The 72,089-nt window shown below is 36.4% G+C and overlaps 2 protein-coding genes across 2 annotated transcripts; one reads left to right on the forward strand and one right to left on the reverse strand.

Moving 5' to 3' along the window:
* Positions 1 to 7,329: 7,329 nt before the first annotated feature.
* On the reverse strand, positions 7,330 to 8,380 carry LOC138338688 (uncharacterized). The gene is made up of 3 exons (XM_069289767.1): positions 7,956 to 8,380; positions 7,649 to 7,873; positions 7,330 to 7,492 (listed from the first exon to the last, which is right to left on the reverse strand). Exons 1-3 carry the CDS (start codon positions 8,378 to 8,380, stop codon positions 7,330 to 7,332), a joined length of 813 nt encoding a protein of 270 aa, XP_069145868.1.
* Positions 8,381 to 25,050: 16,670 nt separating this feature from the next.
* On the forward strand, positions 25,051 to 34,926 carry LOC101246480 (probable protein S-acyltransferase 14). The gene is made up of 7 exons (XM_004248516.4): positions 25,051 to 25,798; positions 26,154 to 26,373; positions 26,458 to 26,549; positions 29,289 to 29,412; positions 29,510 to 29,595; positions 29,803 to 29,868; positions 34,411 to 34,926. The coding sequence occupies exons 1-7, from the start codon at positions 25,583 to 25,585 to the stop codon at positions 34,531 to 34,533; spliced, it is 927 nt and encodes a 308-aa protein (XP_004248564.1). The 5' UTR covers positions 25,051 to 25,582; the 3' UTR covers positions 34,534 to 34,926.
* Positions 34,927 to 72,089: the final 37,163 nt, after the last annotated feature.

Raw genomic sequence — 72,089 nt, forward strand, 5'->3', positions numbered from 1 at the left:
AATTAAGCAACTTGAGTTACAATTGGCCCAATTATCTGCAACTGTGAACACACGCCAACCGGGCACTCTTCCTAGCAATATTGTCCAAAATCTGAAAAATGATGGACATTGTATGGCAATTACTACTTGCGATGGCAAGCAAATCATTGACCCACCTAGGCCATCTAATGAGAATAAGGTGACAAAAAATACTGATAAAGTGGTAAATGTTGATGTTGAATTAGAGGATAACACTGCAAAAGATGTTGAGGTGCCTAAAAAGGTAACTCCTATGCCTAGGCCACCACCACCATTTCCTCAAAGATTATTGAAAAAGACCGAGGATGGAAAATATCGGCGTTTTATAAAAATGTTGAAGCAACTTTCTATCAATGTCCCTTTGATAGAAGCTTTAGAACAAATGCCCGGTTACGCCAAGTTTATGAAAGATCTGGTCACAAAGAAAAGATCGGTTACTTTGGAGGATGAGGATAGAATACAACATTGTAGTGTTATTGCTACAAGATCTCTGGTCCAAAAGAAAGAAGATCCGGGTGCATTCACTATTCCTTGTAGAATCGGGTTATTACATTTTGCGAAAGCATTATGTGATCTGGGGGCAATCATAAATCTCATGCCCCTCTCGATTTACAAGAAGTTGGGTTTGGGTGACCCAAAGCCCACTGGGATGCGGCTTCTGATGGCTGATCGAACAGTAAAACGGCCTATAGGTATACTCCATGATGTGCTAGTAAAAGTGGAGTCATTCATATTTCCAGCAGATTTTGTTATTCTCGATTGCGAAGTCGATTTTGAAGTGCCCATTATTCTTGGGAGGCCATTCCTTGCTACGGGAAGAGCCTTAGTAGACATGGAAAAGGGGCAGATGAAATTTCAGTTGAACAATGAGGAAGTGACCTTTAATATTTGTAGGTCAATGAGGCAGAGTGGTGAGCTCCAATCGGTATATGCTATATCCTACAACATGGGTGAGACATCTGAGACACAAATAGAAGAACGTCTAGGTGTAGAAGCATTAGCGGCAGTGATAATGAACTTTGATAGCGATTGCATTGAAGAGTATGAGTCATTAGTCGCGGCTCTTGACCGAGGTGATGTTCGATTTAAACCAAAGAAATTTGAGCTTGATATAAAGAATCGTGAGTCCCCAGCCGCGAAACCATCTATAGAGGAGGCTCCAAAATTAGAACTAAAAGCTCTCCCACCTCATCTCAGGTATGAATTCTTAGGAAACGGTGACACTTTGCCGGTAATCATTGCATCAGACCTGGATGAACAACAAGTTGAGAGTTTTGTAAAGGTACTAAAAAGGTTCAAAAGAGCTATTGGGTGGACTATTGCGGACATTATTGGGATCCATCATGGTATTTGCTCTCATAAAATCCAACTCATGTCTGGTCATAAGCCGAGTATTGAGCACCAGAGACGCTTGAATCCTCCTATGCAAGAGGTTATGAAGAAGGAAATCATTAAGTGGTTGGATGCCGGAGTAATCTATCCAATCGCTGATAGTAGTTGGGTATGCCCGGTTCAGTATGTACCTAAGAAAGGGGGAATGATTGTGGTCCCCAATGAAAGAAATGAACTTGTTCCAATGAGACCGGTTACTGGATGGAGGGTGTGTATGGATTACCATAAACTGAACTCATGGACTGAAAAAGACCATTTTCCTATGCCCTTCTTGGATCAGATGTTGGATAGACTTGCAGGAAAAGGGTGGTCTTGTTTTCTTGATGGGTATTCGGGGTATGATCAGATTTCTATTGCACCAGAAGATCAAGAGAAAACCACTTTCACTTGTCCATATGGGACCTTTGCGTTCAGAAGAATGTTGTTTGGGTTGTGCAATGCACCCGCAACATTTCAGAGATGTATGACATCAATATTTTCTGACCTGGTGGAGGATACTATAGAAGTTTTTATGGATGATTTTCCTGTGGTTGGTGATTCATTCGAGCGGTGTTTGACCAATTTATCTGAGGTCCTTAAGAGATGTGAATACTGCAATTTAGTACTAAACTGGGAAAAGTGTCATTTCATGGTGAAAGAGGGTATTATGTTGGGTCATCGCATTTCAGAAAAGGGCATAGAGGTTGATCGAGCTAAAGTCGAGGTAATAGAGACACTTCCCCCACCGATCTCTGTGAAAGGTGTGAGAAGCTTTCTTGGGCATGCAGGTTTTTACCGGAGATTCATCAAAGACTTTTCAAAGGTTGCACTCCCATTGTGCAAACTGCTGGAGAAAGATTGTAAATTTTGTTTTGATAAATCTTGTCTTAAAGCATTCGGTGAGCTAAAAGAAAAGTTAGTTTCTGCGCCTATCATTATTTCTCCGTATTGGAATAGTCCATTTGAGGTAATGTACGATGCTAGTGGGGTGGCTCTTGGTGTAGTATTGGGACAGAGAAAAAACAAAATCCTTCACCCCATTTACTATGCTAGTAAAGCCCTAAATGAAGCTCAGAAGAACTACACAGTGACTAAGCAAGAACTCCTTGCAATAGTCTTTGATTATGAGAAATTTTGCTCCTATTTGCTAGGTACTAGAGTTATAGTGCATACTGACCACTCAGCATTGAGATATTTGATGGCGAAGAAAGATGCGAAACCTAGGCTAATTCATTGGGTATTACTGATACAAGAATTTGACTTTGAAGTGATGGATAGAAAATGAACTGAAAATCAAGTTGTTGATCACTTGTCTCGTCTAGAGGATGAAGCTATGAGAGAGTTAGGGGATAAGACTGACATTGATGATACTTTCCCGATGAACACGTATTGACTGCTTTACAAGACTTGATTGCATGGTTCGCAGATTTTGCGAACTATCTGGCTAGTGATATTATTCCATCAGACTTGTCCTTTCATCAAAGGAAAAAGTTCATGTACGATGTGAAGAAGTTTTTTTGGGATGAACCATACTTGTACAGGAGTTGTGCCGACGGGCTTATTCGGTGTTGTGTGCCAGAATGTGAAATGTTGAGTGTGTTGGAGGCATGTCATTCCTCACCCGTTGGTGGACATCACAGTGGTATCCGAACCACGCATAAGATATTACAATGTGGTTACTATTGGCCAACTCTTCATCAAGATGCTCATGGGTTTGCTAAAGCATGTGACAGATGTCAACGAGATGGTGGTATTTCAAGAAAGCAAGAGCTCCCTCTAAACCCCATTCTTGTGATTGAGTTATTTGATGTTTGGGGTATTGACTTTATGGGCCCTTTTCTGAGTTCTCATGGCATGAAGTACATTCTAGTAGCAGTCGATTATGTATCTAAATGGGTCGAAGCCATAGCCCTCGCAAACAATGAAGGGAAGAGTGTCACTGCATTCTTGAAAAAGAATATATTCTCTCGTTTTGAAACCCCAAGGGCCATTATTAGTGATGGGGGCTCTCACTTCTGCAACAGATTGTTCAAGGGGTTATTGGAGAAATACGGGGTTCGCCATAATGTGGTCACTCCTTACCACCCTAAAACTAGTGGGCAAGTTGAAGTGTCTAATTGGGAAATAAAATAGATATTGTCAAAAACAGTGAATGCTAGTAGAACGGATTGGTCAAGGAGGCTTGATGATGCTCTTTGGGCCTACCGGACAACATATAAGACTCCCATAGGTATGTCTCCATACCAACTTGTATATGGGAAGGCTTGTCATCTTCCGATTGAGTTAGAGCATAAAGCCATGTGGGCTATGAAGAAGTTAAAAATGGATTGAAGCGAAGCTGCAGAGCAATGGTTAAATGGGTTGAATGAACTCGATGAATTTCGCCTAAAAGCCTATGAAAGCTCAGCACTATACAAAGAAAGGATGAAGAAGTACCATGACAAAAAAATTGAAAAGCGAGAGTTTATGGTCGGGGATTTGGTGTTGTTATTCAATTCCAGGTTGCGCTTGTTTCCGGGCAAGCTCAAGTCCAAATGGACTGGTCCTTACTTGGTTACCCAACTATTCCCTCATGGAGCAGTTGAGTTGGAAACTAAGGAGGGTCTGCGGTTCAAGGTGAATGGACAGCGCATAAAAATCTATTTCGGGCGTGCGGTTCAAGTTCGTTATTTATTTTCACTCATTTAGAAATAGAGACTCCCCTTTATTGTTCTTACTTTCCAAGGAAGTCATTAACCAAACAATAGTAATAATAGGTTAAAGTTAAGTCTAGACTATTTTCCTCGTGGGAACGATCCCAACCTCACTAGTAAAGTTATTTACTTGACACGACCCCTTTACTTCTTATTTGAGAAGTAAGTTTGAGCGTATCACCTACGGACCGTGCTGGTTATCTGTGGCTCTTGTTAGAGAGTGGGTGAATGAGGTCTCAATCGATGTTCATAGAGTACGGACCGTAACTTGACCCCATCGACGGATGTGCAGGACGGACCGTGGTTCAGGATACGGTCTGTCGATGCCACCGTTGGTTGCACCAGTAGATTTTTCTGTAAAGCTGGTTTTTGGTATGTTTTGTATACGGGATGTTACATTATCTCCCCTTGGTAACATTTGTCCTCGAATGAAGACTAAACTAGCTCGAATAGAGGAAGAGAGTTGCAACCCTACTACTAAACACTGAGAACTGACTTTCTGACTGAATTGAGTTTTGAGAACATGCAAGTATGCTGAAAATGCAAGTACAAACTGAGGGAACATGATTCTAAGACTGAATTAACACATGAATGACTAGAAAAACTGAAGAGGAACTGTTACCTCAAGCTGGAGTGGAATCGAAAGGAAAGAGGTGAGGATACTTGGCTTTCATGGTTGATTCTGCTTCCCAAGTAGCTCCCTCTAGGACTGACTCCTCCACAAAACCTTGACTAAAGCGAATTCTTTGTTTCTCAACCTCCTAACTTGACGATCAAGAGTTTCAGCTGGTACACCTCATAAGAAAGACTATCTTTCATTGTCACACTCTCTAATGGCACTATGGAGGCTAGGTCACCCACACACTTCTTCAAGAGCGAGATGCGGAAGACCGGATGCACTGCTGCTAAGTCTGCTGGTAACTCTAACTCATTGCCACCTTGTCAATCCTTTTCAAGATCTTGTAAGGGACTACATATCTAGGGCTGAGCTTTCTTTTTATGCCAAATCTCATCACTCCTTTCATAGTGGACACTTTCAGGAAAATCCAATCATCAATTTGGACTGTAATTCCCTTCTCCTTACATCTGCATAAGATTTCTGACGAATGTGAGATGTCTTAAGTCTATCTGTAATGAGTTGAACTTCTCCATAGCATAAAGGACAGAATCTGGCCCTATCAAAGCGGCTTCACCTACTTCAAACCAATCATTAGGAGATCTAAATCTACGCCCATATAAAGCCTCATAAGGGGCCATCTGAATATTGGAATGGTAGTTATTGTTGTAGGCGAACTCAATAAGAGAAAGGTGATCATCCCAACTACCTTTAAAATTGATCACACAAGCTCTCAACATATCCTCTAAGGTCTGAATGGTATGCTCTGCCTGCCCATCCGTCTGTGGATGAAATGTTGTACTAAGGTTAACCTGAGTACCAAGACCCTTCTAAAATGACTTCCATAAATGAGAGGTAAACTGAGGACCTCTATCTGAGATGATAGACAAAGAAACCTCATACAACCTCACAATTTCATTAATGTAAAGCTTGGCATAGTCCTTTGTCGAATCTATAGTCTTGTCCGCCATAAAGTGAGAAGACTTAGACATCATATCAACTATCACCCAAATGGAGTCATATCGTCTGCGAGTACGCGGTAACCCTGTGATGAAATCCATATTGATCACTTCCCACTTCAAAGTAGGAATGTCAATCTCTTGAGTCATACCTCCTGATTTCTGATGTTCCACCTTGACTTGTTGGCAATTGGGGACCTTACTCACAAAGTCTTATATATCCCTCTTCATGTCATACCACCAATAGACTAATCGCAGATCGCAATCTTAGTGTCACCTAGATAAATAGAATACCTAGAGTTATGGGCTTCTGCAAGAATATGTTGTCTCAACTCGCCCACATCAGGAATACACAATCTACCCTGGTAGCGAAGTACACCATCTTCCCCTTGGGAGAAAACCTCCACTCTCTGATTGTGGACTGCATTCTTAAGTTCAAGCAAAATTGGATCGTTGTCTTGCTTTTCCTTAAACTCCACTACCAAAGAAGATTCTGAACTATTACACCATTGTCTAATATGCTCATAAGGCGAACTCCTAAGAGAGCAAGCCTGTGAACATCCTTCCTTTCTTCATTAACATGGGCTACACTACCCATAGATAATATACTAAGGGCATCTGCTACTACATTCACCTTACCCGGATGATAATGCACACTCATATCATAATCCTTAAGGAACTCAAGCCATCTCCTCTGCGAAGCTTAACTATTTTTGGGTGAACACATATTGAAAGCTCTTATGGTCATTGATCACCATACAAGTAGTGTCTCTGGATCTTGAGTGCAAACACCACTGATGCAAGCTCGAGGTCATGAGTTGGATAGTAGCATAAGCTATCACCTTACCTCGATGCATCAACACACAACCTAGGCCAACTATGGATGCATCACAATAGATCACATAACTATCTGGACCCTCTTGTAGGGTCAAGATAGGAGCTGTAGTCAATCTAGTTTTCAATTCTGCAAAACTTTTCTCACAATCATCTGACCATTGAAACTTTACCATCTTTTGAGTCAACCTAGTCAATCGTGAGGAGGAATAGAAATAGGCTAGGTATCTAGAAGGAGATCAATTCCAAAGTCGATTTCCCTTTCGGGAGGGACTCCGGGAAGATTTTTTGGAAATAATTCTGGAAATTCACAGACTGCTGGAACTGACTCAAGAGTTGGGGTTTCAAGGCTAGAATACTAAACCCGAACTTCATGATAGAGATAACCCTTAGATATCATCTTTCTGGCCTTAAGGTAAGAAATAAATTGACCCATAAGCGCTAAGCTACTACCCTTCCATTCTAAGATTGGTTCGTCTGGAAGCTAAAAACAAACAATCCTAGTTATACAATAGACTGAGGCATAACATGAGTGTAACCAATATATGTCTAGAATGACATCGAAGTCTACCATTTCTAACTCTACTAGATCTGCTGAGGTGACTTTTTGAGAGACTGTGACAGGGAAATTTCTGTATACCCGCCTAGCTATAATTGGGTCACCGACTGGAGTAGAGACTGATAAAGGTTCTGAGAGAGTTTCTGGACTAACACTGAATTGGACTACTATGTAAGGAGTTACAAAGTAAAGAGTATCCTCTGGATCTAATAATGCATAAACATTAAGGTCAAAGACTCGTAACGTACTAGTGACTACATCAGGAGAACCTTCCTGATCCTAAAGAGCCTGAAGAGCATACAACCTGTTCTGGCGTTGACCGCCACTTGTACCAGATGAGTTACCTTTCTGAGTTGGGCGACTTGCTGGTGCTGTTGCAGTTGTAGACAGAGCTCTACCATTACCGCCTCTTTGAACTTGTCTAGAAGGAAAATCCCTCAACCTGTGACCAGACTGATTGCACCCAACACATCTTTCTTTTCCTGTAATAAACTCGCCAGGATGGTTCTTACCACACTTAGGGCAAGTGGGGTAAGTCTTGGTTCCTTAAATACTTCCTTAAGATTTAGAGCCTGGTGCTCGACCCTTCTGGTCATACCTGTTCTTGGAGGATGGAACACTAGCTGACGAAGGGGCGGGAGCTGAAAACTTCTGTTGACTCTGCGAGCGATTTCCACCACCCGATTTTTGTTGAGAATAGTCGTAGTTCCCAGTCCTAGCCTTCTTATTCACCTTAGATTGTTCCCTAATATTATCACCCTCAACCTGCTGAGCATGAGTCATAAGCCTAAAGATGTTCATATCTCCAAGTAACATAGCATTTCTGCACTCAGTTTTCACCAAATCAGACACTCCATACAAGATTCATCTGAGCCCTGGAATAACCAACCATGTGAGGAGCATGCCTGGAGAGTTTGTTAAACTTGAGTTCATACTCTTCGACTGTCATGTTACCCTGCCTTAAGTTCATGAATTGTTGGGCTTTTGCTTCTCTCAACTCTATTGGGAAAAACCTGTCGAAAAAAGTCTCACTAAAGCAATCCCAAGTGATAGGAACCATATTTGCACCCCTATTCTCCTTCCACTGAGTGTACCTAATATGAACAACATCTTTCAACCGGCATGATGCCAACTCAACTAGATCATTCCCAGTGACTTGCATTACCTCAAAGATTTTCTTGATCTCATCCAAGAAATTATGAGGATCCTCATTAGTCTGTGATCTTAAGAACTTAGGTGGATTCATCCTTACAAAGTCACGAACCCTTGATTCTACTGATCCACTATTTTCATTCACATGAGCATGAACCCGATTGTTCTGGTTAGTCATACTCTAAGCCAACATCTGTATAGAATTTCTAAACTCAACATTAGAGACCTTGATCTGGAACTGGAAAGGCTGCATTTGCATTTCTGTCATTTTCATTCCTAGTGTTATCTCTATGAGGAGGCATGATCTGAAACGTAGAACGTCAAGTTAGAATGGAATAAGATCATACCTTACACAAGATAAGAGTAACAAGAAAGTGAAGTTTTTTCCTAAAACACTTTATAGCCTTCCTCTCATTAGATGTGGTGCACTTCACACGCATAAAAAGGAATCTATTTAGTGCGGCTTTTCAGACATCCTAGGACTTTTGAACCTGGCTCTGATACCAAGTTTTGTCACGCCCCGAGCTATCCCCGAGACGCGGACACGAAACGTAAAATCACAAGTGATCCCAAGCTAACTCTGCTAGCATGATCATGAGCATACTAAAGATAATAAACTGTTCTGGAAACTAAATCATAATTTTAGACTGAAAAGATGGGGAATACCCATATGTTAAAACTGAAATAATATGAAGACCGATGAGTTTAATACAATGGAGTTACTAACTCAACACTAAGGTGAAACTAACTATGTATGAAAATAGCCTCTACTAGATTAGAAATACTAGGACAAGCACAAGCTAAATCTAGCAAAAACTGAAACTAAAAGACTAAATACAGAAAAGAAACTCATGTATGTTGTACTCAGAGAATGAGAACTCACCAATGAATCTGCTGGACAGAAGATCGGGAAATCGTCCTATGTGTGATCTGGATGCTGAGAACCTGAAACTACATCACGAGAAGATGTACCGCATGTATGCGTCATTACTTCAAGGGTACCGAGCATTTGGGATAAAATGAAGCTGAAATAAAAAATAACTAAACAAGCACAAAATCAAGTATAATAATCTGAACGTGATATACTATTTTTTTTGCTAACTGGATGCAATGACCAATTTATAATATGCTAAAACTGAATATTGAGTATATTTATAAATGGTCAATGCAAAAGAGATTGACTGCACTATAAGAGCTACTAATAACTGATAATAAAACCACATGAGATAAATGTTGAGTATCATGTATACGCCCCCATCGAAAGGACCCAATATCACCTACCAGAGGTATAAAGGCATGCTGGCGTGATCACTACATTGATTGGCCACAAAGGGGACTTACAACCTACTTGGCTAACGGTTCTGGGACTAATTGGGTACACAGAATCCTAGTCCAACTCGATATTATGCTAATCTCATGTATTTATATAGTTAACTGATTATGTCTGAATTTTCTGTAAGTACTGGATAGCTAAAAATTGAACATACAAACTGAGAATGCAACATTTAATCTGATAATGATGCATTAAAGATTGAGGCATGTATAACTAAATAGCTGAAATATTTGACCTAGTATGTGTAATTCAAAGGTAGGGTTCTGAAATTTATGCGATAAATTGAAAAATAACATGATAATCTGATTTGGAACATATAACTAATAAGTTCATGAAGTTCTAAAAACTCTAGGTCTAGTCATGATATGGAAATCAACAATCTTACTAAAAACTAGGGGCCTATGGGTGAAAGGAACCCACTAGTGAAATCCCACATACCTGGTGTTGAAATTCACGGAGAAACACTTCGATTTCAGGACTGGAACTGCTGGAGCCTTGCTACGTTCTTGAACTAGGGTTGTTGACCTTTTTCTCCTTTCTTGCTTCTAATTTTCTAAGTTTTAATTAATGATTTGACTTATGGTAAGTTTTAGTTGTGTTTCTAGGCTTAAACTGACTAAAATATGATGATTTAGGTCAAAATGAAGTATATTAGGGTTTAAACAAAGTGGGAAAAGACTAGAAGACCCCTGGAAAATTTGTTGTCGGACCAAACGACGACCTGGACAGACGGTCCATCGTTGCATCGACGGTCCATCATTTGGTTCGTAGGTTGGGCCTGTTCGACATGCCTTTACTAAAATGAGCATAACTCTTTACTCGGATGTCAGATTTCAGCAAGGTTGGTGGATATGGAAAGCTAATTCAATTATCTATTTGTAGCAAGACCATGGAACACCTAGTTCATTTTATGCTACGAGTTATGACCATTAAAAGTTGACCCAATTGCGCTTCCCCCTTAACTGCCTGTTAATTCCAACGTATGGTCAGACCTACAGACCGTGGGTCCACTTAAGGACCGTGTTGATCATCCGTGGATCTTGTAAGAGAGTGGGTGGATGGGGTATCAATCGACGGTCATAGACTACGGACCGTAGTCTAACCTACTGACCGTAGGTCCGTCCATCGACCAAGACTTAACCAATTTTCCTGTGCTGAGATTTTTAGGAGTTTCTAACCCCATTAACAATAATGCATAACGAACCGTGGGTCAGGCTATGGTCCGTCGATACCATCCTTGGTTACACTTGTAGATTTTTCTTTAAAAGTGGTTTTTGGTCTGTTTTGTATATGAGGTGTTAAATTTTCCACACAGCCTGTCATGACCCGGATTCTGGAATCCGAATCGCAACCGGCGTTATTGACCTCTCAGAGGTCACAAACAAGCTTCATCTTGTATTCATCACATTTAGCGAAAAATTTAAAACTTTTAAACGTATGAAGTATACATAGACTTCATATAGTTAATTTATGAATTTATCATATACTAAGCTCTACATAAATGTAACAACCATCTATCATAAGAATAAATTCAAAATAGAATAAGAATATATCATAAATACATTTGCCAAATACGACCTTATTAGAAAAGCTTCGAAATGAAAGTACGAAAGAAACGCTAGGAACAACATCCACTAGCTTTGTCTAAAACTAACGCTAGACTAGAACTGTAGCATCCTCAAAATCAAGAAGGCCTACCAAATGGTCTGATGCTGATGTCCAAACCATTGCAAGAGTCGTCAATCTGTCCCTTAACCTGCATCTATAAAATAGTAAATAGTAGGGGTTAGTAAACCACATGTACTAAGTATGTGTTTATGCACACATACACATAAGGCTGTGCATGATCAAAGAAAACTCTTCCTAAACAACATGCTATTTCTGGACACCCTAGTCACTAGACTTTCCTAAATCGTTAGTTGTGAATTGAGGTATGAATATGATGTATTTTAATGTATTCAAAGCACACAACTCATTTTCTATATGATTACAAAACATTAGTATCATCAACATAATTTTAGAACAACTCGGGTGAAGATTTGAGATTTTTTATCCTCTTAGACCGAGAGATCCTCTTTGTACACTTAAATTGTTTTTCAGTCTTTTTCTTCTTGTTGTTGTGTAGTTTAATAATTATTTTGGTCCTATGTTTTACTTACAACTGCAATGATTAATTGTAGTCTCATACCCACAATGAATCAATGTAAGTAATCCAAGGACTAAGGAATTGATTTCCCTACCTTATAGTGAGTCATTCTTTACACTATATATTCATTACCTTTCATAAGCAATTCTCTATTGATCATTCCATTGATTTCATTACTTTTATGTTTTATATAGTATATATTTCATATATACGAGACTTTGGAATCATTGATGTAGCATTAAGACATCTCAAGTGATGGCCGAGGGCCTTCTTTAGCAAATACAGAGTCTGTTTCATTCATTCATTCATACTTCACATTATTTATTTAATTCATTCGTAGCCTGATGTAAACACCAGTTATACATAGGATGAAGTTTAAGACTCTCATCCGGATCATGAAGTGCAATGACCAAGAATGACCTAATGTCATTACTTGAATCTGATTTCACTTCCTGATTATCTTGCACAAACACTTTCGGTATCGTTCATTTCATTATACTTCATACTTTGAGCCTGACCTCATTATTTCTTTGGTAACTTTAACCTTGACCAACATAGATTATGCGAGCATCATGAAATCCAGTGTCTGCCCCACACCAAAAAGAGGTGGAATCACCGGCCAAAGTGACCCGAACATGCTAGCGTATATAGGGAGTCAAACCCTGCTAGATCCCTATATTGGCAGTATAGGTTCAAATACTAGGAGATATAAGGAGACCCATGCCTGGCATGCCGGACAGTCTCATCTAATGAGAGATACATGAACCTCCGCCCTTCCTTAAGGAAGGCATCACCGCTCATAGCTAGCCCATCGGTGCTCAGTATGAAGTTTCATTACATTCAACTCATACATCATGGAAGTTGGCTTCTAGAATGAGTGCATCATTGCTCATTAGATGATTTTTCATCTCATCATTAGTATTAAGTGTGAATTGTCCTTACACCTATATATAGATTATGATTGAGACTTGTTTCTTCATATTCAACACTCTCTTACGTAAGTACTTTAGTGACCTTTACTTAGGCTTGCTAGAGACTTGTATCACCATTCATCTTAGCCTCTTATCATGTTGTCACCATTTTCATTAGCATCATAGATTAACATAATTACTCACCTCATTACGTGAATGTTCGTTTCTTCTTTATCTTCTAGTATTGACTCAAGCATTATGGAAGCTTGCTTCTCAGATTTAGATTTACTTACTCTATTGATGACTGGTCATCCTTACTTTACATTGATGAAATGTGAATTTTCCATACATATCATTCTTTGGTGTTAATGAGACTGGCTCACACATTCTAACACCTTCATACGTGAGTATTCTTTTAACATAGTAGCTTAGGTGTAAGTGAGACTTGTCTCAATTCCTTTAACACCCATTCTGGTCACTCACTTACTTTAGACCCCTTTAATTATGTTACTTTAGTGTATTAGATTCATATCATCGTTTATGGACGATGAGCACTTCATTCAATGAGTTTCATGAGTTCATATGTCATTCTTTTAGAGCTTGTTGGGAGTTTTCCCAATGAGTGGCATGCCCTTGATTATGGGTTCATTGAATTAGTTTAGAAGTTCTTATATCATCATTTGATACTCTAATTAACATGATTGGCATATGATTAGTATTGGCCTCAACCTTTGAATATTAAACTATATAACTATTTTTGTTGGCATGTGTCAATTTTACGTATGTTCATATTTAAATTTAATATGTATGAACCATTAGCCAATTTGTTTAATTATTTAACATAATATTATAGCCATTTATATGCATCACTTTTGTACAATGTATCATTAGCAATTTTATTGGCATACGATTAGTATTGGCATAAACAATTGGGCATAGATTACATAACCATATTTGTTGGCATTTGCCAATTTTCATGTTCAACATGCTTAAGTCATTATACATTATACATTAGCCAATCTTTTAGTTATTTAACATAATATTATAGACAATTCCCTATAACTTGTTTGACAATGTAGTGTTAGCCAACTTATTGGCATAAAATTAGTAATGGCATAAGCAATTGGCTATAGATTTCATAATTGTTTTGTTGGCATAAGCAAAAGTTTCATTCAATCATGCTTCATTCGGGATACATTATTCATTAGCCAATCTTTTACTTATTTAGAGATAACATTATAGTCAGTTCCCATTTAAATTTTGAACAATGTTTTTCTTAGTCATTTTATTGACATAAGCCAAACATTCACTCAAATTATGATATCACAGAGATCTTTTTAGCTAACCTTATAACATAACTTTAGGCATAACATTTTTTTAAACATCTTGGACAATATTATATTAGCATTTGATGAATATATCATCTTTATAACATGATATTAACAGCAAGTATGCACAATAGACTTTAATATCTGCATACATAACATTTTCGGACATATCTTTAACATATTATCATTCTTTTAATTCAGATAGTAACACTTAGCATCAAACGAGTCCAATTAATAGGTTCATTCAATCATTATTTAATAAAAAATCATACACATTAAGATCAGTCAGAACCACATACCAATAACATGATTTTTAACTTATTCAACATCGAAATCATGACAAGGATACTAGGGAAAACAGTTCGACAAGAACAACAGGAAACAACCCTAGTGTTCAAGATCGTTGAATCATTCAAAAGAAAGTTATCTTGGAGAAAGAAATCCAGGAGAAAAACCCATACCTTATGTAGAGCTTAACCACCTTGAACGAAACCTTGAATAAACCTTGAAATCGCGTTAGAGAAATCGATAAATTTTCTGTGTTTTTCTCGCGTTTGTTGCATACTGTCTTTTGTGTCCTTTCTGTCTATGAGTTTAAACGTGATTTTTAGGCTTAAGAACTGATCTTGACTCATTCAACTTAGGGTAATAAGTTAATTAAATAAATTAATGAACTTATTACCAAAAAGCCCCTCCTAGATTGACTAGAACTAGAAAAACATAATACTTGGTCAAATCTAAAATTTTTCCTAAGAATTTCATTTTGACCCTTTAAATTAATTAATTAAGGTACCTGGGGTAACTATTTTAAATTCCCTTTGAATCATTGGAACAAAAATTAACCCTTTTGGAACATCCTAGGTTAAGTACTAGGTTGTTTCTTGAGTAGTACCAGGTTAGTGTGAGAATTTCGATTTGAACCCTTTAATTTAATTAATTTAATGAATAATTTAATTAATTAAATTACCTAGGGTAATTAATAAAGCACCCTTAAGTCACTATAACCATAACTAATCCTCTGAACCATCCTAGGTTAGGTACTAGGTTGTCTTTGTCTTCTTTTAACCAAAATCTGGATATTGCTTTGTGATTTTGGTTTTGCCCCCTTTAAATTAATTAATTAAGTTTCTAAATTAATTAATTAAGTAGTCTAGGGTAATTACTAAAGTAAACTTAAGTCATTAGGATCTTAACTAACTCTTTCAACCATCCTAGGTTAGGTACTAGGTTGTCCCTTTCTTGTCTTAATCGAAATCTGAAAATTTTATTTTTATATTCAATTCTATACCTATTAAATTAATTAATTAATTTGAATTAGGTAAACTAGGGGAATTATTAAAGTACCCCTAATTTGTTAGGACCATAACTAACCTTTTGGACCATCCTAGGTTAGGTACTAGGTTATCTCTTTAACTAGTACTCGGTTGGTGTCAACCCGATTTCGGTCCTAGGTTGTACGGTGCACTAATGGTCCAATTTGGTTTGTCCTAGGTTATTGAGTTATTTAGGGCAGTAGGTTAGAGTCTAGAGTTTGTAGGGAGGTTAGGCCCCACTTGGAGGCAGCTTCTTCACGTGTCTTACACATGTGCTTGCACATGGGATGGTTGTACTTTCCTAACTAACTATTATTTATGATTCATTTGGGAATGCTTACTTATTGTCTCAAGGATCCTCACTATGTCCTTGGGCACTACCTAATCTACATAATCATTTTAAAGTTATGTGCTATGGTGCTAGGCTTGACACTTTGATGCCTAGTACCTAATGAATTGGGTTGTGAATCACAACAATTTATAATTTTAGCGTAGGGTCTTCATTACAGGCACAATTCTAAACAAGCTTGGATCATGTTATGCGTACTTGGGTAAATATAGAAATTGGCTCACACCCCTTAGCCAATTTTATATACAATGCCCAATATTTTTCAATACTACAAGAAATTTGATTATCAGGGATAAATAATTTCGTCATTAATAAATCATAAATCGTCACTAAAAATCTTGTGTGACAAAAAATTATTTGTCACTCAGTCGTCACTAAATCTGGGTCTCTAAAATTATACAAAGACGATTTAGTGTTTCGTCGCTAAAAGTGTTATATTAACTACGAAAAGAGAAATCATCCCGAAATGCTTAAACATTTGTGATAAATTTATTTGTTGTAAAAAGTATATTTTTTTTAGTTAATAGTATGCTTTGTCACTAAAAAGGTTATTACTAGCGATAAAGTTATATTCGCTAACTATTTTACTTCAATCAGTGACGAAATCAATTGTCTCTAAAGTTATATGCATTTCTTAGTTGAACAAAATCTAATTTCGTCACTAATGACTATATATATATATATATATATATATATATATATATATATATATATATATATTTATCCTTGGGGAATTGAACTCACAACGTTAAGGTTGGAAGTGAATAGTGCTAATCATCAAGCCAACTCTCTCTTGTTGTTCATTTTTGTTTTATTTTATGCTTCATTCACTTCTTTCAAATTTAACTTTTGTAGAAATAATATATTATATGATTATTTATACTCATACACAAATGCATGAAATTTACCACTCACAGTTCATTCAAATGTATATATTTTAACTAAATTGTGTATTTTTTAAATATCTTTAAATATATTCAGTATGATTTTTTCATTTTATTTATTTATTTTTGTAATTTTTTAAATTATTCAGTACAATAATAAAATTATTTAAAATTAGACTTTTGATTTTATTTAAAAAATGACTACCTGATTCAAGTTGAACATCGGTACCAATAACTATAGTACTTCATCATAATGTATTTGAAATCCTTGTTAGTTCATTCCTTTTATATGTTCTTTTATTTTCTTGTTTATTTCAATTTTTAAAATGATGGAAAAAGTTAATAGAAATTCATGAAATATATTGCACCTTTGCAAAGTTTAAGTTTGTAAGTCGATGTATCTCTGTATAGTTACTCTACATAAGTATGTGGAATTACTATTAAATATGTACATATTTATAGACAAAAAAAATAGATCGACTTAATCTATGTAGTTTACCAATCACAAATCAATAGACATGCACAAAACAAACCACAAAGACTTGAAAAATATTTTTTTATCGTGCTTATCAACGAAAGTGTATCAAATAAAAAATAAAAGTGCTAAAAAAACAAATACTAGTGATTTAGTAGTAGAACCGTGCCCACTCACAACAGCTATAACCCGGATTGTATTTTCAAATGATACATTTTATAATTGTGTAATTTAAGAAAATGGATATGTTGAACTTTTTCGTTTTTACAAAGTTGACGGAATTTATTGGTTATAATATTTTCACTTGTCAATTATCGAATGGACTCTATCTACTCCTTATGAAGCACTTTATTATTCTTTTTGTAAGTCCTCACTTGTAATTATGAACAATCAAAAAAAATTGTATCTAGCTATGAATTTTTTTCGTAGCAAATAGTTTAATTATCCACTACAAATTGTAAGTCGTCGCTATTTAACGCATTACATATTTTGTGACAATTTATTTGTTGTCACTTAATAAAGATTGATTAGAGACAATAAAATATTTGTCACCATTATTTATATTATTAGTGACAAAATAAATGTCATAATTAAATATAAATTTTCATAGCTAAAATATATAATATTTAACTACGAACTCTTATGTGTCGATATTGTAACAACATATTATTTTAGATGAAATTTTTTTGTATCCAAAAATTTAATAAATTATAAGAAAAAAATATTTTCTCATGAATTAGATACATTATTAGTGACAAAATAATGTATTACTGAAAACTTTAAATTCGTGATTAATAATACTTAACAAATGACACCAATTAAGTTTATGGTGGGAACCTTTACTGGACAAAACTTTGTTACAGATTTTTATGCTTCATCACTAAAAGTATGTATCTCATATATTTAAGCACGAAAAGTAAATTTTGTCAATAAAGCGAATAATTTGTGACAAATTTGATGTCGTAGTTTTTCATGAATTACATACACTGCTAATGACAGAATAATGTGTCAGCGATAACTTTAAATTCGTGACTAACACTACTTGATAAAATGGAGTCAAATAATTTTTTGGTGCGAAACTTTAATGAACAAAACTTTGCTATGAATTCTTATGTTTCGTCACTAAAAATATGTGTCTCATATATTTAATCACGAAAAATAAATTTTGTCATTAAAAGCAAATAATTAGTGAAGAATTCGATATCGTAGCTATATATCATATTTGTTGTAGTAAATTTTGGGCATTGGGACGCCTATGTAGCCCCAATACACATTCCTAAAGACCTATCAGGTGTTCACTAGACATGTAATTTTTTGAAATGTTACACAACTGATTCAGGTTCGAACCATACCAAACCTCACCTTTTTTATCTGCTTGTTCCTTCTTCCTTTTTTTTAATCTGCTTGTTCCTTATTTTATTTTTTAATCTGCTTGTTCCTTATTTTTTTTATTTAATCTGCTTGTTCCTTCTTTTTTTTTATTTAATCTGCTTGTTCCTTCTTCTTTTTTTCATTCATTAGTGTTTAAAGGACTAGATTTTTTCTTTCTTCATTCATTCTTATTTGAGAAAATGATCAAAACCTCCCCTGATCTATACCCGGATTTTCAACTATACACTTTAACTTTTCAAGAGTCCTATCACCCACCTGAATTGTTTAAAACTGTAATAATTACACACTAGAAATCCATAACCAGATCTGTCTTGGGCTGTGAACTTCAAGAGTTTACACGTAAAAAATCATATAATTTAGTTTTTTTTTTCAATTTTTTTATAATTCCTTTCGACTTTTTTTACACTCTCACAATTTCTCAAATCTCTAAAGGAACTTCTTCCCCCAATTCTTTCAAATTCTTGTTGGAGAACATTAAAAAAAATCTAAAAGAATCTATGCATACCGCTGCTTCATCGAAGTTTTTCTTGCTTCGCCGAAGCTCATTGGTCGGAGCAGTGCAACCGCCTGATTTTGTTGTTGTTGTTTTTGTTGTAGTCGACCTTGTTGTGAGAAAAAGAGTAGGTCTTCATGGTGGTTGTTGGTAGTCTCGAAATGAGATAAGAGGAGAGGGAAAGAGGAGAACAAGGTTTTGTTGGTGGTTTGGGTTTCGCCGGAGATAGCTATTAATGATGATTAATGGTCGAGTAGCAAAAGAGGGAGAACAAACGAAAGCATTAGCAATGTCACTAATGGAGATCAATTGAGATTGAATTCTTCTATTGATTAATTGAAATATGAAATTGATAATTAAAGGATCTACAATAAAAAGGAAAAAAATGTTCTCAGTGGGAAGTTCAATGGAGTTTGATGTAAACCCAAATTATTTAATTTTTTCAAATCTGATTCAGATATCATTTTCGGATGATTGAAAAATATGTCATTTTATCTTTAATTGAATTGATTGTTTTTTCTAAATTTTTTATATGAAAGTTTACAAGTTTGTGTGAAATCAACAATGGTGGTGTAAGAATTTGGTCTTTGTTGTTATGGAGAAAGATAATAAAATGGAAAAATAAATAGAAATACATATATTTATAAAAGAGATATTAAAAATTAAAATTTAACATTTGTTTTTCGTGCTCCACTCTCTCAAAGAGAGTGAAACACACTCTCTATGCCAGCTAAACATTCAGAGAGGTAATAATATCAGTTTTTAGACAATTCAGGTGGGTGATAGGACTCTCGCAAAGTTAAAGCGTATAGTTGAAAATCCGGATAAAGATTAGGGGGGCTTTTTCTCTTCTTATTTATTTACTATTCTTTATTGATTCAAATTGACCCTTTTTAATAATCAATCTTTATTTTTTTTACTTTGTCTTGCACTAATTATTAATCTCTTAATAGTGTAACGTGTTATTTTATCAATTAATGAGTTTTGAATTATGAACTTCAAATAAAAATTATTAAGAATATATTTAAATAGTAATATTTTAAAAATTTATAAATTTTAAAAATGATGAATATTATTATTAGAGTTTTTTTTATTTAAAGGTTATTTCGATTTTCATCGACTTTCTTGCTAAATAAGATGACTAGGCTAGAACTACATTTTTTATTCTTTCTCTATTATATATCTCCAACGACACATAAAGTCAATGGAACATGAATATATTATGTTAATACTATTATATGATTTATGTGTAAACTCAAATTTTAATGTGAAAGATCTTTTTTTATTCTCAAAGTTTCGGCGAATAAGACATCTAATTCCAAAAAGGAAATGAAAATTGAATTGTTTAGTTATCTCTAATCACAAATAATCTAACAGAAAATACTACTTACATGCATATTTGATTTATTTGTTTATTAAAAAAAATCAATAATCCTAATTGTAACCCAAAATGAAAACAACTGATCATTTTATCTTATATAAATATTGTGGTACTTCCGATCTGCAAATCCCGAATCCGCCTCTAACTCTAATAATCTCAAATGGAGTGTTAGAAGAACAAAAAATTATATCAATGACATTAGAAACTCTTAAATACTGTTAGAAACTGAAGAAGAAAAATAGCAGGTACGTAAAAGAGAAAACAAAGAATGGAATTAAACTGATCCTTTCTTTCGTAACCCCAAGCCTATATCTAGGCTAACACTTAACGAAATAGTTCCACTAAAATATGGTACATATCAGTCCGCATAAACCAACTTAGTCCTAAAATATAGAACACATAACTCCTAAAAGTGACATACACATGACTTCACTGTTATGCAATATGTTATCAAAACAATACTGGTGATAACAAAACTTTGCATAAATAGTAAATTTTCAAAGTTTAAATCACTCAGTGAAGAATATAAATTAATTAACAAAAAATTAAAATTTGTTAAACGTACCAAAATATGTATAAAACAGAAAGAAAATATGATCAAGCCCACTGAATACACAGTGTCCCCTTAAGGAAATTATTCTCCTCTAGTATTTGGGGTCTGAATTGGAAAATATCCTCTCAGGGTAAGACAATCAATCATTAGTGTATTGATACCAAAAACTCTGGTGTCAGCGAGCCAGTCAACAACAGTAAAGTACATAAATAAATTTGTGCATAAGAAGAAGAAGTCAGAAATTTCGTGAGTATAAGTCTGAGGAATCAAAGGTATTTATAGTCAAGAGGAACTGATTCCCAAAGGTTGCAACCATTCATGAAAGTTAACAGTCTTTAAAACGGTCATGGTTGTTCCTGAATGTTGCAACCTTTCAAAACAGTCATCTCCAATGACGGAAAATTCAAATAAAATGGGAAAAAGTTTTAAATAAAATGGGTCGCGCAAATTCGAGTCGGGTCAAGTCGTTTTGGTTAATTAATTAAATAATTAAAATATTTTGGAAATTTAATTTAATTCAGTTAATTAAATAAACAAATAAAATAAACTTGGTCTAAAAAATAATCTCTCGATCGATCATTTTTCAAAGTTAAAGCCGAAACCGAGCGAGTGACGAAGACAACATGACGGGATCCCTCTTTCCAAACCTTTTAACAAGTAGTAGAAATGTTTCTCGATTTAAACACTTTAATTTTTTTCCACCACCAATGAGGGAGAAATGTCTTTTTTAAAGCATAAGAATCTTTTTCAGTTCCTATTTTCATTTTCCCTCCATTTCGCATTAACTCTTTCTATACCAACAATCCCCCACATTAATGGGGAATAGTCATAACATAAAGAAATACATTGACGAGTGTGTACTTTACAAGCAAGGATCAATTGCATATGGATAAGTAGGTTTCTCGTTGAACTTTTCAAGGGAACATGTGTCGAATATACTTGATTAATCGATAGATGCGATATCTTTGAACCGTTCAAACTTTGGTGTATACCTACACAACCATATGTCACATAATTAATCATTTACCGTTTATGGTTCTTATGATTGTGTTCGTTTCACCCATGGACACCTCCTGATTTCTTGATTGTATAGAGAATAGACTTTTTACAATAATTCTCTTTGAAGCGTCGTACATTTCACACTCACATAGGTGATTTCTAACGTTGTCATTGCATACATATAATATTTGGTCAAGTCTACCAAACTTAGCAAAACGTTAAAAACTTTAAGCTTAATTAACTCATTAACAAACCTTAGTGTTTTACCTCATTCCTATAACATTGTCTTCATCATGAGAATGGATTGAGTTGATTGACAATGTCGAACAGTCAATCACCACTTTATTTTTCTCCTTGAATCTGCTCTTGGGATTTCTTGTCTGATAGATAGAGTTACAGTCATGATGACTTATCCTCTTTCATAAATCCCATTTCATGAAATGATGTTTCAACTGCCTCTCTAACTAGGTCTTTCTTTAGTGGATCTGACACATTATCGCTTGAGTTCATACAGTCAATTGTTATAATTCCACTACAGAGTAGTTATCTTATGGTATTATGTCTCCATCGTATACGACAAGACTTTCCGTTGTAAATGACACTTCCTACCTTATCTATTGCTAATTGACTATCACAATGTATGCATATAAGTCCTACAGGTTTGGGCCAGAATGAAATATTCACTAAGAAATTCCAAAGCAATTCAGTTTCTTCACTGCCTTATCTAAGACGATAAATTCAGATTTCATTGTGGAGCGAGCAATACATGTCTTGATGATTTTCAAGAGATTTCTCATCCACCACGTGTAAAGACATGATCACTTATGAATTTTACTTCATTTGACCCGGTGATCCAATTTGAATCACTATATCATTCAATCACGGTAAGATATTTATTAGGCTGAACCCATTGACAACCCCTTAAATTTGACACCAGTTTTCACTTAGGCACCTCAAGTAGGTATTGTTCATTTTAACACCTCAAGTAGGGGTCTGCTATGTCATTTTGACACCTTTTTGTCAATCAGCTAAAATTACAAAGTGTGTAACACACTTGCGTATGACATGATGACTAATTAAAAGTTGGCATGTGTCATTTGAATGTAAAAATAATTATTTTAAAATAAATTATTAAAAAATAACTATTTTTTCAGCAAAATAAATAAATAAATAAATAAAATTACATATTTTCTACCATCCCACCCCAACCCTACCCTATCCGCCTTACGTCCCTTTTGCTCCCCAACTCTACAACCGTTTTCTTGATTTCTTCTTCCATTTTTTTTTAAAAAAAATAATTAGATTTTAGGTTTTTTCTGAAATGATTTTGGAAATTATATATGACATACTTCTAATTTTTTTGAAAAATAATGTGTATCTTGTTCTAAATCTTTTCAAAATTAGTGTGATGATTTTTAAAAATTTTATTCTTATAAACGGTTTTTAAAGTTAGTGTGATTGTTTTTATTTAATTTTTTCATACTTTGCAAGGTTTTTTTTATCATGAATTTTCACGATGGAAGGTGGAATTAAGTGGTAGGGCTAAAAAGTGAAGAAGAAGAAGAAGAAGAAGAAGGAAAAAATCCAAAAAAAAACCTCACGCGCTCAAAATGGGTGGAACACACAGAACATGTCAAGTCAGCAAAAAGTGTAAAAATGACATTCGGGACTCAACATGAGGTGTCTAAAATGAACAAAGCCTAGTTGAGATGTCTGAGTGAAAATTGATTCCATTTTAAGGGGGTTACTGATGGGTTCAACCTAATTATTATAATGCAAAACATAGTGTTGTGTATGTTTCAGACACCCTAACATATGTTTCATTGCCATCTAGTGAGTTTGATTAGAATTAGTAGCGAACTGAATCAACTTGCTAATAACACATGTTATATCTGGTCGTGTACAATTGATAATATACATCAAACTTCCCAACACTCTGCATATTTCAATTTGTTGAAGAAGAAGAAAACTGACAATGGAACATGTCCAACACAGCTGACTGACGTGTCTACAACAAGTGTTGAAGAAGGAAGATGACGATTGGAACATGTCAATGGAACAGGTCCAACAAAACTAACTTTCGAGTTTACAACACTTTATAGAATTAGAGTCGCACAAAGATTAAACTATTTATATTAATTATGATTATAGTACGACTAGGATTGGAGTACGACTAGTATTCTATTACAACTAGAATTAAATTATTTATATTGTTTTATTATTATGGTAGTATTATGTATTGTGTAGGGCTCTAAGTATAGTAACTTGAGACTCTACAATTCTGTCTATCTAGGGAGCTTGTAACTGAACATTATTTTCATCAATACAATTCTTGATTTCTCTAATTCTAGACATGAAATTTCTACATAATTGAGACTAACTTTCTCCTTCATTCTTTTGAAATGTAAAGCTTAAGTCAATTGAAGTTTTGACATCATTGAAATCCAAGTACTTGAACTTATCCAATACTCTTTCGCTATAATGAGATTGAGATAATGATAGTATCTGAAGACATTTTTGAAGTTTATCAGTTTGTAGAGATGCTACGGTTATAGAACCATTAAGATATTGACCTATCATTTATTGTGATTTATCGATATTTGATCGTTATTGGTTTGGTTATCAGTTTAACTGTTAAGATTTGACACAAAAGACATTGTAAATCACTTAGAAATAAGGTGACAAACCAAATGAACCAAGCACATGAGTTCACAAGTTACATTTTGTTTAAAAGCAAACACTTTTATATTGTAAAATAACCAAGTGTTTATGACTACCAGAAATAAAAGTAGAAAATCAAACTCTAATTCAAGGACTTTATACACAAAATGATATAAATATAATTATTTAATTTACTATTGGGATATCGGTTAACCCGCTAAGAAAAAACCTCAAACCGTTAAGAATCGATAATCTGATAACAAAAGAAATCAAACTCCTTATCATAACCGCTAAATCAATAACTCAATACTGATAAATCACTAACATTTTTTCGGTTCGATTTGAACAACCCTAAACTGAAATGTATTTTATGTGGATTGTAGACTCAAAGGCCACCGAACATATGAATAGTGATCGAGAAGCGTTTGTAGAGTTTCGTCAAATCTCACATGGATCAAAGTGAATACATGTATAAAATAATGAAAAACTTGGAGGTAAATGGATATGCACTTACAAAAATGGACTTGTGTGGTTGTCGATCATTAATATTGCATTACGATCGATATGCTTTAGAGATCCGATGAAACATAATCTCTTTATTTGCTCTTTAGATTTTGATTTTGATTTTGATTTTGATTTTAGTTATAATGATAAATAGATGCGCAAACGTAGTACATAAGAGATGCAAGAGGTTGGTTATAGTCATTATTGGGAGAGGTAGAAACTAAAAATCATTGCATCATTATATGTAGTAGTTTTGACTTATAATTAAATAATCTTTATTGGAGTAGGTTATTTGTACATGCAAGAGCCAATATAGCATGACCTTCTAGATGATTTTTTTTATCATCCATGACCAATGAAAATTGGAAAATTGTTCTTTCTTCTAATATAGTATAATATAATTAATTAAATTGCCTTAATAGACCTCTATCTTAAATTAGTATTGAAATTTCCCTAACTTTGACCACTACAAGTCATCTAACTTGGTTTCAATAATCTCAATTTTCCTCCTCCTTCACTATTTCACTCTATCATCCATCCATGGATTCCACTTTACATACCTAGAATCCATAAACCCTAAATAATTACTCAAGAAAATTCACACCAATTTTGTGATACAAAAAACCCATTTTGGGTGTATTTTTGTTAAAGATATATTATGTATAGATCGGGAGCTGTAATGGCATGGAACGTATTCAGATTCTGTACTGCTTTGCGAGGGCTTGGTTCGATCATGATCCTTTTGGTTTTGGGTGTTGTTGGAGTTACCTATTACGCCGTCGTTTTAACAAACTATGGTCCTTCCCTTGCCAGTAGTGTTGGTTTCCTTGATGTCCTCATTGCTCTTTCAGTACTTGTATTATTCCATTGTCTGGTAATTTCATTTTCTCCCAAATTCTGGTACTTTGTTTATAAAATTTGATGATTTATGGGTGTTTAACGTATTTCCATTTTTTGAAAATTTATATTTGGGTTTTTATGGGCGGTTCAAACATACAATTGTAGGAAATTTGTAAAGTTGGAGCTTGAGAAATCGAAAGTAGTTTTTTTCGAATCCTGTGGATAATGTGGATGATGGCTTCAACATAAAGTAGACAGATTACGGGAGATTTTAGAAAGAAAAGTTTGAGAGACTTCAAATTCATCTTGTTGTCAGAGCTGAGTGGGATTATGGATGGAGTGGAACTTATATTAAGTAGCTAAAAAGTAAATATTTGTGATGATTGCAGTTGGTGATGCTTCTGTGGTGCTACTTTTCTGTTGTTTTTACTGATCCTGGTAGTGTGCCTCCTAATTGGAGGCCAGAGTTGGATGAAGAAAGAGGGGAAACTGATCCGTTAACCACATCAGAATTTGGGGCTTCGCCAGCTGACTCAGGGAATCCCAGAATACGTTTTTGTAGGAAGTGCAACCAGTTAAAACCTCCTCGATGCCATCACTGTTCCGTTTGTGAGTTCTTGTTTTTTTCACCTAAATGATGATTTTGATTAAAGTTCTTAGTTTGAGGTTGAGTTGTCTGGCTCCCTGTTCTAGGTGGAAGGTGTGTGCTGAAGATGGACCATCATTGTGTGTGGGTTGTCAACTGTGTTGGAGCATTAAACTACAAGTATTTCCTTCTCTTCCTGGTAAGTCATCATGATTTTTGAATTTTTAGTAGTATTGGCTGCTAGATTCTGAACATATTTATAGCGTCAACAGATGACGATAGCTTTCCTGGATACAAGCAATGCCAATCTTCCTTTTCTTGGGAATCTTCACTAGCTCTATGGATTTTCCTGTCAGTGACCCTATGATCCAAGACCCTACTATCAGACTATGAGACCCCTTAAGCCACGTACCACTCCTTCCTCTTGCCCCTGACCCCGACTGTGGATAAATATAAGGAAAGTATAACTAAGAAGGAAAAATAATTTTTTCAATGAAATTTGCGCATGGCAAGCAAGGACTGTTCGTGACAAACACTTCCATTCTTTAAATTGGGTAATTGGGTTGCCCGAGAAAGGGGGGCACTAACACCATGTAGAAGTTGTTCGGATGGGGGATGTGTACTAGGAACCCCACAAACATTAAGTGTCTTTTTGGAAATCAAGGGCTAGTTTAGGTTGTTTTTATCTATAGTACTCTCTAGAGTGCTTCTCCACCACTCAAACTTTTGATGACACTTCGTTGGTTTCATCAATTCACACACTATTGTAAGCAATTAACATGCATAATGGTATATTAAAATGTATTGTGTTAGTTCATTTATAACTACTGTAATTAAGTACATGCTTAATGTCGATCTCTATTCTCTATGTTAACTCATGGTTGTAAAAATTGAGAACTTCTTTCTATCTTCTAGTACTACTGCTCTCACACTAGTGATGACTTCTCTATGAATATTTGTTATGGGATTTATATTTAATATAAGTTGCCTTCTTCCCCAACACCCACTAAATAACTTTTGTTATTACTAAATCATATGCTTTCTATAAGGCAATGAACAATATGTCTAAATCTTTCTTCTCGCGAATTTTTGCTAACTAGTATTAACAAAATAAAATACCATCTGTTGTAGATCTATCTGGTATAAATACAACCCAGTTTTCTGTTACACTTGTAGTGTCCCTAGATCTGTGCTCTATCACTCTTTTAAGCAGTTTCATCTTATTGTTGATAAGCTTAATGCCACGATGGTTCACAAAGTTTTAAATTGCATTGGAATTTGGGTACTCTTTCTCTACTCGTCAAGTGTTCTACCACTTTTTAGTATAACATTAAATAGTTTGGTAAGCATACTACTCCACCTCTCCAAGATACCTACCATTGAGACCATAGGCTTTCTTAATCATATTTTTCATGGCAATGTCTACTTTAGACTTGTTAGTTCTAAGAGTGCAGCTGAAGTATTTATCGTGTACAAATGTTTGGAGATCTTTAAGCTTATCTTCGTGATTTAAGTTGAAAAATTGACCATAGTCTCCTCCTCTCCTTGATCTTATTATCTCTCGTCAAAAGAGAATCATTTTTAATACACTACCTAGTTTAACTGTTTAAGTTCTTATTCTCTCATGTGAGCTAATTTGTACGTTTCTTTCTCCTCTTCTCGTGTCTCTAGCTTCTGGTACAAGCCATCTGGGCTTCCCAACAAGTTATGGCCCTATTAGCTTCCCTCTTAGCTCTCTTATATTCTTCAAAGGATACATAAGCAAGCTATGCCTATTTAAATAATATTCCTTCTCATTTTATGAGTCATAGTTTTAATTGGTTATGAAGTTTAAGAATGGAAACAGGACTTTTGAATTCTTGTGGTCTGAGACGAGTAAAGGTGTATAAACATTCCAAAAAAGTACCCTACCCTTCCAGTGCCCTTAAACATCCCATGTCATTCTTATGAGGGATTGTCGTTAAGGATAAAATGAGAATGGTGGAATGAAAAACTACCTAAATGTAGAATAATAACATTCTTTCTTTTGGTCATCAAAAGATAACATTCTGTTTGTAACATACAAAATAGGAAAGTAAACAGATAAATTTAGATGGAGAAAGAACAACATTATATATATATATTTTTCGATGCAATAGTCTCTTCAGTGGGTATGTTGTTGTTGTTGTCTTAAAATCTCCTATGTTATTAATTTCAAAAATATAAAAGTCTCCTATGTTATTGCTTATATGTCAAGTGGAGTGATTATGATGTTCATATATATCAGTATTTGTCTTAGTATATTGTTTTTTTTTGTTAGTTCTTTTGATATTTTTTGGGGTGAGTGTCACACATGGTTCTGTTGCTTTAGAAATCATATCTACCCATGAGACCTTTGCAAGCCATCATTACCTCCTACGTACAATCAGAGACAGAGCCAATGTTTTTAGTTTATGCGTTCTAGACCACATTCTATTTTACTTGCTAGGTTCTGAATAAATTATTTATACATACTAAATGAATTTTTAACTCAAAATACAGGGTTTGAGTCAAGGCTACAGGTTATACGGAACTGTAGCTAGTACTGTGGCTCCGCCACCTGTACAATCATAGTAGGAGTTTAATGACATGCTGCTAGTCATGCAAGAACCAATACTAAGCATCAACTGCGATATTAGCACTATGCCTGCATACAGTATCTGAGCGACCATAGTGATAATTGTTTTTAAGGAACTTATTCTGATATTGTTTCATATATGACCTTATCATTTTCCTAAATTCATCTGGCTATTTCTGTGAGAGTGGAATCAGTTTCCTTGTTGGTGCCTGTCAATTGATGTTGTATGCATCATTATGCATGTATGAATACTTAACAACAACTGTCCTGGTATTTTCGTCGCATTGCAGTAATTTAATGACCGTCTTTTCCTCAACTAATTAGAACCTTCTCTTACTGCAGTTCTATACATTCCTTGAGACCACTGTTGTCACTTTATCATTACTGCCACAATTTATTGCATTCTTCAGTGATGGAGAGATACCTGGGACTCCTGGCACTCTTGCGACTACTTTCCTTGCTTTTGGTATGGTCTGGGGATTGTCTTGGTGAACTTGCTACCTGTGATTTCTTTATGAAGACACTGGTTTTCTTAATTTTTCTACATTTCTTGTGCATCGCAGTCTTAAACCTTGCTTTTGCTTTGAGCGTTTTGGGATTTCTGATTATGCACATATCATTGGTGTCTGGTAACACCACGACCATTGAGGTACTCCATTTTTCTTATTCCTTATGTTGAATGTTAAGTGTTTTCCTTTCTAAGGAACGCCTAGTGATCTGAAACATCATTTGTACTGTGCAAACAGCTCTTTAGTCTTGAGGCAAAACCAGTTTGTAGAATCTTTCTCTCTTGTTCTTTGGTCTGGAAAAGTATCTTTCTTTTCTGCACACATTTAATGGCTTGTCTTACTTTCAGGCTTATGAGAAGAAGACCAGTCCTAAATGGCGTTATGATCTTGGGCGTAAGAGGAACTTTGAACAGGTTAGATGACTGCACAAGATTGCCTTATTTATTATTTATTTCTGATGGTAGGTTGCTCTCAGTATGAAAGAAAAGATAGATGCTTCTCTAAGTAATGCTGCAGTCTCATCTAAATTCTTAGGTATGAATATTATAATAAGTACCAGATTTATGAAGTTGCTTTGGAAGTTATTGTTTGAATGTGACACAACAAAAAACATTAGTTAAATATGAAAGAGAACATTCAATTGCAACTGACACTCAATGTTTATTCTGAGATATAAATACTTGGAAGCTAATTTAAATGCCCGTGGTAAAATATAAAATTTATTGAAGAACCTAAAACATCATGGTAGTAGAGGATGGGGAAACAAGGAAGCTTCATTTACAAAGGGTGGAGAAGTGTAAACCAGTGTGGAAACGATATGCCATGTACATAGGACCTTGATCTCAGGCGCGTTTATGAAACATTACCTACATCTCATAGCAATGATTAATTGACAGATGTAGTTTTATGATTGAAATATAATCGTAGAATAGTGGGTAGAAAATAAATTGCAATTTCTGTTCCTTTATCTTTACTTTCTAGTTCTACCCTTTTCTTGGGTCTTGATATATGCTTTCATCCACTTTATGATATAAGAAGCATACATTAAGCCTTCATATTAGATGCCACTTCGATACAGTGTTTGCAGTTATTTTATGAAATTAATAAAATGAAAATGGTCAGTAGGAGAATATGTTCTAACAGAATGATGTGTTTGCTACCTCACTACCTCCTTACCATTATATCTTTTTCACTTGTTATACAACTTTATCCGGTTTACTCGGGTTAACTAGATTTGGTTTAACATTGATTATTAGTATACTTCTTTTTAAAGTAAATATTTTTCTTTAGAACTACAGGAACAACACAAATAAAACTACTTTTGTATGAAACATCATGAAAATCGTAAAAGAAATGAAATAGGTCGTAAGCGATATCTTTTTTTGCTTGAATAATAAAACTTGAAAAGTAACTGGGCCAGTAGAATAGGGCGAAAGGGGAGTAAATGACCCAAAACATCCCTTAACTATAATCCAAACTTAAAAACATCCTTATATTGTAATAATGAATAAATAACATCCTTGAACTATCCTAGAAGTTACAAGTTACACCTCTCTTAGTTTTCTGTCATAAAACTAACAGCTTCAAACAGAAAATGTGCCTTTTCACGTGACTTATCCCTACAAATCTACCATTATTGTCTCCTCTCCTTAGCTTCTTAAGCAAGGAGCGAAAACATAAGCTAGCTAGTCATTGATGTTTCTTTCATTCTTATCATTTGGAAAAATATAGACACGAAGAAGTGGAAGATAAATATTCTAGTCCTGCATACATAATATATATAGAGGAGATTTATTCTCCTTTTCTTTTAGAATGTCATGTAAAAACATTTTTTCATATTTCACTAGAAAATAGACTGATCTGAGAAAAGAAAAAGACAATATATATTTTACAAGTCATCACCTTAGGTTGTGAACTTAAGGTGTGGGAGTTTGGCTTGACCCCTACCATGTTATATTAATAGGCAAAGAACTTACCACGACTAGAGGGAACATGAAATCTTGCCTCAAGTCTACAAAAGTTTATATTGAAGGAAGGAAATAACCTATATAGAATTTCTTCCTGTACAGACACAAATATATTGACTAATAATTTTTATATTTTTTAAATCTCCTCCGAGAGGTGGGTAGTTTCCGTTTATTAAGTTGAAGCAGATCATTTACTTCTCTGGGAAGATATAAGCCCCTATTGCCACTTGTAACAGCAATCTTGGCGAAAAAAATCAGTAACCTGATTAGCTTCTCTATAGCAGTGACTGAAAAGAACCTCATGTCCTCTTTAAGTGTTTGAGGTAGCTTTCAGACAATGTGCTCGACTTTCAAGTTGCAAGAGTCCTCTTTGATCAGCATATGAGTTATCACTAGAGAGTCAAGTTCAACGTGAATTCTAGAAAAACCATTTTGGATAGATCATCTATTGGTGTTTTTGGAAGTTGGATAGTTATTTGAGGTCTAGTGGGGTAATTAGTAGGATATAATGTGGAGAACCTGTCATAGTAGTTACATGAGTTACTAAGAATAATGACACCACTTTCTCCATTATATACCCGTTGATTATTATGCACGTTAATATTTTTATTTGACGGTTAAAACGAGTAGGGGAATTTTGGTGTTTATGTACATTTTAATACTAAATAAAATTATTAAAGTGCATGTCATGATAATTAGGGGCATAAAGTGTAAAAAGTGGTGTTATAAACTGTCATTATTCTTTGTAACTCATGTAGCCACAATGACATGTTCTCCACATTATCCTACTAATTACTCCACTACACCTCAAATAACTATCCTTTTTCTTGACATTTACTTGTGCAAGAAATCCACACATGTATAAAGGATGTTTCTTCTTTGTATTGTAATATATGAAAAATATGAGAGGTGGATGAGAAGTATTATGTTGTGTTTATATTTTGAATTAGTGTAGTGAAAGAGAGTTGAATGAAAGAAAAATATTCTAGGCATTTGACCATGAAAACAAAAAAATTCACTTTATTTGAAATTTCCAAAGTTGAAGTTGTGTTTGGTCATAGTTTTTGCAGTTAATATTTAGAATTTAAATGTATTTTTTAATATAAATATTATTTGAACATGGAATATAATTTAATTAGCGTTATATAATGAATCTCTGTTAGGATTTTTTTGAAAAAAATAAGTTCAGAAATGAAAAAAGTAAAAGTGAAAACAAGGTTTTTGTTGTTTTCCAAATTTCAAATACAACTTCAAGTTGTATTTGGAATTTTTCATGGCCAAACACTTTTCAAATAAGCTGAAATAATATTTTGGAAAAAAGTAAATAATATTCATGACAAAATTAACTTATGCACTATACAAATGAGAGTAATTTTATGTACAAGGAAGTTGTTCTTTGATGGAGCTTTGGACTCTACAACAGTTCAACTACAAGGAGTTCGCCTTCTGGGTTGAGCTCGTCGCACGGGCTTGGTGCGGGTTACCTCTCCTATGTGGTTTGCGAGCTATTGTATTGGAGTGATAGTTTCTACCCGTGCGCATCCAAAGGGTAGCGGCTGCGAGTTTCCCTTGTAAAAAAAAATGCATATGTTTTTTTTAAAGAAAATTTTATTCAGTTTTTTTTTTTTTTTTGAGAACACGGGAAGACAATTTTTAGTCCATATTTTTATACTTAGTTTTTTGATATTTTAACTATTTGAGTAGGTATTTTCGATGATTATATGAAACATCTTGAGTAGGCCTTGTGCTGAGGTGAAATATGTTTTGGCTTATTTAAAGTAAAAGTTAGCAAATCACATGGTCTTGGTGCTATGGTTTTACTAAAATGTTATTTTTTTTCTTAATGCTCATTCAGTTTGGAGGGGATGTTACAACCAGAACGGATTAGTCAATGTTCTTTTCTATTTAACGTGGCTCTTAATCTGATAACAGGGTTTTCCTAGTAATTAACGAGGTTTTCAAAACCTTGGTATTAACTTCTTATGATAAATACACAAGCAAAGCCCTACAGCATATCCTGAAGATGTTCAGCTACTACCTCACTGATTCTCTACTCTTTAGTTTCACTTCCAACAGATCACAACCAGCCATTTTGCAACTTAATGCAGTCCTTCATTTTTCTGTGTGTTACAATTTACTCTTCTGTCAAAACAATGTGACATTGTAGGGCAACTTTTTGTATGAATCCTTCGTAATTAAACTGAACATACTAAAAAGTTGGATGTACTGGTTAGATCTATACACGTGTGTCATATTTGTAGACCATTTCTATTCTCCGATGCTCTTCTGCTGTCTACTCTCCCTGGTGTTCCCAAATCTCTTACCACACTGTTTAACACCAGTTCCTATGTTACTTCATTTTTAATGCCTTTGTTCCCGCAGTGTTGTAACTTTATTCTCAGAATCCATGGGTCTCATCATGTCTACCAGCAACATCAAAAAATTCTCTCAAAGCCAACATTCTAGTATGCTGTCTTTGGTTCTTTAATGATACAAGCTTTACAAAGAACCTTATCAAGGAATAGAATATCAAATCAAACTTCACACAGAAATACAAGGAAAAGACGGTCCTGAAATTCTTGTGCCTGATCTGTCATTAACTGGAGGTTTTTGTCTTAAAAAGAGTACAGCTTTTGTTTTACCTTTTGCTATTTTGGTTATTTTTTTAAATGAATAAACATGAGAAAGCTATCACATGCCTGTCATTTTTCAGTTATATTTTACTGGTTAGTACGCTGCTGTATAAGACCGAGTGTCGGACTGGACTACCCAGTAAACTTGGACTACTTTCTCAAGTTTTACTCATCTCGAGAAAACTTATCAGGGCACCATTTGGATTGGACTGCAAAAACTAGTTTTGAATATGACAGCTAATTACCTTTGCTTGTCTTTCCTATGTCATTTTACAAGTTGTGATCTGTGTTATTTTCATAAAAAATGTTACATCCCTTTCAGTTTATCATTCTAATGTTGTATTATACGAATCAGGTGTTTGGTTTGGACAAACGGTATTGGTTCATTCCTGCTTACTCTGAAGAAGATTTAAGACGGATACCTGCTCTTCACGGTCTTGAATACCCATCAAAGCCTGACCTTGATGCCCAAGAATAATCATGATGTGCATACCGAACATAAGTTTCGTTCTTTGTAACAAAATATGCAGCGCCTCAGGATTTCAACTGATTAACCGGCTTTAACTACATTGGACTGGACCTTTGCATGTACTCGTAATATGCAGAGCAACAACACAAGAATATGAAGAGTCTGAGCAGGCGAACAACTTGTGGATTGGAGCAAAGGCTGGCATTTCGTACTACGTTGATATGTCCATTTCATGATTTTTCAATTTCTATGTGAAATTAATATTCTGTAACATAAAAATGATGCTGATTTTCACGTCTAACCGCAGTGTTCTTGTAGATTAGATCTCTGAAGATTCTCCACTCGAAAACATTGATTTCCTGATAAAAGAAGTGCAGATCAATTCTGTGATGATTGTTCTTAGCTTTGTTGAAATGGTGACTATGCCATCAGAAATGTTCACAAATCACAGTTATGAGTTCAATTACTTTCTGGTGGGGTTATTTATTTTGTCTCAAATATACTGGAGGAAAGTATACTATCTGAAATTTTGGATTATAGGAACTCCCAAATATTTTTTTCAACAATACAGGGTTTAATCATTTAACTCTTATATTTGGTACTGCCAAAAATATAGTAATATGCATCCCCCGTCATACTTAAATGAAGGTTAGCATCATGAACAAAAATGAACACATGGGTAGGGGTGAATTCAATATTTGAAGATATTTGAAGGAGATTATTAATCTTTAACATAATCATGTTAATTACTAGTTACAAAATTTAGCATACAACTCTCTTAAACTTAAAAAATGTGAAAAATTATGAGCAAAGTATAAACTTAATCTTTAACATAATCATGTTAATTACTAGTTACAAAATTTAGCATACAACTCCTCTTAAACTTAAAAAATGTGAAAAATTATGAGCAAAGTATAAACTTCAAAATAAACAAATGTCAGTAGTTTAGTACTAATACAACAAAAGTAGATCATCTATTCATACTTGACACCGACACACTTTCCTATTTTTAAAACAGGCAATGATAATATCGTTATTTATATTTACAAATATGTCCTTTGATGTACAAGCAGACAAATCACATCGTTCCTTTCAAAACACACAAAAAATACGCAATATGAAGTCATACCCTAAAAGAGAACTTGCCATTTTGCGAACAAAGACATAATCTTGAAACAAAAAAAATGTTTAGCATAATGAAATTTAAAGTAATATGATATTGTCTTGTAATATGCACATTCTGTAAATTCAAAATGATCAAATGTCATTGATTTAGTAATAATATAACAAAAGTAGATCATTTATTCATATCTTTCATATTTATTCATCCATTCATAGTTTTTCATATTCGGAAAAGTAGTCAATCATACAATATTCTATTTACAAATAGTCAATCATACAGTATCATATTTACAAATATGTCATCTCGATATAACAAATTAAACAATCACATCATTCCTTTCATAGCACATCATAAAATCAACGAAATCAGTTACAAGAATTATCAATAAAATACTAAAAACTAGCACCACCATACTTAAACACTAAATCTCATAAATCAAGCTGTCAAAACAACATATATATAATCCTATTTCCATTAAATCAATGCTAACAATCACTTCACCTATGAATTACCAGAAACACACATGTAGTCATTATAAGCTCAAAATAATGAAATTATGACTACATTGATCACACTTGTATAGCCTCTTTATCTCACACAGTCACTCATTTATACACACATGCGAAGGACTTTAATCTACTAGTCGTAACCTGCAATAAATTCTAGATTTTCATGTACCTACCAGCGTAGTACCCGATCTATCACATAATCACTCGTCCGTGATCTCATATCAGATTCGAACCACTCATCAATAATATGTATATTCTCAAATCTCTCAACATATCTCAGTATATTCTTAGTTCTGTTGTCTCTTAGGACAACAATAACAAATAGAAATGAATATTACAAGTGCACACCACGATCAAAAGTCATTTAAATACAAAATTCAACAATTTAACACCTTACTCATACAAACTTTGTCTACCAACAATAATGAACCACAAATTATGTTTGAAGAGCAATCAAACATACAAGTGACTAATCAAAATCTAACTCCAAATAAAGCATAATCAGTTATTACTCCACATACATTATCACATCGAAAAAACGTCCATCGAGTTATGGGTAGAAAACCCAATCATGATTAAAGTCCTTAATTTTTATAAATCCTCACATTCTTACCATGTTGCCGGACAAATTATCAACACTACCTTCTAATCGACAACTAACGGTTGAAAATGAAGTGGGTGTTTGAAGATTATTGTTTAATTTCAAAAATATTGATAGTTACTAACATCCTAGGTATAATTGTTTCTTTGCCTTTTATGATATGTGGCTAAGACCCTAAGTTCTAGGGGTGTGATTATGGGGTCGAGTGTTAGATTTAAATTAGTGGGTCTTTTTCCTTGCTATGTTTTAATACTGTTCAACCATGGATTTGAGTTGTTTATCATGCATGAGCTTAATTTAGGGGTTAATGTGACCAACTTAATCCTACTCTAGATCTCGAATTGGTGCTTCAAAAGGACCGATAGGAGAGGGTAATTAACTCAATGTGTGCAACTTAGATGATTTTAGTTGCAAAAGCAAGGTATTAGGTTGATTTGTGAAGTACATAGATGAGACTGAAAGCAAATTCTACGAACTAATGCTATGAGATTGAAAAAAGATTATTGTTACAAATGATTACACAACTTATTCATGGTTGTTGAGATTTACCCCTAGTTAACATCAATGCAATCCCGCACACTCCTAGATTCAATCTAAATTTGTCTAAATCCCTGTTTTCTTTAATAAGTTCATATCCAATTCCAAATTTTCGTGATTAAATTTGGTGGAATAATCCACCCTCTTGCTTCAATTGCTACAATGAATTAGTCGTATTTTATTTTCCTCTTTTGAATTCTTATCCTTAGAGCACTCCTTGTTGGATTTGACCCCGACTCTTTATTGAGTAATTTTATTGACAATGACCACTTACTCTTCTAATCGTTATGGAGAGTAATTTGAGTGCTATTAAAATTCCCTACCGGGAGCAATTCATTGCTACAAGGGCGATAAACACAACCGAAAGCATCTAGGGTATAAACCTAGCCTAAGACCTCAAGTATCAATCCTTACAAGGATAAACATAATCATCTATACCATAAGCGAGCCTACAAGTCTAAACTAAGGATGCCCACACCTACAGAAGGTCTGAAGCTCCTACAGAATTAAAAAAAAAAAATTTGAATAACAAGAGGGAAGCTAAATACCAGGGATATACAATCCAAAATCACATAAAATATATACTAAGTATTATCTAAGAAGCTAAATCGAGAAAGTAAACCGAAGCTTACCTCAAAGCTGATTGCATGCTTTGAATCCAATACATAAGAGCTATCTTATTCCAAAACATTGTCATACCATTATGATATTCATCACAACATCATTATCGATATTTAGACACTAAATTTGCAATAATTGGAAACATATAAAAAAATCGAGTTAAAACGAAAAATGTGGGACACACACTGACAATTCCAAACTTAACTCCATATAGAAGTCCTAAATGAATAAGCGATCTTGTGTCCCAAACTGGACTCAATTTCATGCCCGTAAAAGCCTAAACAAACACATGCATATATATATGGGAAAATTACTGGCAAACATTCCTAAGTAATTATATAATAAGGGTATAGTTTAATTTATTTACTTTTTATAATGATTATATAATAAGGGTATAGTTTAATTTATTTACTTTTTATAATGATAATTTTTTTTTTGCTATAACTAATGGGGTCCACCACTTATTCCTAAACCAGTAGTATAAAAACCTTTTTTTTAATTTTGTATATAATTTTATACAAATCAATATTATCTCTCCTATTCATATTCCACCTTTTTCTCCTATAATTAATACTTTTATCCGATTTTGAATTTCAAATTGGCAAAAAAAATCACTTTCTCCCTCCGAAATTGAATTCAACTTTCGCAGGTAACCCCTAAAATCTAGGCGTGTATCAATTATTTTTATTTTTTCCTTATTCAACAATTATATATGTATTTTGTTTCTTACTTTTTTCATATTTTTTTGTTGAAATAATCAATCATTCTTATTAGATTATAAATTCTTCAAAATCGAAATGGATGAATTATCTTCACCTATGAGGATTACCAGAGGTATTTCATTGCATGTCAATTTTGTTGACAATTTACTTTCGTTTTTAATGGGTTTAACTCAAGATTTTGGGGTTGATGTAGCGTCTATGACAAAATCCAAACAAGTTCAAGATAAACAATCAAAGGAAGAATTGAGATCCAAGAAAAAAAAAGACCCAATGACAGTTCAAAAAGTTGTTAACAATGTCATAGCTAGAGGAGAGTGAATCTGTTATTCGATTAGTTTATACAAATTATTAAAGTTATGTATATAATGACTAGTATACTAAGTTAATAGGGGGTAGTAGTGAATTATATATTAAAGGCTTCCTATTATATTTGTTTTTGTATATATATACAAAAATCAATTGTATTTAGTTATAGGAATATCCCTAATTTATAATTGTATATTATAATTTTATGTTTTAGTAGTTACATACAAAATACTGGAGTTAAGTATACATTAAGTTTGTATATTAATGTAGTATATACAAAGTCGTTTAGACAAATTACAAAGTTATGTATATAGTGAGTTGTATATTAAGGTAATATATACAAAGTATTATAAAACAATTCTTAATTGTATATTTTATTAGTTGTATATCAATTACTAAAGTTAAGTATATAGTGGGTTGTATATTAAGATAATATATACAAAGTCTTATGAGGCAATATCTATTTGTATACTAAACATGCAATATACTATATACAATTACGTGAATACAAAATTTACTTAAATAAATAATTTTTTGTATATATCAAACTTTAAAAGTTCATACAAACCATAATATACAGATTATTTAAGAAAAGGCAGGACAATCGTAACCCTAGAAATCTCGTAGTACGACTTGAAAAAGAATGGATGAAAATTCTAAATTTTGAAATCAGTTTGTTTTGAGTGATTATAGGAGAAAATAAGGTAAGGAATTATGAACAGATAGAAGGACTTATTTTTTTTTGAAAAAAAATTGAATTTGAACATTTACCTTAAATTATGACATTATCTAAATTTATTGTTAGCATATTTAACGCTTCAGTTACAAACCACTTTTTTTAAAATAAAATTGTATAAATAAAAAACAAAAGAAATGTTATATACAAAATTAAAGATACCTAAATAACTAAACTATACCCATAGAATGTAATTTGGTAAACTATACCCATATAATGTTATTTAATCAATTAAGTTTGCCATATATGAAATTTTCCCTATATATATATTTACCATAAAAGAACACCTAAGAGAGTTGGGCAGCTCCTTAATTTGGAGCAGGAATTACCTCAACCAAAGAGACCCCGACACTTCCCGACCACGCTAACACGTAACCACGATCAAAGCGAACCTCCAACACTTAGGATTGATTTGAAGCTCCCTAGCTCCCAAAATTTCCAAAACAAATGTTGATGTCGAGCTGTTTGGAAAACTGGTCTTATTTAAAAAGCTAGTCCCAACAACCCATTGTGATCGTGGAGCCCGAGGCTTGAGGTCGTGACCAACTCGATAAAAACCCACTACAAACATGGAGAAAGCCTCAAGAATGTGGAGTGTCAGTTAGCCTGACCTCCGCGAATGCGAAAGGCTTTGTTAGGATCGAAAATAGTTAGTTTTAATGCAGAAGCTAGCTAAGTAAACCTCAAAACACCACGAGTAAGAAGACAAATGAGAAATATATCAAAAGACACAAAGATTTAACGTGGTTTGATCAATCAACCTACGCTCATAAAGGATATGAGTAATCCACTACATAAACATGAGAGTAAAAAATAGAGAGAGAAACAACCTCAACTAATTCACTCAGAATACATGGGAGGTTAACTCAAGTGATAACGTATCAAACTCGTGACCCGCAAATTCTCCCCCTAATCAAAACTCTCAAAGCCCTTAAGACTATATTATTAATGCTGATTAAGTTAGAAGGAACAAGCCTATATTCATAGAGTCCTAAACCTTTTTCCTACCATAAAAGGACTAGCCATTCGAAAACCTTTTCTTAAAAGGAAAACCTATTTATGGTAAGAAATTCAGGGCAAATAAAACTCAATAAATCTCCTCCTTCCCTTGAATTCTAAGAAAATAAATTTATCCACCTTCTTCACATAATCTTTTGGATCTTGCATCTCTTCTCCATAATATCCTCCATCAATGTAACGATATAAAAATTTTTGAATAAATAGGTACTTAAGGTGATTTAATTATTAATTAAAATTTTAAAATTTTAAGGGCATAATTGTCCTTTCACGTATTAATTAAAATAAATCAGAATTGTATTAATCTAATTTATATCCTATTTGACTAAGTCTTGAATTTAGTCTCCTAATCCTAATAACACACACACTCTCTCTCTCTCTCTCTCACGTTCTCCATATGTCTCTCTCACATTGGTTTCTGCCAAAAATAATTTTAAGAACTGAAAATACATCAAGAGTTATTCACACTTGAAGAACTCACAAGAATTTTTAACTAAAAGACAAAGTAAACAAAATGTCAAGGCTAAGAGAGGTTCGTCGAGTGACGTGTAAATTGAAGTAAATTGGGCGTGATTTGGAGGAGTTTCCGGACAACAATCCACTCTTGAACAATATCAAAAGGTATGGGTTTCTCTCATGGAATTCTTCTCCAAGAGTACTTTCTTTCAAGCGTTTCTTAAACTCTTGAAACTACGGTTGTTCCCTTCGTATGTCCTTGTCCTTAGTTCCCTAACGAATTTGTAGGAGGGGTATGTTGTGCTGCTAGATTTTTGCATGAATGATGTGTTTAAATTAAATACGAATGTGTTTATGTGCGGAAAATCACAATAATTATCATCAAAATATGACCGAAAAAGTTGATGTATAGGTATGTATAGGGCAGTGTTTTAGTCACTGTTTTGGGGTGTATAAGTTGTGTATTTATTGTGTATTTTATGTGTGTAATGGGTGTACAATGTGATGTTCATAATGATGAAGTATAGTGAATTGAATAACCATCTTATAGCTATTAAACTTATGAAAAAAATGCACCTAAAAATGGTTGGAGAAGGACAAAATTTTCCAGATTTTTGTACCCTTCAAAAGTCTCAAATTCTGAGTTTTTAAAATAAAATAAATTAAGTGAGGTCAATGGGAATCGAACCCAAGACCTCATCTGTGAAAGAAACTGGAAAAAAAAATTATAATAAGTGAGGCTTGCAGGGATCGAACCCAGGACCTCACTACAGCATGCTTAAAAAAAATAAGGAAGGGGCTAAGGGGAATCGAACCCCTTAACTTCTGGTTCGCTGGAAAAAAAAAAGAAAGGAAAAGAAATGGGGGCTAAGGGGAATCGAACCCCTTAGCTACTGGTTTCGCTGGGAAGAAAAAAAAGGAGAAAAAGAAATGGGGGCTGGGGGAATCGAACATGAGACCTGGGGGAAGAGGAGAAGGGAATAAATCCGGTAATTTAAATGATAGGCGTGGGATTCGAACCCACGACCTCCATGTGCGCGCGAGAGAAAGAAGAAAATGGGATGAAATAAAACGTGAGGTGTGGGAATTGTACCCACGACCTCAAGGACAGGAGCAGCGTACTAAAATAAATAAAAAAATAGAGGGGTTGTGGGGGTTCGAACCCACCACCTCACAACCTCCTCTTCTGCGAAAAATAGAGGAAAATAAGGGGGTTGTGGGGGTTCGAGCCCACAACCTCCCTAATGAAGCGAATTTAATTAAAAAAAAGAAGAAAAAAAGAAGATTTAAATTGGAATTCTAATTAAAATAGAAAATTGATTCTTTCATGTAAATATTGAGATTTAAATTAGAATTCTAAATAAAGTAGAAAATTAATTCTTTTATTTAAATATTGAGATTTAAATTAGAATTCTAATTAAAATAGAAAATTAATTCTTTCATGTAAATATTGAGATTTAATTCAAAATTCTAATTAAAATAGAAAATTTACCATTTCATGTAAATGTTTAGATTTAATTAAGAATCCTAATTAAAATGGAAAATTTATTCTTTCATGTAAATGTTGAGATTTAAATTTAGAATTCTAATTAAAAATAGAAAATTTATTCTTCCGTGTAAATGGTGAGATTTAATTTAGAGTTCTAATGTTATGAATATTAGAAATAAAATCAATGAAAAAAATATAAATGATATCCCAGTGATTCAAGAATTGGGTTCCCTTGCCCAAACTTCCGTATTGATACATAAGTCATACGTGAGTAAAATATCCAAGAGTAATTCCATCTATTTAGATCAAAAATCAAGATCTTGGCATATATGCAAGATACATAATTCTTGCAATACATAATCTTATGAAAGTAAGAATCACTTAGCGAACTATGAATGAAGCCCCATGACTTATATGTATAGACACATAAGTCTAACATACGTTCAAAAATTAAGTGAACCTAAGATGTACATAATGAAATGATGAACCTTATGAGGGTGAAGTACAAGTGTAAGATACATTAAATGGCCAAGTGCATTGGCATATGATGAGATGAACTATGAAATGAAGAAATGAACATTCACGTAATAAGAGGTGAGTAACTATGAAAAACAAAGGTGCTAATAATGAAGAATGTGGTGACAATCATGATGTGAGGCTAATGTATATGATGAGAGAAATCTCAAATGAGCCTAAGTAAATGATACCAATACGTACTCACCAATGAGAGCGTAAGATAATAAAGAAACCAGTCTCTATGAATACTCTAATGAAAATATTGAGTTTAAAACACTTAATACTAATGATGAGATGAGAAATCATCTATTGAGCTATGATGTCCTCATACTAGATGCCAACTTCCATGATGTATGAGTTGAATGTAATGGAACTTTATACTGAGCACCGATAGGCTAGCTATGAGCGGTGATACCTTCTTTTGGGAAGGGCGGAGGTTCATGTAACTCTCATGAGATGAGACTGTTCGTCTTGCCGGGTGATATACCGTGGTTTCACGGTATTATTAATACTTTTTTCCTTAAGTTTAGTGTGTCCAAAAGCCTTTTTGTGCTAATTTTTATATAAGTTTCTCTTTATTTGTAGGAAAGTTCTCTAAAAGATGAATGCGGAGGTTTTTGAGCAAGAAATATAGAAAAGTACAACCTACAGAGCTTGTGACGGTCCGTCATGCTCATGACGGTCTGTAGGTGGCATCGTAGTGCAGCTGCTGAAGGAAGATGGAAAAGTCTGACCAAGTGTGAGGTTACGGAAAGCGTGACGAACCGTCGTAGCCATGACGGTCCGTTCTGCTGGTTCGTCATGAAGATCAGAGAAGTAGTCCCAGTACACAAATTCCAAGAGTTCAAGTGTTTTGGAATGGAGACCCTCGACGGACCGTTGTGCCTGTGACGATCCGTCATTCCTTCCCTCGAGGGTAATGAAGAGAGCAGCAAAAGAAATTACACAAGTATGGGACGACGGAGTCCATGACGGTCCATCGTGATCACGACATTCCGTCACGAGGTCTGTCTATCCAGCCGTGTTTTGACAGATTTCCATCAAATAGAGTCCTTATATAATTAGGTTTTTATTTTTTTTTATAAATAGTTCGAAAAACCTCATTTTTCAGGTTAGACTCTTGAATATTTTTAGACTCTTTGTTAGACTCTTGAATATTTTTAGACTCTTTGTTAGACTTTTGGTGATTACTATTACACTTTTGAAGAATCTTTAATCTTCAATTAATTTTAGCAATTGATTGTTGGTGATTTTGGTTGATTAATCAAGTGAACTTTGATATACCGTGGTTTAACGGTATTATTAATACGTTTTCCTTAAGTTTAGTGTGTCCAAAAGCCTTTTTGTACTAATTTTTTTATATAAGTTTCTCTTTGTTTTGCAGGAAATCTGTCCAAAGCTGAATGCAGAGATTTTGAGCGAAGAACTGCAGAAGAGACCACCTACAGAGCTTACGACGGTCCGTAGGTGGCAGCGTAGTGCAGATGCTGAAGGAAGATTGGGAAGTCTGACCAAGTGTGGGATTACGAAGCTTGTGGCGGTCCGTCGTTGCTATGACGGTCCGTCCTGCAGGTTCGTCGTGAAGTTCAGAGAAGTGATCCAAGTACTCAGATTCCAAGGGTTGAAGTGTTTTGGAACGAAGACCCTCGACGGACCGTTGTGCCTATGACGGTCCGTCATACTTGCCGTCGAGGGGAATGAAGAGAGAAGCAGAAGAAATTGCACAAGTATGGGACGACGGAGTCCACGACGGTTCGTCGTGACCACGACGATCCGTCGCGAGGTCCGTCGACCCAGCCGCGTTATGGCAGATTTCCAGCAATTAGAATCCATGTTTAATTAGGTTTTTGTTTTTTTATAAATAGTTCAAAAAACCTCATTTTTGAGGTTAGACTTCGTATTGTTAGACTCCGTATTGTTAGACTCTGTATTTTTAGACTCTATGAGATTAGACATCAGATTTTTAGACTTTGTGTATTAGTGTTGGATTTTGAGATTCTTGCAAGTGAATTTTGGATATTAATCAAGCAAACTTTGGATTTTATTCTTTCTCATTGAAGTAAGTACATGAATTCGTATTTAATATATTTGAATATTGTGTTTATGGCTATGAGTAACTAAACTCCATAACTAGGGTTGTGGGAACCATAGGCAAATAATGAGATAAACCCTAAATAAAATAACAATTCTAGATTAGTGTCTTGCATGTATTAATAATTCTTTCGCTTAAAAGTCTTTTTAACGGATGACCAACGTTAGAACTCGCCTTAATGCTACTTGCCAGACCAAGGAGGTAGATAATAGGAAAAGAATTATTAACATAGATTTAATATATACACTAGTATTGATTGGTACGAGGTAACAACTTAGTCAAATATCGAATACGATGCTTAATATGAGGTAAGGATAAGGGTTAGGATAGCAACACATGTAGCCATACCAAGGTGCGGAGTGAGATTTTCTAGATGCCAGACCAAGGATTTAGAAATACATAACTTATCACTTTGCATGCAAGATACTAGGAAAGAATTGTTATAGTTGGAGTTATCAAGCTATGAACCTGTGGGGAACACGTAAACCCTAATTACTTTGATTAATTGACTAAAACCCAACATTCAAAGCTGTTAAGTGTCTCTTTCAAGTTCGTTATTTATTTTCACTTATATAGAAATAGAGACCCCCCTTTATTGTTTTTACTTTCCAAGGAAGTCATTAACCAAACAATAGTAATAATAGGTTGAAGTTAAGTCTAGACTATTTTCCTCGTGGGAACGATCCCAACCTCACTAGTTGAGTTATTTACTTGACACGACCGCTTTACTTCTTATTTGAGAAGTAAGTTTGAGCGTATCAAATTTTGGTGCCGCTGCCGGGGAAGCTCAAGTCTAAATAGACTGGCCCCTACTTGATTACCCAAGTATTCCCTCATGGAGCAGTTGAGTTAAAAGCCAAGGAGGGAGTACAATTTAAGAGGAATAGATATAGAATAAAACTCTATTTTGGGCATAAAGCATCGGGGAATAAAGTGATAAAGGCATACCATCTTGATGAAGTCTGAGTAATCAAGGGTCCCCAGTCGTGCCGCGACATTAAATCAAGCGCTTGTTGGGAGGCGACCCAATACTTATAGTCTTTTTAGTAATGGTAGCATTTTTTTACTAATGGGTTTTAAATTTGCAGGCACATCACCAGGAAATTCTGCAGAAAATTACTCTGCAGCAGTCACTGACGGACACATCGACAGACCGTTGCGCCTGCGACGGACCGTTGTATGCATCCGTCGTACTAGGTACGTTTTTCTGCTATTTTGAAACTAGGGAACACACGACGGAACCAACGACGGGTCATTACAACTGCGACGGACCATCGTCGGTGAACCGTCGCATGATTTATGAGTTATACCCGACCCGACCTGACCCGACCTGACCCCTTTTCAAAATCAGACCGTTTAAACCCCTCCAAGCCCTCATTTCACCCCATTCCTTCATTATTCCTCTCATCTCCCCTCTCTTTTCAACTTCCACATTCTCTCAACCACCGATCATTGCCCTCTCACAATTCTCCAAAGCTCTAAAGTGTTATCTACTAGTGAAAACTGCTACTGTGAGTGTCTACCTTGCCACCGAGTACTTGTGCATTTGTTTTTCTCCATTTCTAAGGTACGTGTCCCTAAATTTATACTCATTTATTGTGCCTTTTTGTTTACTAGTTAGTATTATGCTTAGTTCCTCTTCGTATGTTGTTTACTTTAGACGATTCTCTCTAACCTAGGTTACAAATGTTAGAAATTGCCATGTTTACCACCTTAGACATAGGTTCTTTTGCATTGCTAGTTTCCTAGGTAGTTGGGTTAGACACATGTAGGTCCAAAACCCTACAAGGTTGATGTGGGTTCATCGGGGATGCTTAGGGTACCCTTAGTTCTGTCACTGTCATTCAGAACGAGAACTCGATGACGGACCGTCGTAGGGTCCGTTGCAAAAGCCCAAGCACCCCTGTCCCAACGGACACATGTGACGGATCATCATACTCGCGACGGTCCGTCCTGCACAACCATCATGCTAGACAGAGACCCTGTTTCTAAGGGTCTCTCATTTTTTTCCCAAGTGTTCCCCAACGGACACATGTGACGGACCGTCGTCTTCAAAACGGTCCATCCTGCACAACCGTTCTGGTTGTCTGAGACCCTATTTCTAAGGGTCTCTAATTTTTTTTCTAAGTGTCCTTCAACGGACACATGTGACGGACCGTCGTACCCACGACGGTCTGTCCTGCATAACCGTCATGACGGTCAGAGACCCCTCTCCTAAGGGTCTCCATTTTTTTTCTCAAGTGTCCTACGATGGACATCTACGACGGGTCGTCGTACCTGTGACGGTCCGTCCTTCACATACCGTCATGCTAGTCAGAGACTCTCCTTCAGGGTTCTCTATATATAAATAGTCCAAGTAAAACACGACGGACCTCACGACGGTCCGTCATAGTCACGACGAGCCGTCACCTAGCCCGTCGTGTGTCACTACTTCTACAGCAACGACATACTCTTTTTAATGTTTTATGTCGTATGGTTTCGCTTGTCTTGTTTGTCATTACTCGTACTAATATTGATCCTTTGCAGGTACTATCTACTATGACACCCAAGCAAGACCGAATCTATGCACGCGGGCGATCAAAGTCTGTCGCCCCATCTGCACGCATGATCATCAGCTCTGATGATGAGCGGGACCCTGAGTATGTGCCCCCAGGTACTTCCACACCTTCCCGTGCTGCACGTGCTCCAAGAGCCACACCCAAAAAGGTGGCGTCCGGCGTAGTCACTGCCTCCCAGTCTGATGAGGAGCGCACACTGACCGGCACACCCTCTGGGTCAGCCACAAATGAGGAATGAGCGTCTGGCTCCTTAGGAGTATCCTGGTCCGAGGAAGCCTCTGGCTATGCTGAGGTTCCCGCACCCGTCACTGTTGCAGTGTCGGCCTCGTCTGATGAGGCTTAAAGTTCAGACTCTACGTCCGGCTCATCAGCTCAGGTCCCCACTCTAGCCACTGACCAGCCCAACCGGTGGTGTGTCGACGGGCAGTTTCAAGTCTACTCTGACGCCAAGTTCCTGACTGATAAAGGAGTTATGACTCGAACACTCACTTTGGAGTGGCGGGTACTTACAGGGAGTCTCCCAACGATGACGGAGATCCATAACCTCTTCACCAGGCATCGCTTGGAGTGGACCGCACGTCCGTTGGGACGATACAGCAAGGAAATGGTCCAAGTGTTCTACGCATCCTACGTAGCGACTCTCCGATCACAGATTGATAGGCGGGCTGCCCCCGTTAAACAGGCCCCACTCGAGCAGTTCCGAGTTCGGGGTGTGCAGGTTGACATTTCCCTGCCAGCCATCTGCCGGTTTCTATACAGCGAGAGTATTGATGCTACTCGGACCCCCTCACTGCCGAGTTTGACTACCGTTGGCAGATAGTAAAGGATGGCCAGTTCTTGCGCGAGCCAACACTGAGAGAGACCACCAAGAGGTGGATGGCCCTGCACCTGTCAGTAGATGGAGAGGGTGCCGATTGGGTGACTGAGCCGAAGGGGGCCATCAAGAAGGCCAACCTCACATTCACAGCAAAGTTCTTGTGGCTGCTTGTCCGTCACTTCCTTTCCCCCACAGCTGCTGATAACATCGTTACCTAGGATCGAGCAGTGTTGATGGCGCTGATGATAGATGGATTCGAGGTGGACTTCGCATGGCTTCTCCAGGCCGTCATGCACGAGAGGGAATTCAAGGTCACTACTACCTACCCTTTTTGCGTGCATGATCTTTGCCCTTTGCAGGTACGCAAGTGTGCCCATATGGCACGTAGATAAGCTTAAGACCCCACAGGGCACTGTAGACGTCAGCCTCATCAGATACGAGGCCAATGAGTTGGCTCCACGCAGAGGGCCCCGTCCAGAGCTGCCCCCACTTACTGATGATCTTGCTGATACGGTAGCCCAGGCCCGCACAGCTACACAGGCGTCCACTGACACTACCCTGGTCGAGTCTATCCGGGTAGTAGCACAGCCCCGAGCTCCTCTCGCACAGCCCCTCTACCGGCACTGGTCCCGCTTGCAAGGGTCCAAAAACTAGAGGCACAAATGGCCACTCTTCTGCATCATATCCAGCCGTGGATGCAGAGGTCGATTACTGAGTCCGAAAAGCGTCTAGAGAGGAAGATAATGCAGTTTACAGAGCGAAAGATCGCTGAGGTTAACCAGCGCCTGGACGCCTTTGAGTTGAGAGTGCTAGCCCGACCAGCCCCTCCGGTGGATGTGTCGACTCTTCAGGCTGCAGTCAACAATCTTCGTGCAGACATCGACACGATCTTAGAGGCTAGGGTGCCAGAGTCTGAGGCCCCTTCTGTCGAGCCTGCTGAGGACACCGTGTTGGCGACCCTTTTTGCTACTTCTGACATTCCACCACCTCCCCCTCGAGAGAGTGCCAAGAGGAGTAGGGTCGAGCAGAGGACGAGGCGCGAGCACGGAAGAAGGAGCGCCGAGATATAGAGGCTGGGAGGAGAGCCTCCCTTGCTGAGGAGGAGGCGAACCAAATGAGAGCATCTGAGTTAGCGGCTGGGGCGTCTAGCTCCCGCACTGTGGAGATAGCAGGAGGCAATATTGATGGTGCGGTTGTTGCTGAGGACACCACTGAGGGTGTCTAGATTGCAGAGGATGTGGGTTCCGGGGAACCGGACCCACCATCTTGCTGATCGACGGCGCTTTGCACCACAGGTTTGCTTCACCTACCACTCTTGTATTTAGATTTTTATGCATTGGGGACAATTGCATGCCTTTTTGTTGGGGGTGGGGTAAATGGATAGTGAGTGTTAGGCTGAAGTCTGAGTAGCCCAATTTACTATCCTCTTTTGGGGTTTTCTTGCCTGTGTTCTTTTCCAAAAGACTGATTACTTTTTCTGTTGAACCGACATGTTTATATCTTTTGTACATAGGTTAAGTCTGAAGCATGATGGCTAAAATGATATCCTGATAAACTGGAAAATAATGTATGACTAGGCATAGTAACTGAAAAATTGTGTGGATCTAAGTATGAAACAGAGTTACACCATTGCATTACCCTAAGTCTTAAATTTGAACTAGGTGTCTGATAATCTGGTATAGTGATGAGATGTCAAGTGAGTGTGAGGAAATTCGAATAGTCCACTATTGGTACTGAGCTAGAACTTGCCTGGTTAGTCCTGCAAAAAGTAAGCTGTAATAGACAATTAGGAAAGGATCATAGACCTTTATTCAATATAGCCCATTTCTAGCCTAAAGAAAAGAAACCAAATGAAATTTACCCTTCTTTGATCCAAATAATCTGATCTTAAAATTTGACCTTTCTTTTTCACCCCAACTGATCTTTTCTGGGAACAATGTGTTGGCCCTGGTCCCTCCTTGAACATGTGCACCTCAGCTTATGCCAAAAGCATAAGTTGAGGGTGGATAATGCATAAACAACCTTCGTTATGGCCCTGACTCAACTTTGGGTATTGTGTACCTTGACTCATGGCAAAGCCATGAGTTAAGGGTGGCTACTATAAGGAATGCTCTGGAAAGTGGGGTTGAAAGAAGAAAGAGAGAGAAAGAACAAAAGTAAAGTGACTCAAGAATTAGATGAAAAGAAAAGTAAAGAAAAAGAAAAATACACAAGAAATACAAGCAAGAAAAGAAGAGAGTCACTTACACAAATGAAGAAAGAAGAGAAAATAGCAAGGTTAAAGAATATGAGAAACTGGGTGAGATAAAATGAGAGACAGTGGAAGGTTTAGCCGATATGTCAAGGAGGTCAAAAATTCACTTAAGTATACAAAAATATACCTTACCTGACCCCGAGTCTATCTTACTAGCTAAAAAAGTCCTATCGTGATCCTAAAGGTTGTGTAGAGAACTTAAGGCAGTGAAAATAAGGGCAAGCTATGGCAAAAGGTATGAATGAGTGTGACTTTGTTCTGAGAGTGAGTGTTGAAAAGTAATCCTTATACTCAAACTAAAATCATTGTGTGAAAAAGGAGGATTTTGTTTTAAAGTAAGGACACTAATTGCAATACCAGAATTGTTAGCACCCCGGTGAGAAATTGAAGAGGATAGGTGTTAGTGCGTGGTGATTTTGTGTCAGGTTCTATTCCCACAAAATTCAAGCCTAATAGAGATAGCATGCATAGATGTGATGAGATTAATCGGGATTGATAGCCAAATGATTGCAAAGGATAAAACATGGATACTATTGTACAAAGATTGTGTAGTGAGTCATAGTGCGTTGCTTGAGGACAAATGAATTTAAGTTGAGGGTGTTGATATACCGTGGTTTCACGGTATTATTAATACTTTTTCCTTAAGTTTAGTATGTCCAAAAGCCTTTTTGTCCTAATTTTTTTTATATAAGTTTCTCTTTGTTTTGCAGGAAATCTGTCCAAAGCTGAATGCGGAGATTTTGAGCGAAGAACTACAGAAGAGACCACTTACGGAGCTTATGACGGTCAGTCGTGCTTGTGACGGTCCGTAGGTGTAAGCGTAGTGCAGCTACTGAAGGAAGATGGTGAAGTCTTACCAAGTGTGGGATTACGAAGCTTGTGACGGTCCATCGTGGCTATGACGGTCCGTCCTGTAGGTTCGTCGTGAAGTTCAGAGAAGTGATCCCAGTACCTAGATTCCAAGAGTTGAAGTGTTTTGGAACGAAGACCCTCGACAGACCGTTGTTCCTATGACGGTCCGTCATACTTGCCGTCAAGGTGAATGAAGAGAGCAGCAGAAGAAATTGCACAAGTATGGGACAACGGAGTCCACGATGGTCCGTCGTGACCACGACGATCCGTCGCGAGGTCTGTCGACCCAGCCGCGTTTTGGCAGATTTCCAGCAATTAGAATCCATGTTTAATTAGGTTTTTGTTTTTTTATAAATAGTTCGAAAAACCTCGTTTTTGAGGTTAGACTCCGTATTGTTAGACTCGATATTGTTAGACTCTGTATTTTTTAACTCTATGAGATTAGACATCAGATTTTTAGACTTTGTGTATTAGTGTTGGATTTTGAGATTCTTGCAAATGAATTTTGGATATTAATCAAGCAAACTTTGGATTTTATTCTTTCTCATTGAAGTAAGTACATGAATTCGTATTTAATATATTTGAATATTGTGTTTATGGCTATGAGTAACTAAACTCCATAACTAGGGTTGTGGGAAACATAGGCAAATAATGAGATAAATCCTAACTAAAATAACAATTTTAGATTAGTGTCTTGCATGTATTAATAATTATTTCGCTTAAAAGTCTTTTTAACGGATGGCCAACGTTAGAACTCGCCTTAATGCTACTTGCCGGACCAAGGAGGTAAATAATAGGAAAAAAATTATTAACATAGATTTAGTGTATACTATCTAATAGGCTAGTATTGATTTGTACGAGATAACAAGTTAGTCAAATATCGAATACGATGCTTAATATGAGGTAAGGATAAGGGTTAGGATAGCAACACACGTAGCCGGACCAAGGTGCGGAGTGAGATTTTCTAGATGCCGGACCAAGGATTTAGAAATACACAACTTATCACTTTGCATGCAAGATACTAGGAAAGAATTGTTATAGTTGGAGTTTTCAAGCTATGAACCTGTGGGGAACACGTAAACCCTAGTTACTTTGATTAATTGATTAAAACCCAACATTCAAAGCTGTTAAGTGTCTCTTTTAAGTTCGTTATTTATTTTCACTCATTTAGAAATAGAGACCCCCCTTTATTGTTTTTACTTTCTAAGGAAGTCATTAACCAAACAATAGTAATAATAGGTTGAAGTTAAGTCTAGACTATTTTTCCTCGTGGAAACGATCCCAACCTCACTAGTTGGGTTATTACTAGACACGACCGCTTTACTTCTTATTTGAGAAGTAAGTTTGAGCGTATCAAACTTGTGGATTTTACCTTTTCTCATTGAAGTAAGTGCATGAATTCTTATATCATATATTTGAATATTGTGATTATGAATATGAGTAGCTAAACTCCATAACTAGGGTTGTGGGAACCATAGGCGAATAATGAGGTAAAACCTAACTAAAATAACAATTCTAGAATAATGTCTTGCATGTATTGATAATTCTTTCGCTTAGAAGTCCTTTTAATGGATGGCCAATAATAGAATTCGCCTTAATGCTACTTGCCGGACAAAGAAGGTAGATAATAGTAAAAGAATTATCAACATAGATTTAGTGTATACTATCTAATAGGCTAGTATTGATTGGTACAAGGTAATAACTTAGTCAAATATCGAATATGATGCTTAATATGAGGTAAAGGTAAGGGTTAGTATAGCAACACACGTAGCTGGACCAAGGTGCGGAGTGAAATTTTCTATATGCTGGACCAAGGATTTAGAAATACATAACTTATTACTTTGTATGCAAGATACTAGGAAAGAATTGTTATAGTTGGAATTATCAAGTTATGAACCTGTGGGGAACACGTAAACCCTAGTTACCTTTATTAATTGATTAAACTCCAACATTTGAAGCCGTTAGTTGTCTCTTTTAATTTCGCTAGTTATTTTCATTTATTTAGAAATAAAAAACCCCCATTTTATAATTTTTTTCTTTACAAGGAAGTAACTGACTGAACAATAGTAATAATAGATTGAAGTTAAGTCTAAACTATTTTCCTCGTGGGAACGATCCCAACCTCACTAGTTTGGTTATTTACTTGACATGACCGCTTTACTTCTTATTTGAGAAGTAAGTTTGAGCGTATCAAATTTTGGCGCCGTTGCCGGGGAAAGTAGCTTTTAGATTAACTTAAACTTTTTACTTTAGTTTAGTTGATATTTTCTTGATTTTACTTTGTTTTATTGTTTTTGATTCTTGCAGAACCATCTTCCTTGTATGCCAAATACACGGAGAGGAAGAGAACTCTTGTTTCCCTACGATCACAAATAAGAGCGTACACTATGCAACATGAAACGAAACTTGGGAATTAATGATGATGATCCAAACAAGAACATCCCAGCTCCGGTTGATGTTCATGGTCAGTTGTTACCGGATGCTCTGGGTGAATACCAATTGAGGAGATAAAATCCTACTCCACGACCCCAAGAATACTACAAAGGCTATGGCAATATAGCAGACTCCGATGGGCCACTTGTCTTTCCCCCTCTACCACCAGGCCACACTTTTTTGGTGACTAGTAGCCTGATGCAAATGCTCATTGCCAGAGGTTTGTTTTCACGGCTACCTTCTGAGGATCCACATGCCCATATAGCTAAGGTAAGAGCAGTTCGTAAAAGCTGTGTAGGGAGGCCTGACTTGGGATTGGATGTAATAGGGCTAAGAGTGTTTCCTCTCTCACTAACAGGAGAGGCTGCTATATGGTTCACTGAGCTCCCTTAAAACTCAATTTTCACTTGGAACCAACTAAGGGACGTTTTCATAGCACGCTACTACCCGGTCTCCAAGAAACTAAACCACAAAGACAGAGTGAACAACTTTGTGGCACTACCAGGTTAGTAAGTTAGTAGTTCTTGGGATAGATTCACCTCGTTTTTTAAAAGCATCCCAAATCATCGTATAGATGATGAGTCACCGAAGGAATACTTCTATCGGGGACAGGATTATAATAATAAAGCGATGTTGGACACTATAGCAGGTGGATCTTATGGGGAGTGTCCTTATACTGAGATTGCTGAAAAATTAAAGAAAATCTCCCAGAATAATAAAGCTTGGAGTACTAGGAAGTCAGATACCGGGAGAAATACCTTCGCAGTGCAGTCCACTCACAACCCAGCCACAGATGAGATTCGTGAATAAATGGCTCAGATGAGAACTGAGCTTGGGTTGGTACCAAAACATGTCACTGGGGTGCAGAAAAGATAAATGCAGTCAACTACTTGTCGAAACCACCGGCACAAAATGATGATTGCTATTATGAGGAGGATTCCTATGCGGTAAATGAGTAGACGGAGGGTTTCTGACCAAGTGCCCAAGGCTCTAATCAGGAGAATTGGCGCCAAGGTCAAGGGAACCAAGGTCGGAACTATGGTAACTACAACCGTGAGGGTCATTATGTCCGAGATGGAAACTACAACCGCGACAACAAATTCAACAGGGGTAACTATGGTAATAGAAATGATAGGAATGGGCCCTATGTTACTCCTCAAAATCATGAAGTTACTCCTAGGGATGGCGGAGATAGTATGGCACGAGTTGAGGATATGTTGCACAAAATGATGAGGAGGTTCAATGCTAGTGATGAGCACATTAAAGAGTTAAGGAGTGATTTAGTGGGTATTGGGCAAAAATTCGATGAACATGCAATATCGATTAAGCAGATCGAGTTGCAAATGGCCCAATTATCTGTTACTATGAACACACGGAAACCGGGCACTCTTCCTAGCAATACTTTCCAAAATCCAAAAAATAATACACATTGTATGGCAATCACTACTCGGGGTGGTAAGCAAACCATTTACCCACCTATGCCGTCTAATGAGGAAAAGGTGAGAAAGGATAATGATAAGGTGGTAGAGGGTAGTGGTGAAGCAGAAGATAGCATTGGAAAAGGTGCAGAAGTCCATATAAAGGTAATTACTATGCCTAGACCCCCCCTTTCCTCAGAGATTAGTGAAAAAGACCGAGGATGGTAAATGTCGGCGTTTTATAACAATGTTGAAGAACCTTTCTACCAATGTACCTTTGGTAGAAGCTCTAGAAAAAATGCCCAGTTATGCCAAGTTTATGAAAAATATTGTTACAAAGAAAAGATCGGTCACTTTCGAAGATGATGATAGAATGTTGCATTGTAGCGCTATTTCTACAAGATCTCTCGCATAAAAGAAAGAAGATCCTGGTGCGTTCACTATTCCTTGTACAGTCGGGTCATTACATTTTGTGAAAGCATTATGTGATCTGGGGGCAAGCATAAATCTCATGCCCCTCTCAATTTACAAGAAGATGGATTTGGGTGACCCAAAGCCCACTGCAATGCGACTACTGATGGCTAATCGAACAGTGAAAAAGCCTGGAAGGATACTCCACGATGTGCTAGTAAAAGTGGAGTCGTTCATATTTCTGGCAGATATTGTTATTCTTGATTGTGAAGTCGATTTTGAAGTGCCTATTATTCTTGGGAGGCCATTCCTTGCTACGGGTAGAACCTTAGTTTATATGGAAAAGGGGAAGATGAAATTTCCGTTTGAACAATGAAGAAGCGACCTTCAACATTTGTAGGTCCATGAGGCAGAGTAGTGAGCTCCAATCGGTATCTGCTATATCCCACAAAGAAAAGATGAAGAATGATAATGACCTAAAAAGTGAAAAACGAGAGTCTATGGTTGGGGATTTGGTACTTTTAGATAGTTCAAGGTTGCATTGGCTTCCGGGCAAGCTCAATTCCAAACGGACTAGCCCTTACTTGGGTACCCAAGTATTCATTCATGGAGCAGTTGAGTTAAAAACCAAGGAGGGAGTGCGGTTTAAAGTGAATAGAGAACGAATAAAACTCTAATTTGGGCATACTGCATCGGTGAATGAAGTGATAGAGGCATACCATCTTGATGAAGGCTGCGTAATCAAGTGTCCTCAGTCGTGCTGTGACGTTAAATTAGGCGCTTGTTGGGAGGCAATGCAATACTTATAGTTTTTTTTCTTTTTAGTAATGGTAGAATTTTCTACTAATGGGTTTTAAAATTGTAGGCACATCACCAGGAAATCTGCAGAAAATTACTCTATAGCAGTCACTGACGGATACAGCGACGGACCGTCGCATGAATCCGTCGTGCCAGGTATGTCTTTCTGTTATTTTCAAACTAGGGCACACGCGATGGAACCAATGACGTACCATCAAAACTGAGACGGACCGTCGCTGGGGAATCGTCGCGTCATTAATGAAGCGTACCAGACCCGACCCGGCTGGGTTTTTTTAAAAAATTCAACGTTTAAAACCACAACCCCTTCATTTCACCCCATTCCTTCACTCATTCTCCCATTTCCCTCCCTTTTCAACTTTGAAAGATCATAACCCCTCTCTCTTACAACCGATCAGTTTCCCTAAATTCTCCAAATTCCTAAAATTCATCATTTACTAGTCGGAGCTGCTGCTGGGAAAAATCTCTTCTTGATCACCAAGTACCTTTCTCTCTTGTTTTTCTCAAATTCTCAGGTATGTGTCTCTAATTTCTACTCATTTATATTGCATTTTTGTTTATCAAATAGTATTAGCCTAGTTCTTCTTGATAGGTTCATTCTTTAATAAAATTCTGTCTGTCCTAGGTTGAAAATCCTAGAAATTGCCGTGTTTAAACTCTAAAAATAGGTGTTTTAGCATTGCTAGTTTACTAGGTATTAGGGTTAGACAAATGTAGGTTAAAACACTACCAATTCAGTTTGGGTCATAGGGGATGAATGGGGCATCCCCAGTTCTGTCACTGAGTTACAGAACGAGACCCTAATGACGGACCGTCGTACCCACGACGGACCTTCATGGGGTCCGTTCCAACAGCCCTAACACCCTACTATCCAATTTTCTCAAAGTGTCCACCAACGACCACATGCGACAGACCGTCTTTCCCACGATGGTCTGTCCTGCACAACCGTTTTGGTTGTCAGTGACGCTATTCCTAAGGGTCTCTCACTTTTGACACATGCGAGGGACCATCATTCCCATGACGGTCCATCCTGCACAACCGTTTTGGTTGTCAGAGACCCTATTCCTAAGGGTCTCTCACTTTTTCTAAGTGTCCTCTAACGGACACATGTGACGGACCATCATTACCACGACGGTCCGTCGTGAACAACCATTCTGTTGTCAAAGACCCTGTTCCTAAGGGTTTCTCTCTATTTTTCTAATTGTCCTCAAACGGACAACTACGATGGATCGTCATACCCTCGACGGTCCGTCCTTCATGACCGTTATGATGGTCATATACCCCTCTTCTAAGGGTCTCCATATTTTTTTCAAGTGTCCTCTGACGGACACCTACGATGGACCGTCGTACCTGTGACCGTCCGCCCTGCATATATCGTCATACTTGTCAGAGACTCTCCTTAGAGTTCTCCATATAAACAAAGTCTAAGTAAGACACGATGGACCGTCATACTCAGGACGAGCCGTCACCTGGCCCGTTGTGTTTCACTGTTACTATAGAAATGTCATTACATGTTAACTATTTTATTTATTTTATGTGGTTTTGATAGTCTTGTCTGCTCCTTTTAGTACTAATATTGATTCTTTACAGGTACTACGTATTATGGCACCAAAACAAGATCGAGTCTACGCACGCGGGCAATCAAAGTTTGTCGCCTCGTCTGGTCATTGGCTCTGATGATGAGCGTAACCCCGAGTACGTGCCTCCAGGCACTTCCACCCCATCCCGAGTTGCACGTGCTGCCAGAGCCACCCCCAAAAAGGTGGCGTCCGGCGTAGTCACTGCCTCCCAGTCTGATGTGGAGCGCACAATGACCGGCGCACCTGTTGGGTCAGCTACTAATGAAGAAGGAGCGTCTGGCTCCTTAGAAGTTTCGTGGTCGGAGGAAGCCTCCGGATCTGCTAAGGTTCCCATACCCGCCACCACTGCAGATTCTGCCTCGTCTGATGAGGCCAGCAGTTCGGAATCCACACCCGATTCACCAACTCGTGCTCTCACCCCGATTACCAACCAGCCCAACCGGTCGTGTGTCGACGGGCAGTATCAAGTCTATTCCGACGCAAAGTTCTTGAATGACAAAGGAGTCATGACTCGGACACTTACATTGGAGCGGCGGGTCCTTACGAGAATTCTCCCGACGATGCCAGAGATCCACAATCTCTTCACCAGACATCGACTGGAATGGACAGTGCGTCCGTTGGGATGTTATAGTGAAGAGTTGGTCCGAGAGTTCTACGCCTCCTACGTAGCGACTCTCAGATCACAGATTGATAGGCGGGATGCCCCCGCCAAACAGGCCCCAGTGGAGCAGGTCCGAGTACGTGGAATTTAGATTGTCAAAGATGGTCAATTCTTGCGTGATCCATTGCTGAGAGAGACCACCAAGACGTAGATGGCCCTGTATTTGTCCGTTGATGGAGAGGGTGCTGACTGGGTGACCAAGCCAAAGGGAGCCATCAAGAAGGCCAACCTGACCTTCACAGCGAAGTTTTTGTTGTTGATTGTCTGCCACTGCCTTTCCCCACAGCCGCTGATAATATAGTCATACGGAATCGAGCAGTATTGATGGCAGTGATGATAGCCAGGTTTGAGGTGGATTTTACTTGGCTTCTACAGGCAGTCATGCACGAGTGGGCTTTTATGGTCACAACTACCTACCTTTTCCCGTCCATGATATTTTCTCTATGCAGGTCCGCAGGTGTGCCTATATGGCCCTTTGATCATCTCAAGACCGCGCTGGGCACTGTTGATATCGGCCTCTTCAGGGATGAGGCCAACGAGTTGGCTCCATGCAGAGGGCCCCGTCCAAAGTTGCCTCCACTTGGTGACAGTCTGGCTGATACGGTATCATAGGCCCGCACGACTACGCAGGCGGCTTCCACTGACACTACCCTGGTCGAGTCTATCCCGGGTAGTAGCACTGCCTCGAGCTGCTCTCCTTCAGCCCCTTTCCCCACTCTGGTCCCGCTTGCTAGTGTCCAGAAATTAGAGGCACAGATTGCTACACTTCTGCATCACATCCAGCCTTGGATGCAGAGGTCTATTGCTGAGGCAGAAGAGTGCTCTGAGCGGAGAATGGTCCAGCACACAGAGCGGAAGATCGCTAAGGTTCATCAGTACTTGGACGCTTTTGAGTTGCGGGTGTTAGCCCGACCATCCCCTCAGGTGGATGTGTCGATCCTTCAGGCTGCTTTTGACAATCTTCTCCTAGACATCGACATGATCTTAGAGGCTAGGGTTCCTGAGTCTGTGGCCCCTTCTACAGATCCTGCTGAAGACACAGTGATGGCGTCCCTATTCGCCACTTCAAAGATTCCACCACCTCCCCCTCGAGAGCATGCAAAGAGGCGTAGGGGTCGAGAGGAGGATGAAGCTCGAGCACGGAAGAAGGAGAGCCATGAGATGGAGGCTATGAGGTAATCCTCACTTGTTGATGAGGAGGCGCGTCAGATGAGAGCAGTAGAGTTAGCTGTTGGGGCGTCTAGCTCCAGAAATGTGGAGATAGCGAGAGGCACTGCTGATAGTGTTGTTGATGCTGAGAACACTACTGAGGGTGTCCAGATTACAGAAGTAGTGGGTCCTGGGGAGCCAGACCAACAAGCTTGCTGATCGTCGACGCTTTGCGCCCCAGGTTTGCTTCACCTACCAGTCTTGTATTTCAATTTTTTAATGCATTGGGGACAATTACATGTCTTTTTTGTTGGGGGTGGGGTAAATGGGGAAAGTGAGTGCTAGGGTGAAGTCTGAGTAGCCCAATTCACTATCCTCTTTTGGGGTTTTTTTGCCTGTGTTCTTTTTCTCCAAGAGACTGATTACTTTTTCTGTTTAACTGGCATGTCTATATCTTGTGTGCATAGTTTAATTCTGAAGCATGATGGCTAAAATGATATCCTGATAAAATGGAAAATGATGCATGGCTAGGTATAGTAATTGATAAATGTGTGGTTCTAAGCATGACATAGAGGTACACTACTGCATGACCCTAAGTCTAAAATTCGAACTAGGTGTCTGATAATCTGGTAGAGTAATGAGATGTCAAGTGAGTGTGAGGAAGATTTGGATAGTCCACTATTTGTATTGAGCTAGAACTTGCCTGGTTAGTCTTGCTAAAAGTAAGCTGTAATAGACAATTAAGAAAGGATCATAGACCCTTATTCAATATAGCCCATTTTTAGCCTAAATAAAAGAAAACCAAATGAAATTTATCCTTCTTTGATCAAAATGATTTGAGCTTAAACTAGACCTTTCGTTTTTACCCTAACTGATCTTTTCTGAGAACAATGTGTTGGCCCTGGTCCCTCCTTGGACATGTGCACCTCAGCTTATGCCAAAAGCATAAGTTGAGGGTGGCTAATGCAGTAAAAAAGCTTTTTTATGGCTCTGAACCAACTTTGGGTATTGTGTACTTTGACTCATGGCAAAGCCATGAGTTAAGGGTGGCTATTATGAGGAATGCTCTGGAAAGTGGGGTTGAAAGAACAAAGAGAGAGAAAGAACAAAAGTAAACTCAAGAATTAGTTGAAACAAAAGTAAAGAAAAAAATATACAAGCAAGAAAAGAATTGAGTCACTTACACAAATGAAGAAAAAGGGAAAATAGCAAGGTGAAAGAATATGAAAACTGGGCAAAATAAAATGATAGAAAATTGTATGTTTAGTCGATATGTCAAGGAGGGAAAAAAGTCACTAAAGTATACCTAAATATACCCTACCTGACCCTGAGCCTATGTTACAAGCTAAGAAAGTCCTATCGTGATCCTAAGAGTTGTATATCGAACTTATGCAGTGAAAATAAGGGCAAGCTTATGGCAATATGTATGAATGAGTGTGAATTTATTCTGAGAGTGAGTGTTGAAAAGTAATCCTTATTCTCAAACTGAAATCATTGTGTGAAAAATGAGGATTTTGTTTTGAAGTAAGGACACTAGTTGCAGTACCAGAAATATTATCACCTCGGTGAGAAATTGAAAAGGATAGGTGTTATTGCATGGTGAGTCCGTGTCATGGTCTAATTCCTCATAATTCAAGCCTAATAGTGATAGCATGCATAAATATGATGAGATTGATCGGGATTGATACCCAAATGATTACGAAGGATAAAACATGGATACTATTGTACAAAGATTTGTATTGAGTCATAGTGCGTCGCTTGAGGATAAACGACGAATTTAAGTTGAGGTTGTTGATATACCGTGGTTTCACAGTATTATTAACACCTTTTCCTTAAGTTTAGTGTGTCCAAAAGCCTTTTTGTGCTAATTTTTATATAAGTTTCTCTTTATTTGCAGGAAAGCTGACTAAAAGATGAATGCGGAGGTTTTTGAGCAAGAAATACAGAAAAGTACCACCTACGGAGCTTGTGACGGTCTGTCATGCTCGTGACGGTCCGTAGGTGTCATCGTAGTGCAGCTGCTGAAGGAAGATGGGGAAGTCTGACCAAGTGTGGGGTTAGGAAAGTGTGACGGACCATCGTAGCCATAACGGTCCGTCCTGCTGGTTCGTCATAAAGATCAGAGAAGTAGTCCCAGTACCCAAATTCCAAGAGTTCAAGTGTTTTGGAACGGAGAGCCTCGACGGACCGTTGTGCTTGTGGCGATTCATCATACCTGCCATCGAGGGTAATGAAGAGAGCAGCATAAGAAATTTCACAAGTATGGGACGACGGAGTCCATGACGGTCTGTCATGATCACAACGATCCGTCGCGAGGTCCGTCGATCCAGCCGCGTTTTGACAGATTTCCAGCAAATAGAGTCCTTATATAATTAGGTTTTTATTTTGTTATAAATAGTTTTAAAAACCTCATTTTGAGGTTAGACTCTTGAATATTTTTAGACTCTTTGTTAGACTCTTGAATATTTTTAGACTCTTTGTTAGACTTTTGGTGATTACTATTACACTTTTGAAGAATCTTTAATCTTCAATTAATTTTAGCAATTGACTATTGATGATTTTGGTTTATTAATCAAGTGAACTTCTGGATTTTACCTTTTCTCATTGAAGTAAGTGCATGAATTCTTATATCATATATTTGAATGTTGTGATTATGAATATGGGTAACTAAACTCCATAACTAGGGTTGTGGGAACCATAGGCGAATAATGAGGTAAAACCTAACTAAAATAACAATTCTAGAATAGTGTCTTGCTGTATTGATAATTCTTTCGCTTAGAAGTCTTTTTAATGGATGGCTAATGTTAGAACTCGCCTTAATGCTACTTGCCGGATCAAGAAGGTAGATAATAGTAAAAGAATTATCAACATAGATTTAGTGTATACTATCTAATATGGTAGTATTGATTGGTACGAGGTAATAACTTAGTCAAATATCGAATATGTTGCTTAATATGAGGTAAAGGTAAGGGTTAGTATAGAAAAACACGTAGCCGGACCAAGGTGCGGAGTGAAATTTTCTAGATGCTGGACCAAGGATTTAGAAATACATAACTTATCACTTTGCATTCAAGATGCTAGGAAAAAATTGTTATAGTTGGAATTATCAAGTTATGAACTTGTGGGGAACACGTAAACCCTAGTTACCTTTATTAATTGATTAAACTCAATCATTTGAAGCCATTAGTGGTCTCTTATAATTTCGGTAGTTATTTTCATTTATTTAGAAATAAAAAAACTCCCTTTTATCATTTTTTTCTTTCCAAGGAAGTAATTGACTGAACAATAGTAATAACAGATTGAAGTTAAGTCTAAACTATTTTCTTCGTGGGAACGATCCCAACCTCACTAGTTGGGTTATTTACTTGACATGAGCGCTTTACTTCTTATTTGAGAAGTAAGTTTGAGAGTATCACTGGGTATGGGTCTCCATACATCTCCTGGTCTTTGAACCTATACTGCCACTATAGGGATCTGGCGGTGTTAAATTCCCATATACGCTAGCATGTTATTGAGTCACTTTGGCCGGTGATTCAACCACTTTTTGTTGTGGTGGAGACAATGGATTTCATGATGCTCACATAATCTATGTCGGTTAAATTTAAAGTTTCTAATGAATAAATGAGGCCAACCTCAAATGAATAATATATAGAAATGAATGAATCCGAAGGTGTTAGGATAGGATAATGAAGAGGTGAGCTAGATCCAGGTAATGACATTAGGTTATTCCTTATCATTGCACAGCAAGCCCGATGAAAGTCTTAAACTACATCCTAGGTATAGTTGGTGTTCACACTGGCCTATAAATGAATTGAAATGAGGTATGTATGAATGAATGAAATAGACTCTGTGTTTGCTAAAGAAGGCTCCCTAGTTGAGGTCCCATAAGTTGAGCCCTCATTTTGGAAAGTCTTAAGGTCAACTCCATGATAACAAGGTCTCATGGCATATGAATGAATAATATGAAATAAGCTATGTGTTATATGTTATGTGCTATATGATGATATTATGTGTTGTGTGCCATAAGATAATTATAATGATGCATGTCACTCTCATGGCATAACTTTACCAATTTCAATTTGGCAAGTCCACTGACTTGACTTTCAAAAATCATGTCGTTAGGAAAGAGCTATTCATTCTCATGCATGTCCCTGGTGTGTGCTTGCATATACCCATACTTAGTACAAGTGTGTACTAATTCAATACAAAATACAACTTTTAGGTACAGGCACAGGAGGACTGTAGAGCTAAAGGTTTGTTGTTGCAGCTATACAGATGTCAGCATTCATCCGGAGTTTGGTAGGTCCTCACGCTTTTGAGGATGCTATTGTTTTACATTCTAGCGTAGTTTTAGAGTTGAGCTAGGGGAGCATGTTCCACTAGCGTTTCTTTCTTGTTTTGGTTCAGACGTTGTATTGGTGCTATTTTGGCCGATATACAATTAATACTTAATGAATTATTTATTTCAGTTGCTTATATCTTAAATGTTAGATGGTTGATGATGAACGATTACGAAATATAAAAAGAATGTTTAGCAAGTATATTTAAAGTAATCAAAAATTTCAAAATTTTCTGCTAAAATTAACCTATGTAAAGTAAGAATGACGTTAGTAGGCTTGTTTGCAACCTCTGAGAGGTCAACGACGCCGGTCTCGTCTAGGGTCTAGATTCCAGTCGTGACAATCAAATCTAATCTCGATTCAAAGAACCTCTCTGAAATAATTTCCTTAACAAAAATCTTCATTACTGTCAAAAAGTTTGTGGCTAGAACTACACTCGCCAAGATGAACACCTCTTTCTAACCTGGTTCAATCATCGATTATCGGACCGCTAAACCTGATTCCTTCATTGTATGTGGCTCTGAAACCACTTGTTAGGATCGAAAATAGTTAGGTGTAATGTGGAAGCTAGCAAAGAAAACCTCGAAAGATCACGAGTAAGAAGACAAATGAGAAATATATCAAAAGACACAAAGATTTAACATGGTTCGATTAATCGACCTACGTCCAAAAAGGAGATGAACAAACCACTATATAAACATGAGACTACAAAATGAAGAAAGAATAACCTCAACCAATTCATTTGGAATACATGGGAGGTTCACACAAGTGATAACATTTCAATCTTGTGACCCACAAATTCTCCCCCTAACCAAAACTCTCAAAGCCTTTAAGACTATATATGAATGATGATTAAGTTAGCAGGAACAAACCCATATTTATAGAGTCCTAAACCTTTTTCCTACCATAAAAGGACTAGTCAATCAAAAACCATTTCCTAAAAGGAAATTCTATTCATGGTAAGAAATTTAGGGTAAATAAACTCAACAGGCTTTACGTGAATGCGACCATCAGGTGCCACACCCTACCTAGATCGCGGACATAGAACTCGTGATCGCCAAGGTTGAGATCAAAAGGATTTATGAATGCAGAACCAGAGCCTCCGAACGCGATGGTAATAAACTCTGCTCTAGGTGAATCACATCACTTGGTTTGCTCATCTTGGAATGCTATAACGGGATGCCTAGAATTTGTTCAGAACCTTGTGCGTGGAAAAGAAATATGATACCCCATCAAATTTTGCAATCTGGACTCAACCGACCCGTTAAAATGTTGATCTGAAGTTGTCTCGATGATAAGTAGGTCCCACACCTAAGTTTTATTGTAAGCTAAGATCCACGAGAAGACTTGAAATGAGACAGGAAGTCTCAAAAACTGCATGAAAGGTCATACTAGACCAACTCGATATTTCAGAGCTAAGGGCGCCGATGGAATTCTCATCTGAGTATGTTTACCAAGAACATTTATCGAAGTCAAACTTTTCCTTAAGCTTAAAGTTTAAAATGACGAACGATACAAACTCACTCCACAAGTCTCTTGTTCCGAACCAACCATGCTCCTAACCTAGAATGACCTTCCGAAGTTGATGAAACCATCAAAATTGTATTTTTAGGACCTCTTGGTGAACTTGTGAACAAAGTCAATTGTTCAAGTTTCAAAGGCTCGCATAAATTTATACAAAACTCAAATGAATGATTTGGCGACCAAACTGTTAGTCTCAGCAAGTCATAAATTACTTGGGGTCGCTACAAGAAAGATCTTAACATTGAAAACATGGGAAACAAAGAAAATGACATGTAGGATTATTACTATAAGGTTATCAAATCATGATTTATAGCGTAGATATTATAATCATGATTCCCCGATCTCTAACCACCTACCAGTTTACTGTCTAACTAAATCGGTGAGCAGATATAGATGGACTCAACGAATAAATATTTATTTTTAGTCCTATTTTATAACTAAGCTCGATGTTTTATGGGTGTCGATACTAAACATAAATCTAAACAAGTGATATGCAAGAAAGATCATGCTCCTTGTACTCTCTGTTCTATATCCCTATTTGTTTCTCGAGCTCAAGGATAGAGAATGAATTTATCTCAATGATGATCAAACACAAAATACCAAATCAAGAATACAAGAGTAATCTATAAGATAGCCAAATTTATTCATAAAAAATTTCAACAATCATCCATAGCTAGAAACGTCAAACGAAGACTTTTAGCCACACACAATAATTAAAGACATAAATCAGATCATTTTTATGCACTTAAAATCTAAGATGAATCTTTGTCCTCACTCTCGTTCTTGAAAAACAAGAAGTAACTTTACAAAAGGAGCCTAACTTTCTATTTACAGAGTTCACAAAAATAATCTCTTCTCCTAATTGGATACGAAATCCTAAAATTTCTGGAATTTCATCGGGGGAATGTGGGTAGCGTGCTTGGACTGCTCTACATTAATTCCCTGGCTGGCCAGACGTGTATTCAGTGCGCCAACATTGGGGTCTCAACATTTAGGGGTTGGGGCAAAGCGCCAGCCTTGCGCCTCAGCCCAAATTTTCGTCATGCTCTCCTTTTCCAACTCCCATAGGATTCTCTCCAGCTCTCGTGTGTTAAAACTCCTTCAAAAACACCTGCATTTGCTAATCATGTATTTTGGTGTGCAAGTATCACAATATTAATTCAACCATGATAAATAGCATATAAAGATCACTCTCGAAACATCTCACACACACACACACACACACACACACAACACACGCACACACACGCACAGGCATATGCACACACACACACACACACGTGTGTCTGTGTGTGTTTGTGTGTCCAATTACTATGAATTACCCCCCCCCCCCAAACAAAACACACACACACACACGTGTCTGTGTATTTTTTTTGGGGGGGGGGGGAGGGGTAATTCATAGTAATTGAACATATAAATACGATTTTGGAGCGAAAAAGACAATTTTTTCTTTCAATAACATAAACAACACATTAATTTTTCTTAATAAAAAGGGAAAAATCACTCTTGACGAAGCAATTCTTTTGAAAATATTGACATCGTTACTCCGTTAAAAAAATGATGTCCTAGCAACAATTTTATCTAATTTTCTCCCTTAAAATTGCTGTTGTGACAACGATTTTGTCCAATCTTTTTTCCCTAACATTGCTGCCCCTGCAATATTTTTCTCAATTTTTAAAAAATAAAACTAAATTGGGGCTATAGCATCGTTTTTATCAAAAAAAATTAAATGAATAAAATTAAAATCGATGCTATAGCGTTTTTATCAAAAATAAATAAATTAAAATCACCGTCATAGCAACGATTTTCTTTGTGAATTTTTTAAAAAGTTTTTTTGAAAAAAAATTAAAATCGCTTTGGGATTGAATTTATTATTATTTTTGAAATCGCTGCCAGGTAGTGATTTTCCACCTGTTTTTGTTTTTTAATTCTAACTCAAATATTCACATGTCATATTAAAACAATTTTTCCTAACACATATGCATTGCCTAAAAAATTAGAAAAGTTCTTTCATTTAATATTTGGGAAAATGCATAAGTACCCCCAACCTATGTCCGAAATCTCGGAGACACACTTATACTACTCTCCTTTTATACTTCTTATTAATTGATTGAAGTATAATTATCAGTTCGTGACTCTCACTTCTAACTTAATCAAATTCTTTCTAAGTCTTTCATCTGTTTTTATTTATTTTATATTTAATTTTAAGAAATTGTTATTAACTTTTATATGGTATTGTGAAAATATTCTTCTTTAAATAATTATATAGACATTAACAAGTATTTTTATATATTGTATATCGATATGCATCCGTCAAATATGTACTTGCATTCTGGTCCAGTAGAGTATGATGTATTAAAAATTCAAGTTGATCATTGTAAGTTTAGATGAGCATGCATGGGGCAACAAAAGTTTAGATTATATTTATTATGGTTATGTGGTGGGTCAATATTTCCAGATAAATCTAGTAATAAGATTAGTTTGAACCTTTTGATTGACATAAGAAATTTAAAGGTAATGTCAACACAAGTATGGGAGCAACCGCATTATTTGTATAATAGTTTATGTTGTGCAACATCAATGAAAGAATCAAATAAAGTCTGTGGATTTCTCTTTTTAGTATAGGTATACATTTTTTAAAATTATTTTTATTTTAGTAATATGCACATTTAATTTTAATTATATTCTGAAAATTGTTAAATTTTGTTTATTGTAGATTTGGTCATGGGAACGTATTATTCCCCTACAACCATCACCATTCCCTCTAAGGACCAATAAACTTGAGGCTCCAACTGTGCTTGCACTAATCGACGTAGAAATCACAAAATGAGGAACAAACTGTAATCATTGTATTAGGGATGTACTAGATAGCCTAACTGATGATTAGATATTTAAATATTATTAGTATTTTTAACTATTTAAATACTAATATTAGACTATTATTGGCGAGGCTACCATAACTTTATAAGATGTAGAAATTTTGTTCGGAATGGTGATAGATGGTAGTCCTATAATTTTAAATGGCACTGAAACTTTAGGAGTATTAGGTAGACAAGTAATAATATTTGAATTCGAGATTGTTACCCGATAATGATTATTTTTCTGGTGTTAGTAGACTATTAACATATAAATTAATCGAGCATATTGATGGTTTAGATGATATTACTAATCATTTAATTGATCATGAGGTGCAACAGAGATTTAGATTAGATTTATTATGGTTATGTGATGGATAAATATTTCCAAATAAATTTAGTAATAAGCTTAATTTGGACCTTTTATTTGACATGAGAAATTTTAATGTAATGTTAACACAAGGATTAGAAAGCCGCATTATTTGTATAATTGCTAATGTTGTTCATCAATGAAAGAATCAAATGAAGTTTGTGAATTTCTCGTTTTAGTGCAGATATACATTTTTTTAAAATTATTTTTTTATATTTTAGTAATATGCATTTTTAAATTTAATTATATTCAAAAAATTGTTAAATTTTATTTAATGTAGATTTGGGCATGTGAACGTATTATTCCCCTGCAACCATCATCATTCCCTATAAGGACCAATCATTTTGAGGATCGAACTTCGCTTAAACTAATGAACTCAACGAAATCATCAAAATGAAACACGAACTATAATCGTTGTGATTAGGGATGTACTAGATAACCTAACTAATGATCAGGTATTTAAATATATTAATGTCATTAATATTTTTATTTATTGTAGATTTGGGCATGGGAACATGTAATGACCCTAAATTTGAATAAGATGAACTAGCACTTGACATGATTTTCATGAGTTGGTAAACTTGTATAAATGACTAAGAAATGATTTTAGAAGTTAGTTTGATAATCTTAGAAGTGAAACGTCAAGAGACGTCCATGACATTCAGAAGCTAGTCGTCTGAGTGCTAGTGTGTTCTATTGTATTTTCATTGGTTTCGTGTGTTCTGTGGAGTATAAACTTGTAAAGGAGACCCTATTACTTAGATAAGCATATCTAGGGGTTAAACGTCAAGGTACGACTCCCCAAGGACCACCCTAAGGTTCCTTGAGGAGGACCCAAACTTTAAATAGGAGTGGTTATTTTATGTGTTTTAAAGTATTTTAATCATGTTAAAACAATTAAACCTCCATTTATAATTCATTCTTCAAAATCAAAATCCCTCTCCCAAAGAGTTCTCTCTAGAACACCACTAAAGCTCAAGACAAGTTCAATCTAGAAGAGGAGATTTCAAGTGATCATTTCTTCAATTTTTGTGGGCTTTCAACTATTAAGGTATGGTTATCCTTTATTTAGGGAAAGTCCCCCCCAGAGTCAATCTCAAAATAGTTTTCAAGTTTTCAAAGATTGTGAAAACCCCAATTCTTACTCAAACTCATGGGTTCTTGCATAAAAAGTTTACAATGAATAAACTATGATTATATTAATTTTTAATTATGATTATTTTAATGTGAAAAACTCTATGAACCCATGATTTCACTAAATTCCTAAAGTTGGTTTATAAGGTGGGTCTTATGATTATGATTGGATATTGATAGAATTGAGCTAAGATTGAATTGTATTGTTGATATCTATTGTTTCTATACATATTGTATGATGAATTGTTGGAGATTTGAGTAATGGTGATCATGACTTTGAAAAGGGTAAGTTGACCTAATTCTCTTGTTATATTGGAATTGTCCTTGTATAGTTTGATCCACTTATGGTGGTGGTGTTTACTTATTTTATATGTGTAATCATGGACTTGAAGGCATTTTATGGTGAATTGGAGTATTATTATGTTAAGGTATATACAAAGGTATAATGTGAAGGTGTTCATGTGATCTCAAGTAGATATTATACAAAGTGTTGTGGTTTTGTGTTTTGAAGTATGATTCTCTCATAATTCTTATACGTGATGATGTTAGAATGTGAAATATCTCTATATGTGATGTTGTATCTTGATTGGTAGACTTTGGTGCCTTCCTTGATGAATGAAAGATGTTGAATCTGACCTCTTGACTTGGTAAACTTAGGCATCCTTTTCTTGAGTAATGAATGAATGAATAATCGGTGGACCTAAGTACGACGCCCTTTCTATGAATGATTAATGAGGCTTCTAGGCTATGTCTTGAACTGGTAAACATAAGGATTGATGTTGCCCCTTCTTGTTAAGTCTAGATCCCTAGCTGAATGTAAAATCTTGAAGCGGTAGACCTTATGATGGTGCCTCCTTCTTGTTTGCAATGATAGACTTAGAGGTGGTGGACCCGAATGGTACAAATATTCTCTAAGAAAATCAATGATCTATCCTTAATGAACCTTGATTGGTAGACCTATCATGGTGACCTTCTTCGTAAAAGTACTATGGTTCGGTAGATCTAATGATGATGCCCTCTCTAGTAGATATATGTGAATGAACTACTCTATGGGAACTAAGTCTAGCACCGAGTGGATATGATTAAGACGGTGTCTATTCCCACAGAAAAGGAAAAGAGTCCAATGAACTTCTTTGGATATCCCTTAAACCATGTGCCTACATGGGTTGCTTATAAGTTATCCTCTTGGAAAGTAGAACACCTTCCACGGTGTGGGGTTTTTATGACACCGGATTTCGTGGGGTTTTTATGACACCGGATTCGATACCTAGCTAATGTGGTCTATCTCGGTTAATGCCTATTCCCATCATGTGGTGTGTGCACTCTAGTTATTGGGTAGGTTCTACAACGTATAAGTATTAGTATGGGATGTTATCTACATATATCACAAGTAGGCTTTGAAGATGCTAAAGTAAGTTCCCTAAGTCTTTAAAGAATATTATGTGAAGTCCCCCTAAATGCATGAACGTATCCTTAAATGTCTATACTAATGAATGTTGACTTATTGAGTTATGTTGAAAAGGAAAGGTCTCTATCTTGGGTAGTCTTGAGGAAAACTTATGTGTATAGAGAGGTTGTATGAGCGGCCACTTCATGTCTTACTTAGGTGGTCTTAGGATAACATTAGATGGAGGGTCTAAAATGATGAAATGAGTTACTTGATGAATA

The sequence above is a fragment of the Solanum lycopersicum genome, chromosome 10 (assembly GCF_036512215.1).
Source record: "Solanum lycopersicum chromosome 10, SLM_r2.1".
Taxonomy (NCBI): Eukaryota; Viridiplantae; Streptophyta; class Magnoliopsida; order Solanales; family Solanaceae; genus Solanum; species Solanum lycopersicum.

Bases quoted from the DNA above. Each gene is read 5' to 3' on its own strand.
- LOC138338688 (XM_069289767.1), bottom strand. From the start codon at position 8,380: ATGACTAACCAGAACAATCGGGTTCATGCTCATGTGAATGAAAATAGT. The intron at 7,874-7,955 runs GCATGCTCCTCA...AACTGAGTGCAG, and splicing joins AAGTTTAACAAACTCTCCAG to AAATGCTATGTTACTTGGAG. The intron at 7,493-7,648 runs GTATGACCAGAA...GTCTGGTCACAG, and splicing joins GTTCCATCCTCCAAGAACAG to GTTGAGGGATTTTCCTTCTA.
- LOC101246480 (XM_004248516.4), top strand. From the start codon at position 25,583: ATGTATAGATCGGGAGCTGTAATGGCATGGAACGTATTCAGATTCTGT. The intron at 25,799-26,153 runs GTAATTTCATTT...TGATGATTGCAG, and splicing joins TTGTATTATTCCATTGTCTG to TTGGTGATGCTTCTGTGGTG. The intron at 29,596-29,802 runs GTACTCCATTTT...TCTTACTTTCAG, and splicing joins GTAACACCACGACCATTGAG to GCTTATGAGAAGAAGACCAG.